Source organism: Manis pentadactyla, chromosome 7 (genome assembly GCF_030020395.1).
Source record: "Manis pentadactyla isolate mManPen7 chromosome 7, mManPen7.hap1, whole genome shotgun sequence".
NCBI classification, from domain to species: domain Eukaryota; kingdom Metazoa; phylum Chordata; class Mammalia; order Pholidota; family Manidae; genus Manis; species Manis pentadactyla.
Window position 1 is genome coordinate 54,772,394 of NC_080025.1, and position 70,136 is coordinate 54,842,529.

A 70,136-nucleotide genomic window follows, 5' to 3' on the forward strand; every position below is an offset into this window, starting at 1 on the left:
AGATTTCTCTCAGAACAGGGGGGGTGAGGTTCTAAGCCTCACCTCTGTTGATCCCCAATTTCTCACCTGATGGCCCCCTTGCGACTGTGCCTGTCTTAGGTTGTTCCTCCCTTGAGGAATCTTACCCGTCTCTGGCTAACCAGTCATCTTCCGGGGCCATACAGGGAAATTTAAAGTTGGTAAGTGAGAGAGAAGCCTTATTGTTTGAAATGGTTAGCTTTTTATTTCCTTGCATATTTATGCCCTGTAACTTCTATGCCCAGCATTTGTCTTGAGGTATCTTTACCACTTGGAAGAATTATGATACTCGGTAAATTCGATATGAGGCACGAATTTTATTTAAGGGTTGTAATTAGGAAGGAAGAAGAAAAGCTATAGGAGGAGCAGATGGAAGAAAACCTGGGAAGATTGATTATTTCTTTGACATATCTTCTTGTAGAGTAACTTAAGCATGTATAAGTTTTAAACTACTAATTAAATTGTGTACACACATTAACATAATAGGAATACAGTCACGTAACCAAAGCAGACCTATAATTACCAGCCATCTCCAGTGAAACCAAGAAAACCAGTTAGGCACCCTAGGCATTTGTGAAAACTTATCTATGATATAGTGGATATTGTCCACCTGAACTTGAACAGTCTGAGAGAAATCAGACAAATTAAAACAACCCATTCTTGGGGACTGTTCACATCCCATATGCTCTTTTAACAGTAGGTAGTCTGTAGTCATAAGATTTTGGAGCGCTACAACTTGCACTTCTCCTAATTCTTGGTTGAGTTCCAACAGTATAGATCCAGTCAAATTTGTTGTTTTATTGTATGCACAGGCCAGCTTAGATATCTCCTTCTTCATTCCCATGGCAAGTCCAGGAACCGGTGGGATGAGTGCAGCTACAACTGTAGCATCGCCTGGATCGTTGTTGAGGTTTTTTGATGATCATCTTCTGATATGAGTCTTCTGGAAAGTGTAATTTTGGAAGTTCTATTTCATATTGTATCTTAGTTCATTTTCGGGGTAGCCAAATTAGGCTTTGATCCTCTGTATAAACACAAACAGACCCTATGCCCACACTTTGATATGCCCTTTATACCCTTGTGTAGAACTCATTGGAGGTCACCACACAGGAACTGCTTTTTTTTTTTTTAAGAGAAAGGAATATTATCAGAAAAATGTACCTCCATAGCCAATCATCTGACACCCTTTAAGTGATCAAAATTAAGGATATTTAAAGCATGCATTAATCATTGATTTACAGTTAGTTTTATCCTATCAGGGAGTGATACACCTTTTCTTTCTTCTTTTTTTTTTTGTTATCATTAATCTACACTTACATGAAGAATATTATGTTTACTAGGCTCTCCCCTATACAAGGTCCCCCCATAAGCCCCTTTACAGTCACTGTCCATCAGCATAGCAAAATGTTGTAGAATCACTACTTGTCTTCTCTATGTTGTACAGCCCTCCCCTTTCTCCCACCCCCCCATGCATACTAATCTTAATACCCCCCTTCTTCTTCCTCCCCCCTTATCCCTTCTTACCCACCCATCCTCCCCAGCCCCTTTCGCTTTGGTACCTGTTAGTCCATTCTTGGGTTCTGTGATTCCACTGCTGTTTTGTTCCTTCAGTTTTTCCTTTGTTCTTATACTCCACAGATGAGTGAAATAATTTGGTATTTCTCTTTCTCTGCTTGGCTTATTTCACTGAGCATAATACCCTCCAGCTCCACCCATGTTGCTGCAAATGGTAGGATTTGCGCTCATCTTATGGCTGAGTAGTATTCCATTGTGTATATGTACCACAGCTTCTTTATCCATTCATCTATTGATGGACATTTAGGTTGCTTCCAATTCTTGGCTATTGTAAATAGTGCTACGATAAACATAGGGGTGCATCTGTCTTTCTCAAACTTGATTGCTGCGTTCTTAGGGTAAATTCCTAGGAGTAGAATTCCTGGGTCAAATGGTAAGTCTGTTTTGAGCATTTTGATGTACCTCCATAATGCTTTCCACAATGGTTGAACTAACTTACATTCCCACCAGCAGTGTAGGAGGGTTCCCCTTTCTCCACAGCCTCGCCGACATTTGTTGTTGTTTGTCTTTTGGATGGCAGCCATCCTTACTGCTGTGAGGTGATACCTCATTGTAGTTTTAATTTGCATTTCTCTGATAATTAGTGATGTGGAGCATCTTTTCATGTGTCTGTTGGCCATCTGTATTTCTTTTTTGGAGAAATGTCTGTTCAGTTCCTCTGCCCATTTTTTAATTGGATTATTTGTTTTTTGTTTTTGAGGCATGTGAGCTCTTTATATATTTTGGACGTCAAGCCTTTATCGGATCTGTCATTTACAAAAATATTCTCCCATACTGTAGGGATCCTTTTTGTACTATTGATGATGTCTTTTGCTGTACAGAAGCTTTTCAACTTAATATAGTCCCACTTGTTCATTTTTGCTGTTGTTTTCCTTGCCTGGGGAGATATGTTCAAGAAGAGGTCGCTCATGTTTATGTCTAAGAGGTTTTTGCCTATGTTTTTTTCCATGAGTTTAATGGTTCCATGACTTACATTCAGGTCTTTGATCCATTTTGAGTTTACTTTTGTATGTGGGGTTAGACAATGGTCCAGTTTCATTCTCCTACATGTAGCTGTCCAGTTTTGCCAGCACCATCTGTTGAAGAGACTGTCATTTCGCCATTGTATGTCCATGGCTCCTTTATCAAATATTAATTGACCATATATGTTTGGGTTAATGTCTGGAGTCTCTAGTCTGTTCCACTGGTCTGTGGCTCTGTTCTTGTGCCAGTACCAAATTGTCTTGATTACTATGACTTTATAGTAGAGCTTGAAGTTGGGGAGTGAGATCCCCCCTACTTTATTCTTCTTTCTCAGGATTGCTTTGGCTATTCAGGGTCTTTGGTGTTTCCATATGAATTTTTGAATTATTTGTTCCAGTTCATTGAAGAATGTTGTTGGTAATTTGATAGGGATTGCATCAAATCTGTATATTGCTTTGGGCAGAGTGGCTATTTTGATGATATTAAGTCTTCCTAGCCACAAGCATGGGATGAGTTTCCATTTGTTAGTGTCCTCTTTAATTTCTCTTAAGAGTGACTTGCAGTTTTCAGAGTATAGGTCACTCACTTATTTGGTTAGATTTATTCCTAGGTATTTTATTCTTTTTGATGGAATTGTGAATGGAATTGTTTTCCTGATTTCTGTTTCTATTGGTTCATTGTTAGTGTATAGGAAAGCTACAGATTTCTGTGTGTTAATTTTGTATCCTGCCACTTTGCTGTATTCCGATATCAGTTCTAGTAGTTTTGGGGTGGAGTCTTTAGGGTTTTTTAAGTACAATATCATGTCTTCTGCAAATAGTGACAGTTTCACTTCTTCTTTACCAATCTGGATTCCTTGTATTTCTTTGTTTTGTCTGATTGCCGTGGCTAGGACCTCCAGTACTATGTTAAATAGCAACGGGGAGAGTGGGCATCCCTGTCTAGTTCCCAATCTCAGAGGAAAAGCTTTCAGCTTCTTGCTGTTCAGTATAATGTTGGCTGTGGGTTTATGACATATGGCCTTTATTATGTTAAGGTACTTGCCCTCTATTCCTATTTTGCTGAGAGTTTTTATCATAAATGGATGTTGAATTTTGTCAAATGCTTTTTCAGCAGCTATGGAGATGATCATGTGGTTTTTTGTCTTCTTTTTGTTGATGTGGTGGATGATGTTGATGGATTTTCGAATGTTGTACCATCCTTGCATCCGTGGGATAAATCCCACTTGGTCATGGTGTATGATCCTTTTGATATACTTTTGAATTCTGTTTGCTAATATTTTATTAAGTATTTTTGCATCTACATTCATCAGGGATACTGGTCTGTAATTTTCTTTTTTCGCGGGTCTTTCCCTGGTTTTGGTATTAGGGTGATGTTGGCTTCACAGAATGAGTTTGGGAGTATTCCCTCCTCTTCTATTTTTTGGAAAACTTTAAGGAGAATGGGTATTATGTCTTCTCTGTGTGTCTGATAAAATTCCGAGGTAAATCCATCTGGCCTGGGGGTTTTGTTCTTGGGTAGTTTTTTGTTTACCGTTTCAGTTTCTTTGCTTGTAATTGGTTTGTTTAACTTTGTGTTTCTTCCTTGGTCAGTCTTGGAAGGTTGTATTTCTCTAGGAAGTTGTCCATTTCTTCTAGGTTTTCCAGCTTGTTGGCATATAGGTTTTCATAGTAGTCTTTAATAATTCTTTGTATTTCTGTGGGGTCTGTCATGATTTTTCCTTTCTCGTTTCTGATTCTGTTGATTTGTGTTGGCTCTCTTTTCCTCTTAATAAGTATGGCTGGAGGCTTATCTATTTTGTTTACTTTCTCAGAGAACCAGCTCTCGGTTTCATTGATTTTTGCTATTGTTTTTTCATTGATTTTTGCTAATCTCAATTTTGTTTATTTCTTCTCTGATCTTTATTATGTCCCTCCTTCTGCTGACTTTAGGCCTCATTTGTTCTTCTTTTTCCAATTTCAGTAATTGTGATGTTAGACTATTCATTTGGGATTGTTCTTCCTTCTTCACGTGTGCCTGGATTGCTATATACTTTCCTCTTAAGACTGCTTTCACTGCATCCCACAGAAGTTGGGGCTTTGTGTTGTTGTTGTCATTTGTTTCTATATATTCCTTGATCTCTATTTTAATTTGCTCACTGATACATTGATTATTTAGGAGCATGTTGTTAAGCCTCCATGTGTTTGTGAGCCTTTTTCTTTTCTTTGTAGAATTTATTTCTAGTTTTATACCTTTGTGGTCTGAAAAATTGGTTGGTAGAATTTCAATATTTTGGATTTTGCTGAGGCTCTTTTTGTGAGCTAGTATGTGGTCTATTCTGGAGAGTGTTCCATGTGCACTTGAGAAGAATGTGTATCCTGTTGCTTTTGGATGTAGAGTTCTGTAGATGTCTATTAGGTCCATCTGTTCTACTGTGTTGTTCAGTGCTTCCATGTCCTTACTTATTTTCTGCCCGGTGGATCTATCCTTTGGGGTGAGTGGTGTGTTGAAGTCTCCTAAAATGAATGCATTGCAGTCTATTTCCCCCTTTAGTTCTGTTAGTATTTGTTTCACATATGCTGGTGCTCCTGTGTTGGGTGCATATATATTTAGAATGGTTATATCCTCTTGTTGGACTGAGCTCTTTATCATTATGTAGTGTCCTTCTTTATCTCTTGTTACTTTCTTTGTTTTGAAGTCTATTTTCTTTCGTATTAGTACTGCAACCCCTGCTTTCTTCTCGCTGTTGTTTGCCTGAAATATGTTTTTCCATCCCTTGACTTTTAGTCTGTACATGTCTTTGGGTTTGAGGTGAGTTTCTTGTAAGTAGCGTATAGATGGGTCTTGCTTTTTTATCCATTCTATTACTCTGTGTCTTTTGATTGATGCATTAAGTCCATTTATATTTAGGGTGACTATCGAAAGATATGTACTTATTGCCATTGCAGGCTTTAAATTCGTGGTTACCAAAGGTTCAAGGTTAGCCTCTTTAGTATCTTACTGCCTAACTTAGCTCACTTATTGAGCTGCTATATACACTGTCTGGAGATTCTTTTCTTCTCTCCCTTCTTATTCCCCCTCCTCGATTCTTCATATGTTGTGTGTTTTGTGCTGTGCTCTTTCTAGGAGTGCTCCCATCTAGAGCAGTCCCTGTAAGATGCCCTGTAGAGGTGGTTTGTGGGAAGCAAATTCCCTCAGCTTTTGCTTGTCTGGGAATTGTTTAATCCCACCATCATATTTAAATGATAGTCCTGCTGGATACAGTATCCTTGGTTCAAGGCCCTTCTGTTTCATTGTATTAAATATATCATGCCATTCTCTTCTGGCCTGTAGGGTTTCTGTTGAGAAGTCTGATGATAGCCTGATGGGTTTTCCTTTATAGGTGACCTTTTTCTCTCTAGCTGCCTTTAAAACTCTGTCATTGTCCTTGATCTTTGCCATTTTAATTATTATGTGTCTTGGTGTTGTCCTGCTTGGATCTTTTCTGTTGGGGGTTCTGTGTATTTCCATGGTCTGTTTGATTATTTCCTCCCCCAGTTTGGGGAAGTTTTCAGCAATTATTTCTTCTAAGATACTTTCCATCCCTTTTCCTCTCTCTTCTTCTTCTGGTATCCCTATAATACGGATATTGTTCCTTTTGGATTGATCACACAGTTCTCTTAATATTGTTTCATTCCTGGAGATCCTTTTGTCTCTCTCTATGTCAGCTTCTATGCGTTTCTGTTCTCTGATTTCAATTCCATCAATGGCCTCTTGCATCTTATCCATTCTGCTTATAAATCCTTCCAGAGTTTGTTTCATTTCTGTGATCTCCTTTCTGGCATCTGTGATCTCCCTCTGGACTCCATCCCATTTCTCTTGCATATTTCTCTGCATCTCTGTCAGCATGTTTATGATTTTTATTTTGAATTCCTTGTCAGGAAGACTGGTTAGGTCTGTCTCCTTCTCTGGTGTCTCTGTGATCTTGGTTTGCCTGTAATTTAGTCTTTTCATGTTGATAGTAATAGTTTGCAGAGCTGGGACGAGTGACGGCTGGAAGAACTTCCTTTCTTGTTGGTTTGTGGCCCTCCTCTCCTGGGAGAACAGCGACCTCTAGTGGCTTGTGCTGGGCAGCTGCGTGCAGACAGGGTTTCTGCTTCCTGCCCGGCTGCTATGGAGTTTATCTCCACTGTTGCTGTGGGCGTGGCCTGGCTCGGGCAGCTGCTCCAAAATTGTGGAGTTGCGTTTGAGGGGGAGCGGCCGGGAGGCTATTTATCTCCGTAAGGGGCCTCCGTGCTCCTTGCTGCCCAGGGGATTAGAGTGCCCAGAGATCTCTGGATTCCCTACCTCTGGACTAAGTGTCCCACCCTGGCCCTTTAAGACTTCCAAAAAGCACCCACCAAAACAAAAGAACGACCACAAAAAAAAAAAAGAAAAAATGGCCACTCGTTTTTCTTTATTCTCCAGCGCCAGCCTCAGGCACCTGTTCACCGTTCTTACTGCCCTGTTTCCCTAGTATTGGGGTCCCTGTCCCTTTAAGACTTCCAAAAAGCACTCGCCAAAACAAAACAATAACAACAACAACAACAACAACAAATGGCTGCTCTCTTTACTTTTGTCCTCCAGCGCCGGCCTCCGGTACCCGCTCACCGGTCTTGCTGCCCTGTTTCCCTAGTATCCAGGACCCCACGCATGCACTGTGTCTGCGCTCTGGTCTGGATGGCTGGGGCTGGGTGTTCAGCATTCCTGGGCTCCCTCTCCCTCCCCTCTCCGACTCCTCTCCTCCCGCCGGGAGCTGGGGGGACGTGCGTTTGGGTCCCGTGAGGCCGGGGCTTGTATCTTACCCCCTTCGCGAGGCGCTGGTTTGTTGCAGGTGTGGATGTGGTCTGGATGTTGTCCTGTGTCCTCTGGTCTTTATTCTAGGAAGAGTTTTCTCTGTTATATTTTCATAGATATATGTGGTTTTGGGAGGAGATTTCTGCTGCTCTACTCACGCTGCCATCTTGGTTCTTGTGACTTGTCTATTTTATAAGTGAAAGTTGGTACCTTTTGATCCCCTTCACCTATTGTGCCCACCTCCAAGCCCCCACCTTTAGCAATCACATATCTGTCCTTTGTATCTATGAGTTTGGATTTTATTTCTGGATTCCACATTTAAATGAGACCTATGATATTTGTCATTCTCTGTCTGACTTATTTCTCTTAGCATAATGCCCTCATGTTTCATCCATGGTATCTCAAATGGCAAGATTTCCTTCTTTATATGGCTTAATAATATTTCATTGTGTGTATGTACCACATCTTTTTGTCCATTCATCTATCAGTGGACACTTAGGTTATTTCCATGTCTTGGCTATTGTAAATAATGCTGTACTGGACATGGGGTGTATATATCTTTTCTAGTTAATGTCTTTGTTTCCTCTGGGTAAACACTGAGAAGAGGGATTGCTGGATCATATGGTAGCTCTAGTTAAATTTTTTGAGGAACTGCTATGCTGTTTCCCACTGTGGTTACACCTACATTCCTACTAACAGGGCACAAGAGTTCCCTTTTCTCCACATCCTCACCAACACTTGTTATTTCTTTTCTTTTTGATAATAGCCATTCTAATAGGTATGAGGTGATATTGTGGTTTTGATTTGCATACTTTTCATGTACCTGTTAGCCATCTATATGTCTTCTTTGGAAAAATGTCTATTCAGATCCTCTGCCCATTTTTAAATCAGATTAGTTGTTTGCTATTGATTTCTATGAGTTTTTAATATATTTCTAGGTATACTAACCACTTATGAGATATATAGTTTGCAAATATTTTCTCTCATTCAGTAGGATGCCTTTTCATTTTGTTGATAGTTTCATTTGCTGTGCAGATTTTTAATTTGATGTTGTCCCACTTGCTTTTTGCCTGTTGCCTTTGCTTTGGATGTCACATCCAAAAAATCATCACCAAGATCAATGTCAAGGATCTTACCACCTATGTTTTCTTCTAATAATTTTATGGTGTCAGGTCTTGTGATCAAGTTTTTAATTCATTTTTGAGTTAATTTTTGTGTATGGTGTAAGAGAGTGGTCATGGGGGGGGTTCTTTTCTTTCTTTCTATTTTTTATTTTTTTTGTTATGTGGGTGTCCTTTTCACCCAACACCAATTTTTGAAGAGACTGTCCTTTCCCCGTTGTATATTCTTGGCTTCTTTGTCATAAGTTAATTGACCACATGTGTGGGTTTATTTCTGGGCTATCTATTCTGTTCCACTGATCTATGTGTTTGTTTTCTTGCCAAAACCATACTGTTTTGATTACTGTGACTTCATAATATAATTTCAAACCAGGGAACATGATGTTTCCATCTTTGTTTTTCTTTCTCAAGATTGCTTTGGCTATTTGGGGTCTTCAGTGGCTCTACAAATTTCAGGATTATTCTGTTTCTGTAAAAAGTGCTATTGAAATTTATTAGAAATTGTGTTGAATCTGTTGATTGCCTTTGGGTACTATGGACATTTAAGCAATATTAATTCTTCCAATCCATAAGCACAGAATATCTTTACATTTATGTGTATCTTTAGTTTCTATCATCAATGTCTTATAGTTGATAAGACATTATTTCATTTGTAAACTCAGTTACTTTCACCCCCTCCCCTGAAAAAAAAAACATCAAATGACTACTTGCTCTGCTATTCCTCTATGCTAGTAGTTTTCCAACAAATTCAGTATCACCTGAGAGCTTGCTAGAAATACAAATTCTTGGGACTTATCACAAATCTGTCCATCAGAAACTCTGGGGTGGGGACCAGCAATCTGTCCTTTCAGCTCTTTCCAGTGATTTCAATTCATGCTGCAATTTGAACGTCAATGATCTAGGAATTTTACTCTAACCCCTCATCCCAAATTGAGTTAAAGGTTTGTAGAGGACGCAAGGTGTTCCGCTTAAACATGTGCATTTCAGAGAAAAGAGGATCCAAAGATTCCATGACCAGTAAAGGGAAGAGTCCAACATTTTAATAACCCATCAGGTTGCATTAACACCCTTTGATAAAGATTTAAAAACGGATGGATAGAAGATTGCCCCAACTCTCTAAGATGAATCAAGGGAGTGCCAATGTTCTCCTAAAAATATAATGTGGAGTCTACTCCAGGAAATGGTCAAATGATTAGCTAAAACATAGAAGTTCTACAGTACGCAGCCAGACTATGAGAATTAAGCTGGAAATATGTTCAAAGTTGATGATGTTAAATGCTCATCTCAATAATTTGGGAGTAGAAGTGGAGGGATGGTGGTATAAGAAATTTTATAAGGCTGTCAAGTTCGTATCATCAAAACAGTTTCCAGAAATGTACCCAAGTACAGGTCAGCAACTATGTATCAGAGTACTTATCTCATCATCAACTCTTAACATCACTGGTGATTATAAACTTTTTAATATTTACAAATCAAATGATGTGAAAGTGGCATTATATTGTTGTTTAACTTACATGTCTTTGATTACTTCTGAAGTTGGAAGTTAAAGAGTGTTTATTAGCCATTTGTGTTTCTTCCTTTTGAATTATTTATTTGTGCCCTTTGAATTTATTTTTAATGAGCTATAAATATTTTTAATTGATTTGTAAAATGTCATATTATGCAGGAAGCACATTGTGAAATATTTTCCTCCATTTGTCAATTATTATTTAATCTCCATAATATTATATTACTTATATGACATATATAGTATTATGTATATCACATATATGATATTATTTATATTTTTAATATATATATATTATATATTTAGTTCTGTTTCTCCTGTGTTGACAATGCTTTTTCTTTTTCTTTTTGCTTAAAATGTTCAATCTAAGAACAAAATATGTTTTCCTACATTTTATTTTGGTAGCCTTTAAAAATATTCTGAAGTGGTTTCGTATTGTTTTTACATTCATCTCTTTAATGCACTACAATTTATTTCAGTGCATGATATGGGTAAAATTACAGCTAGATTTTATTTTTAAAAGAAATGGATGATTTTTCCAAATGTGTTTTTGTTAAGAGAATCCACCTCTTACATGGGCTTATGATACTTCATTATGAAATACTAAATCTGTATGTGTTTCAAGACTATTGTACCAATGATTTATCTATAAATTCTAGAGATTGTCCAATTTTTTAACACTTCATCTATATGTAACATCTCATACAGAAAATCTACAATTGTGCTTCCTTTTCCTCTCTAGTCTCAAATGTTTATTTTACCAGATAAACTTTAAAATTATTTTGTCAAGTTGCAAAAGAAACCCTTTTGGGGCTGGAATTAGATATTTTTAATGGCTATAATCAATGGAAAAAATATTTCCATAGACTATTTAGTAGGTGAATTCAGAAGGTTATTTTTAAAATCATTATATACTGCTATATACTTATGAAGTTTATGTATTTTTTTAGAATATAGATTCCACAAATTTCTTATAAGGGTATTTCCAGGAGACTGTTTTTCTGATGCTAATGTAAATATAATTTTTGTTTTCATTGTATTCCTGATTGATATTTTTTAAACTACTGACTTTTTAAATGTTTACCATCAAAACTTCTTCTGTCTAAACAGATGTTCAACTGAGTAGCAAGAGGCCAGTCTCCTCAGCCAGTGATCATCATTTAGGTGTATGAGTGGCGTGGGCTGCGGAAGGCTGAGCCTCCATGCAGAAGCTGTGCCCTGCCCTTGACACTTGTCCCTGCACAGTCCTTGTCTTATAGGTTAAGGAGAAGTAAGCACAAATGGGTCGTAGAGCCATGCCTTAGTCCTTTCAGGCTGGTATAACTAAATGCCTAGCTGAGTGGATTATAAACAGCAGAAATATTTCTCACAGTTCTGGAGGCTGGGAAGTCCAAGTCAAGGCACTGGCAGATTCTGTGTCTGATGAGATCCACTTCCTGGTTCATGAGCAGCTGTCTTCTCACCATCCTCACATGGCAGAGGGGACAGGGAGCTCTTATTGGCTTCTTTCATGAGGGTCCTAATCATATTCACCTAACCTCCCAAAGGCCCCACCTCCTAAGGCCATCACCTTGGGAGTTAGGGTCTCAGTGTGAATTTGGGGTGGAGGGACACAAACATTCAATCTATAAAAGGCCAAGTTTTCATTCATAAAAGAAGGGAGTGGCTGGCTTTAACTGTGGGGGTTCTCTAAACTTTGTCCCCAGCTTTGACCCTCAGCACAGTTCCATGAAAAAAGGAGCAATTCTATCTGATAACCTGTGACACAGCATCACAGACAGGCACAGTCATGCACATACGTGTATCATTAATACATAATAAAATGCTCTCCATAGCTCCAATCATTCACACACACACACACACACACACACACACACATACAACAGTCTTCTAGATACTAGATGGAAGCAAGATTTTCTCTTGCTGCCATTATCTAGTTCTCTGAATCTGGGGTAAATTTATCATTACTACCACTTGCCTGGGATTTCCTTGATTGCTCCTTCCTCCTCTCCTTCCACACCTAATGCAGCCACCCACCCCACTGGCTCTCCTTGCGAACACATCCTGTCTCTGAGCCTGCTCCCCAGGCCACAGCTACCGCCCTCCCGACAGCTGTCTTCAGCTCTCCCCTGGGCGACTGCAGCACCCCCACTGTCCTTGCCACCCTCCCACTCCCCCACCATCCACTTCCACACAGCGGACAGAGGGTCTTTATAAAATATACGTCAGATTTTGTGACTCTTGCTGAAAATTTTCCATCCGCTCCCCATTGTCCTTAAAGTCTGACTCCTGCTTGGCCCCCTGGCATCTGGGACCTGGCCCTTGCCCATCTCTTCAGACTCTTCTAGAATCATTCTTTGAGGCCTTTCCTTTCCCACAAAGTGCCATCACTTGGGCCTGTACATTTCCTCATACAAGATGAACTCACTGCCTTCCATGCTGGGGTTTTTCATGACTCACTGCTTCTTTACAAGATCTCCAGTTAAGGCCCTTCCTCAGAGAGGCCTTCCCTAACATCTCCCTCTAAAGTAGCTATGCATTCACTCTACTCCATCACCCTCTCTTCATTCTCTCTGTAGTTCTTGTCACTCTCTGGCTTTTTAAATGGTCTGTCTGTTGCCTGCCAGCCCACCACCCCAGAATGGAAGCTCCCTGAGGGCAGGACATCCTTCACTGTACCCCAGTGCCTAGAGTAGAGTCTCACACATCAGGAAAGTCTTGGTAATGCCTAATGAATGAGTGGGTTCCTGGTCATTTGGACAGGTAATACTCCCTCAGCCTGAAAATCACAATTCCCAGGATCCTTTTCTCTCTTTGGGAGACTTCACATGCTGTTAACAGTGGGCCACTCCTGTCCTTTTCCACTCTTGGCTGCTGGTAGCAGTTGTATTAACCTGGAACTGATTCAGGAAAGTGGTACTATTAATTAGGTTGAAAAGAGGATGAAGGGATGGCTTCAGCCACCTTAGAAATAGCTCTCTCCCAGTAGGGGAGAAACACACTGGCTTTCTGACTGATCAGACCAGACCTTTAGCAGAAGTGCCTGTAGTCAGTGGGAAAAGTTTTCTATCTTCTTGTTTTCCTTCCTGCTTGCTCTGTTGCTTTCCAAGGCCTAGGAGTGAAATGGTCACGACCCTTGCTCAGCTAACTCCTCTGGTGGCTACTGATACCTATGGTCCACGTTGGTGGACTCCTAATGGATACTTCTTGTTTTCAGCACTATTGTGCCTTTACATCTTTTGTTTGTATAAATGGACATTTGACCATGAAGTTTGGGGTAAGATAAAAAGGTGCCACAAACACCCAGAGTCCAGAAGCACTTCCGGCAATCAAAAAAAGCTGATAGGGACATGGTTTTATGTTCAGCCCATATTCAAAATTGGCTGTGGAGAATGTGTTTTAATGTGTTCATTAGCCTCTTCTTCATTTAATAAACATGACTCTTATAAGTAATATGCTAATAGCATACACCTAATAAGTAAAATAATAGTTGAAATTTTTGTCAGTAATCCTCCCAAATTAACAGCATTTGATATGAACCTCCATCTTCTCATTTATGAGATGGGAATAATAGTAGCATCTGACTTAAAAGTTGCTGTAGAGATTAAATAAAATGATCAGAATAAAACACTAAATAAAGACACTGACACAAAGTCAGTTCTGGTGAATGTTCTCAAACACTGAGGTTGATACTATTTTTATTTTCTCTAACTGTAAAGTGTTGTGTGCAAAATGCAAGACCCAAGAAAGCCATATTTATTAAGAGAAATTCACTGCTATTTTAAAAGCTAAGCTTATATTATCCCTGGTGGCACCTGAGTGTGGCTAGGAGTAGGTATACATCTCCACCTATGGGTGCAAATCAGTGGACAGCACACAGAGGGCAGGATAGCTAACGGGCCAGGATGAGCCCATAGGGAGCCCTGCCTTCATGGGTCCCCGTAACCCAGATCTAACCCTTCCCAGATCTTTTTTTTTTTTTTTTAAATAATTATTTTTTATTGAAAGGTAGTTGACGCACAGTATTACATTACATTAGTTTCAAGTGTACAACACAGTGGTAGAACATTTATATACATAATTCGAGGTTCCAGCTATCACCCTACCAAGCTGTTACAATATCTTGACTATATTCCTTATGCTATACATTACATCCCGGTTATTTATTTATTTTACCATTGGAAGTCTGTCCTTTTTTTTTTTTTTTTTTTTTTTGTGAGGGCATCTCTCATGTTTATTGATCAAATGGTTGTTAACAACAATAAAAGTCAGTATAGGGGAGTCAATGATCAATGCACAATCATTAATCCACCCCAAGCCTAATTTTCGTCAGTCTCCAATCTTCTGAGGCATAACAAACAAGTTCTTACATGTAGAACAAATTCTTACATAATGAATAAGTTACATAGTGAACAGTACAAGGGCAGTCATCACAGAAACTTTCGGTTTTGCTCATGCATTATGAACTCTAAACAGTCAGTTCAAATATGAATACTCATTTGGTTTTTATACTTGATTTATATGTGGATACCACATTTCTCTCTTTATTATTATTATTTTTAATAAAATGCTGAAGTGGTAGGTAGATACAAGATAAAGGTAGAAAACATAGTTTAGTGTTGTAAGAGAGCAAATGTAGATGATCAGGTGTGTGCCTGTAGACTATGTGTTAATCCAAGCTAGACAAGGGCAATAAAACATCCACGTATGCAGAAGATTTCTCTCAGAACAGGGGGGGTGAGGTTCTAAGCCTCACCTCTGTTGATCCCCAATTTCTCACCTGATGGCCCCCCTGCGACTGTGCCTGTCTTAGGTTGTTCCTCCCTTGAGGAATCTTACCCGTCTCTGGCTAACCAGTCATCTTCCGGGGCCATACAGGGAAATGTAAAGTTGGTAAGTGAGAGAGAAGCCTTATTGTTTGAAATGGTTAGCTTTTTATTTCCTTGCATATTTATGCCCTGTAACTTCTATGCCCAGCATTTGTCTTGAGGTATCTTTACCACTTGGAAGAATTATGATACTCGGTAAATTTGATATGAGGCACGAATTCTATTTAAGTGTTGTAATTAGGAAGGAAGAAGAAAAGCTATAGAAGTAGCAGGCGGAAGAAAACATGGGAAGATTGATTATTTCTTTGACATATCTTCTTGTAGAGTAACTTCAGAATGTATAGGTTTTAAGCTACTACTTAAATTGTGCACACACATTAACATACTAGGAGTATAGTTACATAACCAAAGCATATCTGTAATTACCAGCCATCTCCAGTGAAACCAAGAAAACCAGTTAGGCACCTTAGGCATTTGTGAAAACTTATCTATGATATTGTGCATATTGTCCAACTGAACTTGAACAGTCTGAGAGAAATCAGACAAATTAAAACAACCCATTCCTGGGGAATGTTCACATCCCTTATGTTCTTTTAACAGTAAATAGTCTGTAGTTGTAAGATTTTGGAGCGCTACAATTTGCACTTCTCCTAATTCTTGGTTGAGTTCCAACAGTATAGATCCAGTCAAATTTGTTGTTTTACTGTATGCACAGGCCAGCTTAAATATCTCCTTCCTCATTCCCATGGCAAGTCCAGGAACTGGTGGGATGAGTGCATCTACAGCTGTAGCAGTGCGTGGATCTTTGTTGGGGTTTTTTGATGATCATCTTCTGGCATGAGTCTTCCAGAGAGTGCAGATGTTGGAAGTTCTTTTTCATATTGTATCTTAGTTCATTTTCGGGGTAGCCAAATTAGGCTTTGATCCTCTGTATAAACACAAACAGACCCTTTGCCTACACTTTTATATGCCCTTTATACCCTTGTGTAGAACTCGTTGGAGGTTACCACACAGGAACTGCCCCTTTTTTCTTTTTTTTTTTTTGCTTTGTTTTTGGTATCACTAATCTACACTTACATGATGAATATTATGTTTACTAGGCTCTCTCCTATACCAGGTCTCCTCTATAAACCCCTTTACAGTCACTGTCCATCAGCATAGCAAAATGTTGTAGAATCACTACTTGCCTTCTCTGTGTCTTCTCCCTTTTCTCCTACCCCCCATGCATGTTAATCTTAGTGCCCCCCTACTTCTGCCTCCCCTTATCCCTCCCTACCCACCCATCCTCCCCAGTACCTTTCCCTTTGGTACCTGTTAGTCCATTCTTGAGTTCTGTGATTCTGCTGCTGTTTTGTTCCTTCAGTTTTTCCTTTGTTCTTATATTCCACAGATAAGTGAAATCATTTGGTATTTCTCTTTCTCCGCTTGGCTTGTTTCACTGAGCATAATACCCTCCAGCTCCATCCATGTTGCTGCAAATGATTGGATTTGCCCTTTTCTTATGACTGAGTAGTATTCCATTGTGTATATGTACCACATCTTCTTTATCCATTCATCTATTGATGGACATTTAGGTTGCTTCCAATTCTTGGCTATTGTAAATAGTGCTGCAATAAACATAGGGGTGCATCTGTCTTTCTCAAACTTGATTGCTGCGTTCTTCCCAGATCTTTATGGTCACAAAAGTTTGATTTTGTTGGTCCCGGAGGACTGGTCAGACTTTCAGGGGAAGACACCAAAGGTAGGAAATGGCTAACATTTTGAGTACCTCTTACTTGCAAAGCCATCTGCTACTCATCTTATAAAGCTATTTTATTCAAACCTAACAAAACCCTTCAACGTAGTAAATGGAGAAAACCTAGGCTCAGAGAGAGTTCCACTTGCTTGCCCAAGGTAATAAGAGACCTAATCAGCATTTGAACTCAGGTATGTATAATTTCAAACTTGTCCTTTCTGTTATCCACATAGCCTCCCTCAGAAACTGGCATACATTAAGCAACTTTGATAAGAAACTAGCATATAAATCAGAACAACAGTGCATTATTTTACACTGATGTTGTCAACCTTTCCAGTGGGTGGAATACTTAAATCTGCCATTTAGGACACTCACCTGTGATAACAAATTTCTTAAGAAGTAAAGTTTCTAAACAGAAGGGAAGCTGCCTAGTCTGGAGGAATAATTCTTCCAGGCACCAAGTTCATTGAATTCTGCTGATCCATCGACCTATCCAAATATTCCCTGAGGTTTTGGGTGTTCCTCTTCTCCGACCAGCCAAGGCCTTGGGAGGTAGCATTATAACCTCGAGCAAATCCTTCTGTTAGGTAGAAAGATGGGCATGGCAAAAAAAGGGAAGATCAGGTTCAAAGAGAAAGCCCCCCAGGTAAGGTTCAAAGAAAAAGCTGCCCTAACTCTGCCCAGGTGCAGGGGCCAGTGTGGAGGGGGCCCACGTGAAGACAACAAGGGCTTTGCAGGGAGATATCTTCCTCCCTAACCAGATCCCAACCTGGGCACAATCGAAGTAAGACCTGCCCGAATCACACCTCCGTGTGGGGATAGGACGTGCTCACAGAGAGGGATGACTATACAGAAGGACCTGTAAATCAAATAACTCCACCTTGTCAGTCAAACAGGCGCCTCCTAGCCAGAATGCACTATATAGGCTTCCTGCCTAATGGATCGAGGCCTGTGCCTACCTTGACTCTGGCCTGCTCCTCCCTGGGAGTGCATTCAAATAAAACTTTGCTGTGCATCGTGATTGTTTCCCTGCTTTTCAGTTCTTTGTTGCAGTGGGGACAAGGGCCAAGAGGAGAACCTAGCCTGTAACACCTCTCTTCCTGGGGCTTTGTTCCTTTCCTCTCATGCTGGTGGGTCTGCGCTGGGCACCGTTTTACTGAACTGGGAGTGATGAGATCTACTTGAGTTGGGATTTTTAGTAGGACAGACCCAGTAATTCAGTGGGCTCTGGCCTGCAGCTGCTTTGGCCTCTGCTTCCTCCTCTTGGTCTAGTTTCATGCACCAGAGCTCCACAGAAGGACTTGGAGCCCAAGCCCCAACTCTGTAATGGTGATGACTTGCTTGCCTCTGTCTTCTGAACTTGCTCCTTGATGGAGAGAGGGAAGTGAAATCTGTGTACTCCTGGACCAAGGACCAAAGAACCATGTAACAACACATGACTTTAATCTCGTAATTGTCTCCAACATTCTCTATATTTTTACCAAACTCCATGATTTTCTCTCCTGGACATAGTTGATGAATGTTGCCAAGTTCTTGGTCTTAGAATCCAAACTAAATTCCATGTAAATCAACCTCCTCTGTTCCATCATGTTTTCTTTAGACAAAATGATACCATTCCAGTGTTCTCTCACATCAACCCCATTCTGACAGCACCTTGATGAGATGGCATTCCAGGGGCAATCTTGCTTTACTAGGACTTTATGATTTCTCCAGCATTTCAGTCCTGAATTTACAGACCTTCTGTTTTCATGGCTTAAATCTCTAATAGTTCATTTTTCAGTTCACTATGTATTGGTCCTATTCTTTCAATCACAGAGCTTAACCTTATTTCCAAGTTTGGATGCAACTAACTTTAGACAATTTACATCTGACTTCATTAGGTAAATCTGTTGCTTATAGTCTCCTAGAGACATATGGATTCATCTGAATGGAAAACTAACAAATATATTTTTGAATAGATTGGTTAAACAGAATGATTATATATGGCAAGAATCTGGGAAAACTTTATCTCCATTCCAGGGTCATCCACTGCAAACACCATAATAAACTCTGTCATTCTTGTTTTATCTGAACTATATGAAAACAAATTATTTCCCTGTCTTCCTAACCCTAAAACTGGGAAATCCAAAGTTCATGACTGAACTGGGAAGGTAAGGGGTTTAGGAAGAGTAAGATAGATTCACAGGTTTCCAAAATCACATGGTAACTCATTATTATCTCAGGACTATCTACATAGTAATATAATTTCCATACAACTTTAAATTGAAAAGTGTTCTCCTGGGTTCAATTTCTACAGATTTGAACACAGCAGAATACTGAACTTCAGTTGTTCTGGGTAGACAAAATGAAAATCATTTTTAATTTATTGAACTGATAAAGCAGGTATAGTATCCCCAAAACCAGTGGACTTTCTCGTTCAGGCTGTTTTCCTTCCTCATTAGATAGTATCATCTACAGTGAGGTGCATAGATTCACAGGCATGGAAATAATTCTGAATTTCTGGTAGAGGGCCAATGACCCTTAATTTATGGAAGAACATTCAGTTTGGAAATGCTGTATGTGAGGGTAACTTAAACGAGAGACACCTGAATTGAAAATCTCTAAGATGCTGCTCCAATATGGCTTGAACTGTTCTCATGTTTATTCATCAGTATACATCAGTAACTTTGGATTGAGAATTTATGATGGTAAATCAAATGACACCTCCTCTTCCTCCCCTTCTTTTTCTTGTCATTCTTCTATTTCTCCCCTTCCCCCTTTCTCCTCGTCCTCTTCCTGTTGTTGTTTTTATTTCTATTCTTATTCTTTAGTTCTCCCTACTGTTTAGGACGAGATAGTTTGAGCCTGAATTTATAGGACTGCTCTGATCATGATATTTGATGATACTAGGTAGGACACATAAAGATCTAAGAAGCGTCCTTAACGCCAAGCTATCAGGAGTGCTGGAAGCCCTCTGAGATCTTTGCAGTGCAATTGGATGCTTTTTATGGCATGTGAGTTATGGTGATAAGAGCATGTGTGTGGCTGCTGATTTGGAAGGAAATTATGAAAGCTGTTAAATGACAGGAGGTTTAGCCAAAAAGAAACTTCATAAAAGCACATCTTTGTGCTTTGGCTAAAAAGAAACTTCATAAAAGCACATCTTTGGGCTTAAGATATCGCTTTCCTTATTCCCATGATGTCAATGTGCACCATAAGCCAGTAAAATTTCCCAAGATCATGCAAAACAGACCAATCTATGTTTGCTTTATTATCCCCAAGGCTACAGAGAGGCCAGAGCTACTAGGAAGAGTCACTTAACACTTTAGAAATAAGAAGTTCTGCAAAATCAAAAGTCCTGCTAACAATAAAATAAATTTCAACTGCTGATCACACACGCCTATCAACTATTGTCAATTAATGTTATTACAGAATAATTCAGAAATAACTTTTATCTTAGTCTTTTTCTCATTCAGAGTTTTCAGTTCAATTGTTTACAACTTTATCCTTCCTGGAAAAGAACTCTACATTGTATAATGGAATTTAATGGGAAAGTTGGCTTCGCTAAGATGTACTTCTCCTTAGCAAGGACAGAGGGACCATGACTTCACAACAGGTACCATTTCTGCTATGGGGAATAAAACAAAACCAAGACACCCTAAATGTCTGTATATACTGATGTTTAGCCCAAAGCTGTTCTGCTAATCAAATAGGTTGTGCTCATCAAATAGGTTAGTTGACTGGGAACTTTTCAATTCTTTAGGTTGGTGTGTTCTGGTTGAGAAAGTAATACCAGTATTTTCCCATCCTTTCTCCAGACTGAACTAATCAACTAGGCTGAGAGGTTACTAAATAACATTCTTTAGGTTTGAAGAATCATGTCACAATATAGCCCATTGATTTATTATTTGTGTGTTTTTGATAATTTTCTTTATTGAAACTACAGAGCTCAACTGAAAATTACAATGAGAGCACTCATGTTTATTTAAGAGTGCCAATTATGCTATCAAAAATTATCCCAATGAAGGAAAAGAACACTGAGCTATATGATTTGAACAAATGTATGTTAAAATAAATATACAATGTACCATTGGGAATGATATAGCTGCATAAGCAGCATAGATGTTCAAATTACCTAAATACTGTATATGTTGTATTCACTGCAAATTATTCCTAAATTGTAGGGTAATTTCACCCACTCCTTGATAGTTGAGGCTACATTACAGTTTCTATTTTTAAATATGAAACATATTGTAAATGTGTGTTAATTTTGCTTCAATAAAAACTATGAATTTTAAAATTCGGATTATCGTAAAGTAAGCATCACTATCCCAAATGAAATATACAGCAAGTTATAGGCCCAACATTGTTTTAGCTGAGCTAAAAATTCTGCTTTAAATAAAAATATGTTTCAGTTCTTACTACCCTTGTTTAGTTCTTCAAAGAGCATTAATGCTAGAATATCTATATATAAAGTTAAGTTTGTCTTTTAAAGAGGTGTTTGCCTACAAGGCCTTTAAATCTCATAAATTACTTCCTGGACTTTTCTGAGGAGGCTCATTCCCTCCTTCAACTGCAGTCATTTTGTCTCATCCAGAATGGTAAGGACACCATTCCTACAAAAGGGGAGGTGCTTTTGAAAGACGGAGGCAGACAAGATACACACACCTGGAAAACTTGGGAAACCCCGTCGTGAGGTATAGGGGAATACATAGGCAAAAAGAGTTAAAATAACAGTGGGAACATTGTGAGGGTGGTGTTTAAAGAAAATCCAGCCAGAAGTGAGTATTGAGTTTTGAAATGGTGTGGAATTTAGTTTGCTGATAAATTAAGAGTACTTCATGGGAAATTTCCTCAGAGATCTAAACTTTTGGCCTCTCAAATATGTTTAAGTAAGTTTAAAATGTGTTTCAACTTTAAGAAATGCAGCAGCATCTCAATTATCAAGCTTCTTGCAAGAAAGTCTGACGGTAGAGGAATTAGGGGCAGAAAGGCTAGGCTCCTTTGACTGCACACAGCCAGTGGGATAGGAAGGGATGGCTGTGTCTCCGGGTAGGGCTTTCCGAGCTGCCAGAGGAGGGTAGTGAACACCCCAGCAAATTGGATCCTGGCAATTTGCACTGGGAGAGGTGGAAGTAAGTTGCCCTGATGTGGCTTAAAGGGTCAGAGACACATGAGGCAGGGTATCCCCAAAAGGTGCCCAAGCCTAGATCAGGCCTGTTGTTAGGAGAGCCATGTCTGCAGGCGAGACACTGGGTGCTTCTCTTCATTAACAGAAACAAGCCCCCACCCCACTTAAAAGCCTTCTTTTTAACTGGCCACTGGAGAGTTTTTACATAAGATCAGTGACTAAGGATGCCCTCCTGCCACCCACAGGTGACCGAGGCCTCACTTCTCCAGCTCTTGGGGCAGTGGGGAGAGAAAGGAAGCAGCCCACTGTCCAAGGGTTTTATCAGGTTGGACAGCCTCAAAGGCAGCTGACAGTCTCCCCATTGTACTGTCCAGATGCCAGCCCAGCTGGCCTTTGCTCCACTCTATGAACCTGAGAACCAGCGTGGGCTTTGGAGATGACTGACTGCCTGAGTAACTGAGCAGAGGATGGCTTCTAGAAGAAAACACCAGGGTATGGACAGAGGACATGAAGATCTTATAAAGGCCAGTGATGTTACAAGCCCCAATCTGGATGGTGGCTGAGGGCATGAGACAGTAGTTTTGAGAACTATTCTGATGGGATCTGGAACACTGACGGCCTGTGAGGACTGAGAGAGGAAAATGGGTCAAGACTGACTCAAAGTCTTCCGATCCAGGCAATTGGACTTTAAGCAGAAGAACAAGTTTTGAGAGAGGATAATGAATTTGGTTTAGATCACATGAGCACTTTATTCATTAGAGAAGAGTTTTAACTCCCTTATAGCCAAGATAATCCATATTTATTACAAAAGCAAACATATCAAAGAACACTTTGAAATGCAATTAAATTGGTTTATTGAAATAACAAACTATGAGTAATACAGATTGTTTCAGTGTAATATAGGTGTCATACATTTCTTCTGGTAGTAGATGACAGATGATAGATACATAGACAATGAATAGGTAGATGTTAGATAGATGCTAGATAGATAACCAGATGAAATAAAATAATAGAACAATCCAGAATAATAAATTTTATTACTGGGAGTCTCTCTAAAGATGAGCAAACCAAATCCCATTAACAGATGAGGAACTAAGAACCAGAGAGGCTAGCATTCTCCACTCCACAATGGTTAGGGCACTGACCACGTGCTAGGCACTTATTCTGTGCTGGGCCTATAAAAGCAAACAGAAAAAGGTACCTGTACTTGAGGTGCTCAGGGCCAGGCTAGTGGGTGATGGTGTCCAGTAAGCAGGAAGTTAACACACTGCTTAATAAGTGCTACGAGAACAGCGTGCTCAGGCTACAAGGTGCACCCAGTCCAGGCTGGGGAGCATCTCTCCAAAGATCATATGTGAAGAATGAGCAGCACTCAGACAGACAGGTGGTAAAAAACAGTGCCCTAGGAAGGCCAAGGTGAGGGGAAGCATAGTGCATTCAGTTGAACAAAGGAGTTCAAGTGCAAGGGAATTCTCATTCTGGATTTTGGAGTCAACAGTCCCCTGATTCCCAGTTCAATGCTATATTCAGCATACTACCTGTCTTTCTAGGCCTCCTGTAAGTGTGTGATAACTCTGCACACATATCACTACTATTGCTAGAGCACAGGAAGCATACACAGCTCATGCTTACCCAGGTCCAGACATGAAGATTTTCAAATCCTCCTGTTTAAAATGTCTCTTCAGAGGAATAATTACTTTGTATTATAGTCTTTCATTTCCTCCCAAAATGTGTACATCATCTGGATCATGCCATAAAGCTCATAAGTCCAGAAGGCATTTTAAGGAATCACCAGCTTCATCGCCAAGGGAGTATGGGGTAGGGGCGGGGGAACAGTCACTGCCCCAGTTCAGGCAATGAAAGGGTCATCATCTGCAGAGAGCTCAAAAATGCATCTGCAGAGAGCTCAAAAAAAAATACCATGAAACTGGCCACTATGGTCCTGCTCTGTATTATCCCTGTGCCGGTACTGCAGCGCCTCTCAGTAGTGCCAGCGCTCAAGCATCGTTCCCGTCCCCATCCTCGCCCAGAAAAGCCGCAGCCCTAGCACACACCTGCCTGCGCAGAATGCAGGGAGCCCAGACGCCTGAAGCCTGCCAGTCCACCACCTCCGCGGTTCGTTATCACCACCTGTTCTCCACTCTCTTCAGGTTGTAAACACAGCTTGAGTTGTCAACATCGTATATACAAAAATAACCCACAGCAATGTTTGCTTTCCTAAAATTATATTTATCTCCCCTGAAGATTCTCATCTCTCAAGTCTCAGGTCCGCTTCGAGCTGGGGCCGTGGGCATCCAGTGTCCGCTGCCATCCCTTGGGCACTCGCAGGCTTACCAGGGGCAGCCCTCACTCATCCTGGCCAGCCGCGCCGTCTGGCAGGTGCTCGGCGGGGTGAACACCGAGGGGTCTTTAATGCCCAGCTGTATGTCGAAAAACCGCGTGGACAGTATCACACTGTAATTCTGGGTGAAGGTTTCCTGGACGGGATAACAATCCTTGACTGTGTAAATGCCAATCCAGGTTTCATCTGTAAGAGGAAGGCAAGTTGACTTTTTAATACGGAAGACAGACAAATGCCTGAACTAAAATATACATAAAATTTATCATTTTAGCCATTTTTAAATATGTTTCTGGTGGCACTGAGTACCTTCACACTGTGATGAAACCATCATGACCACCCATCTCCAGAACCTTTTCATCTTCCCAGTTGAAACTCTGTGCCCATTAAACAGTAACTTCCATTGCTTCTTCCCTGGCCACCGGCAACCACCCTTCTGCTTTCTCTCCCTATGAACTTGACTACTCTGGGCGCCTCAGATAAGTGGAATTATGCAGCAGTCAGCCTTTTGTGACTGGCTCATTTCACTTAGCATAATGTCCCCAAGGTTTGTCCATGTTGTAGCAAGTGTCAGAATTTCCTCCCTTTTTAAGGAGGAATTTCCTTCCTTCCATTGTATGTATACACCACTTTTTGAGTATCCATTTTTCTGCTGATGGACACTTGGGTAGTTTCCACTCTCTGGCTACTATGAATAATGCTGCCATGATCATGGACATAACGGTATCTGTTAGAGTACTTGCTTTCAGTTCTTTGGGGGATATGCTCACAAGTGGAATTGCTGCATCGTATGGTAATTTAATGCTTAATTTGAGGGGAAACCACCATGCTGCTTTCCATAGCACAAACACCCATGTTTTTGAAACAGTCTTGGGGTAGGAATTGGCAGCACTGCAGAGAGGAGCTTCACATCTATAAATAAAAGCAGACACTCAGAGTAACGGGATATCTGGGCACTGTGACTTTAGGAAGTGATAGGGGAAGGGGGCACCGGATTCTCATGTGTGCCTTAGGCAAATGCCTTCCATGCCACAGACCTCAGGGGTTCATTAACCATCAGAGCCCAGGATGAGCCCAAGGCAGCCAAAGTGACAAAAAGGTACAGGTGGCACTAGAAAGCTGAGGTGTTTCAAATATGATGCTTAGATTTGGAGCTAAGCCACTAGCAGAGTGCATGTTGGGGACTTCATTGGGGGAGGGGAGATCAACTGGATTAAGCTTATCAATTTCCCTAACTACCTTCCTTAATGGACTTAAACATCTTTCCCCATCATGCCTCCTGAGATGCAAAGCTCAAATACTTTTCTGAAGCCTTACATGATCTAGCTGACTTTCTGTCGGACCACTCCTGGACGGTGATCTGCTCCTGTGGCCCCCCGATGGAGTACTGGTCCTCAAAGGTGGAGTTCTGAGGAATGTCGAGAGGGTCCCAGGGGTCCGTCAGGGTGATCTTGGAGCACTGCTTGGTGACTTGTTCAATCTGAAACATCACTCCCTCCTTATAGAGCAAGATATATTCAAATAGTCTGAAAGATGCCAAAAGAATAGTTCAGGACTTTATGTTATAATTATCATGCCTTTTATCAGCAGAAAGGCCAAAGGCTTTGGTATGAATTACTGCTGGAATAGAAACAAATAGTTTTTCTTGCTAGGCAATCATTTCCTTATTCATGAACACTAGACACATGAACAAACTGATTGTGAAATCACTGAAATTCAGAGCTCAGGAGGGACAGTGAGTAGGTGAGTGCCTATTACAGGCCAGACGCTGTGCTTAGGACACGAGTATGGGGAAGACACGGCCCTGGGGGGACAGCTGGCTGTGACCTGTTAGCCACATGGGCACAGGAGGGTTTGGCCCCGCACTTGGCTGAGTTCTTGCAGCACTAAGTCAGGGAATCACAGGGTTTGCTGAAGTACAAGAACCCTCTGACGATGGCCCATGCACCTGGGTCCCACTGTCTCAACCACCAGTCACCAGGAAAGGGCTTCGGGGAGGTGCAGCTGCATTGAGAACGGGGCCCCTCGCATACCGGGGAGGCTGCGACGAGCAGGGACGGAAGCTGAGGGGCCCCAGATCACACGGCTCCCCGTGCAGTTTGTCCACACACTCACGACCTCGTCTCTCATGCCCGCAGGGGTGCCCTCCCTATGTGCAGAGTCAGCTGGGGGTCTTCCTGGCTGGGGCTGGGTCGGCAGAACATCCTGCCATCAACTTGCCTGCTGTGTTGTCACCAGGCCTGTGTTACGCTTAAAGCTGAGCAATCCTGGTGCAGGGGAAGCCTGCCGAGTTTCCATGCATTTCACTGAGAACCCAAAACTCAGGCCACTGCTGCTGGTGGAGCAGCCCTGACGTCAAGAAGTGAAGTTCCCAACATCTGACGGCCACACGGGCCCAGAGAGTTGGCTTTTCACTAGCAAACGATGATCGCCAACAAATTATCTGTGGTCCTGGGATTCCCTCCACTCTGCGGCCCCTGGGGGAGGGTGGCTGCTCTCCAATCCAAGGTTAAAAATTATTTTCTTCAGAAAAAGTATTATAAATGATCACTGTCTTTGGTGAAAATAGTGCCACTGTTAGTACTACGCTCCTGTTTTCTATGAGTTAGTCTGGAAATATAAACATGATCTCATTTTATTTATTTAGACACATCTATCCTGCTTTATGCCAGAAAATATCTGACCTGGTTTGCAAGGGTAAAACCTAAGCACAGACCTTTAGAAGTGGGAGGTGAGTGAAAGAAAAAGAAGTGCTCATTTTATGGAATATCACTGAAAAATGGAGCCAGTTTCTTATGATACACATGCAGGGTTCACATCAGACTGTAAGTCCTTTAAGTTTGGAGCTGGACTGCCACTGCTTTCACAAGCCCAGTTAGGTCCCTGGCACAGCAGTCTAAACATTCATGGAGGAATACAGAACCATTAGCATCAACTTTAGAGAATAGCTCACTTGTAAATTTGGGACTCTGTCCCTACACAAATCCTGCCCCGTGATCCTTTTCATGACAGCAGGTCCCCCACAAAACTCCTGTACTGTGTGCCTGTCTTCACGATTCTCCTCCCATCAGCACCATCCTCTGCTCTCCCAAGATCTAGGCCCCTAACCAGGAGTCAGGCCAAGCTTTTGCTGAAACGCCACTCCATGCTTCTCAAACTGCAGTTTGAGGAAGATATGCAGCTGGTCAGGAAAGAGGGCTTCCTTTTCTTCCTGAGACAGCCCTCAGTCACCGAGTCACAGAGGGAGGAGCCCGCAGCCACGTCTGTCATCCATGACCTGGCATCCCGGGCCGAGCTTCCTGGGCCAGAGATGGACATCAGACCCAGGGTGGGACCGTCAGAGTCTCCCTCCAGCGTGTGGAATTGCCACCGAAGCCCCTCTACTCAGGCTCTTCATGTGGCTGGACATGTCGCATGTGAACTCAGAAGCCGTGGGAGGCTGTTTTCCAACATGTGAAGTGAGGAAGAGTCAAAAACAAGCAGAGAAGCAGAAAGAAGCTCTAGCCAGCTGCGATTCCAACAGCCGCACACCTCTTGGATGTGTTTCTTTTCTGAGGCCCAGGGCCTGCAGATCCCCCTGTAGAATCGTGATGTTTCTTTTGTTCTAATAAACTTTCCTTTTTCTGCTTGAAACTTTGGGTGTGACTCATAACCAGGACTCCTGTCTAATATAATCGAAGCCTCCACTGCTCTGTCGAGAGCCTTGGGCAACAGCTGCCAGCACAGCTGTTCCGGGAGAGGCTCTGAATGGCCGGCTGCAGACCCCAGGGCCGCTGCCAACTGGTCAGCTGGCGGAGGGCAGGAGAATGCAGGGAAGCAACTCTGCCAGCCTCACTGTTTCTCAAGGCCAGCTCTGCCCATATACAGAGGTAAAATTCAGTTCTAAAACGAGAATTCTAGACTGGAAACAATCATTACATAATGTTCACATCTGCTAATTCTGGGTGGCCTGAGAGCAGGTGTGTGTTATGCTGTTCTCTGTACTTTTCTGTTTACAAAAGATCTCAGTTTTTAAAAAGAGGGCATGATCTGATAGTGAGGTTATGTTGAAATGCCTTAAGTAAAATGTAAAATAGGAATTTAGTAGGAAACTGAACAGAGCGGCATAACTCGTTTTTTTCAAACTCTCCTGTAGATCAAATGCTACTACTGCTCCAATGAAGTCTTGGAAAAGATTTTCATGAGGCTGTAGTGGCTTGGATGTTTATGCAAACACATTCATAGTTAAGATGTAAGGTTCTCCATCACCAGCAGGATATAAGGCCTAGAGCCTGACAGAGCCAGGAGGTCCAAATGCAGAGATCAGCCAGGGTCGAAAGGAGTCATCTGCCTGGGGCACTGAGCCAGCCAGCAGTCATCTGAAGCCCCAAAGGGCTGATGGGCTTCAACAGAAACTGGATCCTGGGAGCAGAGATCAAAGCCGGGCTCTAGAGTGGAGGAAGTTGTGAGGACCGGAGTCACAAACCACACCCCTGGGGTGCAGCTATAAGGTGAGGTGTGGGGCAGGCCAGCCTTGGGCCAACGACAGCCTGCAAACTTCTTGCTGGCCAGACACCAAGCAAAGCATGGTTCCCGGGAGGGCTCTGCAGCCAGGCCTCTGCTGTGAGCGAGGTCAGGCTCTCCAGACCCTGCCAAGGTGTCAGCAGGCTGACCTCCCCAGGGCAGCTTCAATACAGAGGAGATGCCCGGTGCCCAATTTAGTGACCTTGTGGGACAAAAGATTTTTGTGGCTTTTGACAAAATTCTCAGACTACATCAACAATTTTCCTTAGTTTCCTGGTAATCCATTTTCCTAAATTCTACCATCCCCCCATTTTCCAAAACACTGAAAACCTGCAGAAGTTTTATACTTTTGAAAATAGATGTCTGGCTGTTATAAAACTGATTCAGGTTCAATGTTAAAAAAAAAAAAATGGAAACAATAGAGAAATGTAAAATGCAGTAAAAAGTCCCCAGAAACTCTAGCAGAAATGCAACTCTGTCCATGTGAGTCTAAACATATGTTGATTTTTTACTTTAAAATTTTTTAAAATTGTGATTAAATTTACTATCTTGGCATTCAATAGTACTAAGTCCATTTCCATTGCTGTGCAACCAATCTCCAGAACTCTGTTCATCTTGCAAACCTGAAACTCCGAAGCTCTGTACCCATTAAACAGCTCCTCATTTCTCCCTACCCCCAGCTTGTCCCTCTTTCTGTCTCTGAATTTGACTACTCTTGATCCCTCATGTAAGTGGAACCATACAGTATCTATCCTTTGGTGACTGGCTTATTTCATGAGCATAATATCCTCAAGGTTCATCCATGCTGTAGCCTGTGTCAGAATTTCTTCCCTTTGTAAGGCTAATCCACTGGATGAATATCACTATACACACTTGACAAAAATAAGTGAATATTATTCCTTTGTTTTCTAACCTGCTTTTTAAATTCAATGATTTGTCCTTGATAGTGTTCAAAGTAAAAATATACAGATCTATGGAATCATTAGAAAATTTTAAATATGCAGAAAATTTGAAGGACCAATGCAATAATGGCTTTTATATCCACCACATAAATTCAACAATTACATTGTTATAATCACATTGTGCCGTATCTGCTTCATCTATTTTCTAAATATTTCTTAAAAACAAGGACTTTCTGACTCCTGGTCATGACGCCTAAAAAACTAAAAGTCATTCCCAAATACCAGCTAGTATCTGGTCCATATTCCATTGTCCCCCAAAAACGTATTTTAAAGCCGGTGTTTTTAAAACCACAATCCAATCAGGTTCATACATTATATTTGGTTGTTATGTCTCTATTTTTTAAAAAATCTGGACCACTACTCCTTTATTTTTACCACAGCACTGACACATGGCAGATTTCAGGGTTGCCAATATTCCACACTCTTGATCGGACATTTTCCTCATGGTGTCATTTAACTTGTCTTGCTCTTCTCATTCCTCCAAATGAGACATGGAATCTAAAGGCTTGATTTGATTTGAGTTAAAGGTTGTTGGAAGAAAGTGTTATTAGTAACCGTGTACTTGATGTTGCATCACATCAGGAGTCAGGTGATGTCCCAGCCACTCTTACTGCTGCCAATTTGGATCAGCAAGTAACATGGTCATTCAGGTGTCTCCATCACGAAGGCATTTCTTTCTACTATTATCACAAAATTGGTGGGTGATACTTTGTGATGCTGGGAATATCCTGTCTCCCAATAACAATCACTTGATGGTGTTAGGTGAAACCATTTCCCTAACCAGTTATTTCACTGAGTGTTGGTATAATAGTCAATGACATCTGTCCATCAATTATCACTCTGGACTCAAGGATTTTTATTTATTCTGTGTATAGCAATCCATTTGATGCTCAAATTGTCCAACTTCCATTTGATGCTCAAATTGTCCAACTTCCATGAGTGGGGGCAACTTCCAGCTGGTATTTGCGGCTTTGGACATGATCCCATTCACTTTTGAGTGCTTCCTGGCTTTCTTTAACACAAGGTGTCCCAGACTAACCTGGGCTTTTCCTGCACGGAATCTGAAATCAGCCATTTCTCTAAGGAATCTGACACTTAGTGGGAACAACTTAGAAGCCAACATCAGGGTCCCCATGTGCTCACTGTCATGGCCTTGGCCTTTCAGGGGTTGGAGCTTCGTACTTTTTAAAGAAATCATGAATTTATATTGATATTTCCAATCTAAATTTAACATTATAGGTTTTCCCCTATTGTTTTTGTTTTTATATCTATCTATCTATCTATCTATCTATCTATCTATCTATCTATATATATATATATATATATTCTTTTAAAATAAAAATCATGCTTCCTAAAAACATTAGCAAATTTACTTCTCTACTTTATCCTATAACAGTTTTGAAGTAACAATAATTTCAAAACTTAGCAGATGACAGAGCTGCTGAGTGAGGTCTAAGATTTCACTCCAGTTCTTTTTGTCCTCAGACCATAACTTATTAGGATTTAGAGTTGGTACTGTGTTAAAAATTCACCTGGAATAAGCCTATTCCCGGTACGCTTATGTTTCCAGGTTGATGAGCATTGCATTAATGTGTTTTAATTCAGGGACTTTACACTTTTCCTCTTCAATTTCGTTTTGTTACTTAAATACATAATACTTTTCATGTTTCAGAACTCAAAATGGTATAAAAAGGCATATTCAGGGAAGTGTCGCTCCCATCCAGCCCCCATCCCTCACACTCCTTAGCTTCCATGTTATTTCCCTTCAGGTCTTTTGACATATTTGTATTATTTCCTCTCTCCTTTACAGAAAAGAAAGCATTACTATATGCACTTGTCTGCACCTTGCCTTTTCCGCTCTCTATTAACACACAGAAATAGTCATTATTCCATTTTATGGCCATAGTTTATTGTAAGCACCACAGTTTATTTAGTCAGTCTCCTCCTGATGAACATGGGGTTGTTTCCATTCCTACAATATTGCCCAAATGCCACAATGAATAGCCTTGTGCCATTTAGGAGGTGTATATTTAGGGTAAATTATTAGATGTGAAACTAGCAGGTCAGAAGGTATTCTGTTAACATGACTAGATTTCCTTCCATGAGGTAGTACAGTTTTGCCATCCTATCAGCAAAGTTGAGGGTTCCTGTTTTCGTTATAGACTTTCCAGCAGAGCATGAGATTGGCTAACTTGGATTTGTGCCCATCTGATAAGTAAGATATGGTATCTGTTAGGCTTTTTTTTTTTTTTTACATTTTTGGGGAAGTATAACATATATACAATATAGACTGCATAAGTAAATCACAAAGCTAGAGAAATTTTACAAAGCTAACAACCAGGGAGCCCCTGTCAGATCAGGACGTAGCCTCTAGAAGTCTCCCTCGGCCCCTCCCGGTCATTACCCTTCCACTAGCGGTAGTGTACTTTCAATTTGCCTTCACCCATTATAGCCGGTTGAGTATCTTTCCACATGTTTAAGGACCTTTAACCTTATTTTTCTGAGAAGTGACCATTCTTTTCTCTGCACATTAGGTGTGGGTGTGTTTCTTCTCAATTCTCTACAGCTTGCTAATTAGCCTTTTGTGATGGTACAAGTTGCTGATCTTTTCTCTCTGCTATTTGTTTGTTGACACTGTTGAATTTTTTTCTGCAATGCAAAGGATTTTACATTTTTTTAAAAGTCAAATTGCTTTCATTACTTCTGCATTTTTGTCATATTTAGAAAAACTTTCCATACTCCCAGGTTTTAGCTATGTTTTAGCCATGTTTTCTATTATCTCTATATGGTTTTATTTTGTTTACAATTCAGATCATTAAACCTCTGGAGTTTATTCTTGCATATGGTATGAGATCTGAAAGCAATTTTACCTTTTTCCAATTATTCTAACACCTTTGAGTAGAAGTCCATCTTTTCCCCAGTGATTTTAGATGCTACCCTCACCATATATCAATTCAAGAGGCAAGTGGGGTCTACATCCATGATAAAGCAGGGGAAAATCTTTCTGTTTTTTCTACTTCAGGGTAAGGTTTACAGACATAAATGGCATTGTAAAAAAGCATAGGTCAAGGAATGAAGGTTCCCAGTCTACCACTGGTGAGCTGCATGATCATCATTTAATCTCCATGTTTCTCATGTGTAAAGAGAGACCAAAATTTTGAAGCTCACAGCATTATTACTAAGATTGTTTGAGATTAGCAGATATATAATTATTATATAAATGCAAGGAATTATAGCTTTGTAGGAAAGTCTGATCATAGCTGTATTTACTATCATTAGTTAATGTTTAACAAGGCAACTACTCACTCAACTTATACACATAAGACTTGATCTACCATGTAACAAAGAAGGGCTAATTCAGATGGGCTGGAGATGAAGAAGAGACTATTCTTGAGCACTACGGGTACACCCTGCAGACATTTTCCTCCTTTCTCCCTGTCCTGCTTCTCAATATAGAGGCTGAGAAAGTATACTTATTTATTAATTTTCTTAGTCTTCCTTGGTGCTAGGGATATAATTGGTTCTGGCCTTGGAGATCTAAAGGGAAACCTGTGGGGAGAAGGAAGCCTCTGGAAATTTCTCTTCTCTCAAAAAAGAAGAGAAGACTGCCCCTCCTGCTCCACTTTCTTCATTTCTTATCTTTGAACATGGTTGGGTAAGGATATAATGTGTGGAGTGGAGGCAGCCTTCTTGAAGCCATGAGGCAACAAGTTAGCATGCCATCTTGCAACTACCATTCTAGGAATGAGCCAACATTCTAAGAATGGCAGAGTAGATGGATGAAGAAGCAGGGGCCTTCTTGTTGATGCTGTTGGATCAGACCTAGGAACATGTATCACCAGAATTCTGAGGTAAACAACAAGCATCCTTACAATTTAAAACCTCTGTTAGTTATTTTCTCTAGTACCTGCAACTGAAAGCACCCTAAATAAGTAAAGACCACGCTCTACAGGTGTTATCTATTAGATTCTTTATAACAACAGAGATCTTTCCCTTCCATGATGAGCAGTGCCCAAGTATTTGGCTAATCCTAGAAGCTGAAATATCAGATCCTGGCCTGGGCATAGATGAAGATGAATAGCTACTGACTTTATAGCCAATAGGCAATTGTCTGTCTAGAATCAGTGCAGTCAGGGGGTAGAAAAAGGCAAGGTTACGACTGGCAAATTCAGCTGGCTGACATGTTGTTGACTTTTGTATTTTTAATTGTTTTTAACAGATGAGAAAATACAAGGCTCAGAGCATAACTTAATAGTAAATAATGGTGCCAGGACTGGACCCAAGTTCTGATTCTCTTACCAGATTCATGCTAATTCACTAGCACCGTGCTCCTTCCTTCCATCTACAGGGAAGGAGTGATTCTTCCCATCCACATAGAACTGTTTGGCCATCTAAGCTATACTAAATTACAGAAAAGGGAGCGGACAAATATTATATTGTGATTACAAAAAGACTTTGGCTTTTATGGAAGAAACTGGACAAACTTTGGATTTGTTTAATGTGCAATATAATAGATTAGTAATGCATGCCGGCTCTCTGACTCTTAGCAGGAAGAACTGAGCTGCGGCCACTTGCCATTCTGGCATATACTGAGATTGAGTTACACCCTACAGTACTTATGAGACATAAAAGAAAAGCACTATTTCAAAACTGTTGTGTTAGACACAAACTCATTGTGCAGGCTGAAGCCAACCATATCTAACAAAAGGAAAATTAAATTACTTGAAAATGCAGCCTTAGGAAAAGTAAAATCAAAGAAGAATTTTGTGTGCAATTTAAGAAGCTGTAAGGTGATGGGCCTCCACTACTTGGATTCTAGTTCAAAAGAGGGAAAGGATGCTCAAAGAAATTGAAGTGATAAATCTATCTTATGACTACTGGCAATATGTAGGCATGCATTCTCTCATCTGATGGAAGATAATAAAAAACTTCACAGGAGACAGTCACTCACCACCTTTTTTTTTCACCACCATAACAGAAACAGCCTTGTTAACACTAAGATGCCCATGTTACCATGGTCCACAGTGATTTCTGGAACTTCATATCAGGGGGTTACACATAAGGAGGTGGGGATGACAGAAGGATAGTATGACTTACACAGGCAGCAGGATGCAATTCTGTAGAAATCTACCAGTTTCCACCCTATTGAAATAGAAACACACACACACTTCCAGCTAACAATGAAACTAAAATATAAATCTTATTTTTACTCTCACCAGGATTTGGGATGATACTGAATTAAAAAAAAAAGGAATAATGTGTGGCCACAAGGATAGCTTTCTGTTGAAAAACATGATTATCAGAATAGAAAATGCAGTGGTGGCCATGTAGAGCCGACTGCCTATGGGCAACAAACAGAAAACAAAAGTAGTGAATTAAAGGCATTAGTCTCAGAACTCAGGAAAAGACTATATAAAGTGATGAAAAGGCTAATGAAAAGATAAGAACTTTGGGGGACAGATGGAAGAGACAATACATGTAAGTAGAGAGATTTCTGTGAGAAACAAAGAGAGAAGACAAGGTATCAGACTTCCAGAAAGAGTAGATGACATTTCCTTAGAGCTAGATGTTATCTGGAGACATTAATAAAGTTCAAGGATAATGGGAACAATCTACAAATACTTGGGGAGAAAAACATTATTAAAACTAAACCAAAATTAGTTTGGTATCCAGTTTCTCTTTTAGAGCTCTAAATGCCATAAAAAGTTTATAAGCAAAGATATTATATACACCCAAATGCTATCATTCTGTAAAATGGCAATAAGTGGAGGTCTTCAGACATTCAAACTCTGAAAGTATACCATCACAGAAGTGGCCTCTCTGAGGACATTTTATTGAATATGTTCTCTAGTAGACTAAAGCAGGGATCAAAGTAAAGGATTCAGGTAAATAAGAATATTAGTATAAAAGAAATCACAGTGAATAAGGAGTAGAATAATTTGCTGTTTAATAGAAGACCTTGAAATAAAGCTACTTAGAAGTTTGTACAAACACACACACAATAAAAATTCCTTTGTGTTTTAATAAGCGAAGAAGTTGACCTTCAGAGGCTTGACTCAGTATGGGGAAAGAAGCAAAGACTAGAAGCCATCCAAACACTTTAAATTCTTTTCAACATACCAAGTGGGGCCTAGATAAATACTTGTCCTTTACAAAAGAAATTGTGTCCTGGTGTCAGAAAAGTGGATTCCCAAGCTTCATTCTCTAACTCCAGGGGAACTGAGATCCCACGAGGATGTTCTCCCCTCGGTCTCAAGGGTAAGCCAGACAATATCTGGGGCTGGGCTGGGAGGACAATCACTGTCCAAAATGCAGGGGACAAGAAGAGGGCTTGATTCAGAGAGAGGACTCCCACATCCAGAAGAAACACAGGAGCCACACCAGAACACAGCACCTGAGATGGCATTTCAACAGGTATAAATCTAGGCAAGATTCTCTCCCCAGCTTTTGTCCCCTGAAGTGTGAGCTGGTAGAAGTGTCCACTGGTTCACTGCCATGTTTCTCTGGAAATGAGAGCTTCTGTCCTCTCCTGCCTTCTCTACATTTTCTGGCTCTGCTGCCCCACTTCCACCAGGACCCTCTGCCAAGACGTGTCCTGGGGGATTCCTTCTTGACGTCAGCCAGCTCAGAGAGCTCCATGGTGACCCGGGCATCTTCCTCAGAGGAAGGTCTGCCTTTCCTCCTTGATGTCCTGGATCATAGGTTTTTCAGGGAGATGCTCTGGTCAGCAGGCCTTGAGATTCCAGAGGATATAAGAGGCACCTCAGTAAGGGACTTTAGAAGCTCTGAAGTCTCTGCAGATGGCTTGGCTTACCACCATCTTCCCTGAAAGCAGTTTCAAACAACCTCAGGGGGCCATGCACCCATCATGGCTGCTCCTGTATGCCACACCGACTAGTCTGGTGGTTTATGATGCCACAGACACCCCTCGTAAGCCACATCTCACCTGTAGCTGACAATGTTATGCCAGACCAAGGAACTGATGCACCCCTTACCCTGTGCCCCCATCTTCCCATCTGATAGCATCTTCCTTGGCAACTTCGGAGATGCTCTGGTGCAGCAGATTCTCTGGGCTCAATGATCTGACTGTCTGTGTCCTTCCCACCACCCCAAATCATATGTTGTAAACCTAAGGCCAAGGTTAAGGCATTAGAATGAAGCCTTTAGGAGGTGATTAGGCCATGAGGGCGAAGCCTTCATGTGTGGGATGAGTGCCCTTATAAGACAGGCCCGGAGAGCTAACTGGCCCCTTCCACCATCTGAGGCTATGACTAGATGGCTACAACCCAGAAGAGGGTTCTCACCCAACCATGCTGGAGATGTTGGACTTCCAGCCTCCAGAACTGTGAGAAATAAATTCCTATTGTTTATAAGCCACACGGTCTCCGGTTTTTGTTATAGCAAACTGAACAGACTAAAACACTGGGAGCATTCACAGTGGTTCCTTGGTGCCTCCTCTCGGGCAGGCCGCTGGCTCTCACCCATGGCAGAGCTCACATTCTGGAACTTCTCAGGAGATCTGACTGTAACCACAACTAAACCAGGCTTTTGTGAATAGGCAGGGGTGATCCGAGGCACGGGAGCCTTTTGGTCCAGGGGCAGCTGCCGTCTGTTTAGGGGCCATCTGTCCCAGGAGCTTCTCCTTTCTTTGGCGGGTCTGAAGGTGACATAGGCAGCCCGTTAGGGATCTGATTGGTCAGATGGCCCCTCAGCTCAAAGATACACTGCTTTTGAAGGAAGCCATTGGTGCTTGAGGAACTCCCAATGCCCAGATTGAGGGAAGTTCTCCCAAACTGAGATTGAGGAGTAAGAGAGGCACTGAAGGCAGTGTTTCACAAGAGAGGAGCGGGGCAGTAGCTACTGGATGAAAGGAATGTGGGAGATCTTCTTCAGGAGGTCATGTGGTATGCCCTCCTGGGGGACTCCACTACCACCTGCCTAGAAACTTGTCAAAATATGGGTAGGCCATGGAATTTGATATCAAAAATTATTCTTAGCAAATGAGCTATATGATGTAAGATATAAATAGATAATAAACCATAAAGCCATTACATATATCCATGATTTTATTGTTAAAAATATAAATATGAGGGGAAAAATGTAGAAAATACAAATACAGAATATTAGGAAGTAAAGTGTATCGATTGGCAAGGTAGAGTTAAGAGAATACCACATACACATTTACGATCATAAATATAATCTTGGTGAAATGGAGGATTTTTTAGGCAAATATTAATAACTAAAACTAACTCAGAATGAAGCAGAAAGTTAAGTGGATAAATAACACAGAAAAAAATCCTTACAATGGCCTAGTAAGATCTTAGATCTTTGATCCTAACAAGAAATCAAAGAGTTACTTCTTCAAAGGGATTGGGGTCCAAATGGTTTCATGAGTTAATTTTTTCCAACTTCAAGGCTGTAGAGCACAGAGAAATACAGCAAGTTTGCCAGTTCTTTTACAAAGCTAAGAAAAACCTGAAAGCATAGAAAGTATAGAAAGCACAAAAAGAAAAAGTAAAAATCAAGGCAAAATGTGGCTATGAATTAAAAACAAACCTTAATTAAAATATTAGCAAAATAAAGCAAATCAAGAAGACTGTTAAAAGAATACATAATGATAAATAAGAATTTATTTCAGGAATGCAAGGATAGTTTAATGTTAGGCAATCTAGTAGTTCAAATTAGAATAAATTCTTTATCATATATGTCAGAAAAATATTTACTGAACATGACAGAGTATCTTTTTAAATGAACAGCCATAGAAGACTTAACTGTGATACATTAGAGGCATTCACATTAGAGTAAGAATCACAAGGGGTGTGACATCACTTCAAGTATCTCATTTTGCCCTTCTGTTTCTTATTTATCATATAATTCGATTCCTTAAGGGGGTACAGAAAACATAAACACATTCTATCCATTAAAATATCGGTTAGAACAACCTTCCTGAAAGTCAAATTTGTCAAAAATCTAAAAATGTGCAAATCCTTTTTTTATCATTTTCTTATCTAGGTAGTTATCCAAAATGATAAAAAGTAGTACACATATAAATGCACACAAATACAAGGTTATAAAAATGTAGTTTATACTTGGGAAAAAAGGGGGAAAGAAATATAACTATTCCAAAATAAGGGACTGCTTGTAAGAAATTATATTCTATCAATTAGCTAGAATACTACCCAGCCATTAAAAATGATTCTGTTAAAGATTACTCAGTGGCATGAGAAATATGGACAATATTTTGTCAAATAAAAAGAAATGCATGGCATGTTTCTATTTTAATTTTAAAATTATGTGTACAGGAATCAAAAAGAAAATTCAGAAGTACATATATCAGGACTGTTAATCCTGCAGGGCAGGCTTACGAGCAGTCTTTACTCTGTTGTTTTACTATTCTGTGTTATTTAGATTTTCCACCATGAACATGTATAATGCTAATAGTGCAAAAGCCATGAAAGTGGTATTTATTCACTCAATACACATTTACTGAGACTTACTATGTACCAGACACTTCAAGGTGCTAGAGTTTGGTGATAAACCAGACTGATAAAGTTTTCCTCTCACTTCAGGGAGGAGAGACAAGCAATAAACCCCAGATAAACTGACTGACAAGACCGTGTCACACAGTGACAGTGTCCTCGGGAAAACGGAACAAGGTGGGGTGGGGAGTGGCATGGGCAGTGGGAGAGTCCTGGGTGTTCACAGCAAGTCCCTCTGGGGAGGTGGTGAGTGAGCTGAGACCTGAATGAGGAGGAGCCAGGAGTTCAAAGGTGACAGAAACAGAGCAGTCAGTATGGATGGCCTTGCGCAAGGTATTGTTACGTGAGAAGAAGCCCATTAGGAAACAGTATGTGCTATACTATGTACATTAATGTATCTAAAAATCTCCTAGGATATTCAGCAGATGTTAACAGTAGTCATATGGTTGGGCAGTTATGGATAATTTTTGCTGTTTTTCTCTTTGCATATCTGTATTGTAGATATACTTCCACAATCAATATATGTTATCATTATTACTCATTCCCTCATCCACTTAATCACAAAACTCTAGTTTTGTGGTGCTGGAGATAGAGCAACCACCAGATAAAAATCCCTGACTTGTGGAGCCTTACTTTGGGCAAGGGGTGGGGAGAGAGAGAACAGACTAAAAATTACTAAACAGCATATCAGACAATGATAAGTGTCTTGAGTATATAAGGCAGTGAGGCGAGGTGTATGGCAATGTTGACAGGAGAGACACTCTAATTTGGGAGGGGGGCCATGCAGCTTTTTAAGGAAAAGGCCTTCCCCACAGAGGGAACAACAATACAAGGGCCAAAGGGGTGAGCTTGCTGAGGCCGCAGGCCAGCAGGAATGGGCTGCCTATGAGGAGATGATGGATGGATGGGGGGAATGACAAGGTCAGAGACAAGGTCTGGAGGGGGTGGGAAGCAGGGCTCATAGGATGGCCGGGCCCTTGTAAGGACATGAACTCTGAGAGATGAAAGGTATTGAGGGTTTTGAACAGATGAGTGACATGATACAATGTTTTTTAGCAGAATACTCAAGCTGCTATGTTGACAACAGACCTAAAGGGGCAAGGAGTAGAGGAAGGGGGCTGCTAGGAGGCTCCTGCACTGAGTCCAGGCAAGAATGACTGAGGCTTGGCCCTTCAGAATGATAGTGAAGGTGTGGTCGGGTTCTGGGTCTCCATCACAATGAGAGTCAGTAAGGTTTGCTTGTGGATTACTTGTGGCAAGTGGGAGAAAAAGGTGTCCAGTTGCTACTAAGGGTTGGTCCTGAGCTACCAGAGTTGCTTCAGCTGAGATAAAGAAAACTGCAAGAAGAAAAACTTGTATTTGTCTGTTTGCTGAGGAGGCATCAGCTTTGGAGATGCTGACTTTGAGATGACTGCCAGAGAAGAACTCAGTGAGCATTTGGATAAATGAGGGCAGAGCTCAGGGTGAGCTGTAGGCTGGAGAAACACACCCAGGGGCCCTCCATGAAGAGACGGCATTTAAAGCCGTGGCCCAGAGGAGGCCACAAAAGGGCACAGACAGAGGAGTGACGGTATGGAAAGCCAGAGCCTCGCACACCTCACCACTAATGGTCCGAGAGAAGAGGAGGAAGAGCAAAAGGAGACTTAGGAGAGGAAATGAGGCAGAGGAGGGAAGCCAGAAGAGTCCTAATAGCCACGCGAAGAAAGGACATCAAGATGAAGGAAACGACTACCAGTAAAATGCGGACAGATAAAAGATGACTTGATTACTCGTGTGCAGTATGTTGCTCTTGACCAGAGCAGTTTTAATAGAGTCATGGTGGTGAAAGTGGGACTGGAGGCTGTCAGGTGAGCATGGGTGGCAGACCTGGGACTCAGCCTAAGATCCGCTTTAAGAAGGGGAGAAAGGAGCTCCAGCTAGAGGGATCAAGAGGAGAATTTCCTCTTTAAAAGTGGTCAAATAAAAGAAATTATAAAGGGGGAAAATAGAAGATTTTTACTGGAATTGGGGAAATATAAGACTATCACATTGATTCCAGGAAAAACAAACCACTAATTGGTGGAATATTTTCAGATCTGTGGGCACTTTGCCCCTGACCACCATCTTTAAGGTCAGAACCAGGAAGAAACAGCTCAAGGTTAAAGGAGAGAAGTAAAGATGTTTTCAGAGCAGTGTGACGACCACCTCTGGCTTCTATTTATAAGTCACTTTACTTTCCTTGACTTATCTCCCCTGGAACTTCTCCTTCCTCACTGCCAGCTTCAACCCTCTGAAATCCAAGGTCAATAGACCTGCTGAGTCTTAACTCAAAGCAAACTGTGTGTGTTTCCAAGAAAATCTCTTTCTTGTAGAAAAACTCAACATTGCAAATCAGCATGGTTTATTTTTCAAGGATCAAAAGGCCACAAGCAGTCAGACTTCCCCAGCTAATAAAAGGAAATGTTGGCTCCAGCTATCAGAGTCAAGAGGAGGACGTAAAGGCAAAAGAAGTCATTCTCCTGAAATTCTGAAAATTATGATTTCTTAAAATGAAAATCTAATCCATGCAAAACAAGGTGTGTGATCAAGTGAATTTGTTGGACACTTCATACTCATTTACCTCCCACCAGCACACAGACACACCCTGAGGATTTACAAGGATGTTGCCCTGAGAAATCCAAACAGTAACCTGATCTTCCCCTTCCTCCTGCTGAACGTTTTGGTCTAAACTCCTCAGGCAGGGCCAAGCGAGGTAGAAGTCTGCATGGCCTGGCCTGAGGTGTGGAGCCCAGGTTGGGGAAGGAGGGCATCCATGTTGGGAGGGGGCATCATAGCAGTGCATGATCAGATACCCACTGCAACTGAGTAATGGGAGCCAGGAACAAGAGTTAACACAAATAAAAGGGAGAGAACTCGAAAGGCCCATGTGATGGTGAGGCAGAACTGGAGGACTGGCATAAATGCTTCTATGGATTAGAACTGGAAGTTTAGAAATAGAAGTAGATGTAAATGCATGTGTACATGGGGGAGTGTGTGTGTGCACGTGCACATGCACATTCAAATCTGTAGCCCCCTGTTATGTCCACTGAGAAGGCCTGGGAGAAGTGCCACCCAACAGTCATGAGCACAACGAGAGCAGAGACCTCAGCTTCCAAATGTTATTCTCCAGTAAAGTAACCAGAGCTTCAGGAGAAATGGCTTTGGCAGGGAAAGCACAGATGTGTCTGGAATACACTGTGACAAAAAGTGCTCAAAGAATACAAGGGACAGGTTTAAAGAATATAGAAGCCAACTTGAAGAGGTTCCCAGTGGCCAAATCTGGGACAATTTGAACATCAAAATAAACAATGAGAACAAAAGCAATACCATGAGAACCCTTGAGTCCCTGCTGATGTAAGTAAGTGCACAAATTGAAAGTTTAACAATGAATGGGATATGCCCGTGGTATTAAATAGCTCCCTACAAAATATTTATTAATTACAAATTTTAGAGGTGTCACTTCACACTGGAGAAACCTTGCAGACATCAGTTAATCAAGCTGTCAAAGTAAACAGCAGGATGCAATAAAAAAGAAAAGAACGTTACCTCTGTGGTAGCCATAGGTGAATAAGTTGAATCTAATTATGAGAATGCATTAGACAAACCCAAATGGAGGAACACTCCAGCTGCATATAAGCTTCAAAAGCATCAAAGTGGGAGAAAGACTGATACAACACCTCAACACAATGCCTCAATATAAACTGGGTCTTGTGCTAGAAAAAGAGCATAAAAGAAAAACTGGCCGAACTTGGGTGAGACCTGAATTTTAGGTGACAGAAACAAATCCATGTTAATTTCCTGGTTTGTGTAGCTGTGCTGCAGATATGTAGGAGATGTCCCTGCTTGCAGGAAATACACACTGAAATATTTGGGGGTCATGGAGATATCAAGTTGGCAACTCACTCTCAAATGGTTCAAGGCGAAAAATGGCTGTGTACTATAACCACAACTTTTCTGTAAGTGTGAGATAGTTTCTTTTTTTTTTTTTTAATTATGTATCTGGAGGAAAAAAACCCTTATCCTGGTTTTCAAGCACATATGATCATTGAAGTTAGCTAGAGTGATAACATCCCTTGGAATTAATCTTTCCCAGCAGATACTTGGAGAAGCACTTGGAGAAGCAGTCATAGTCAACCCCTTAATATACGGGAAGGTTCCACGGAGAGGAGAGCCTTCTAAATGTGGGGACAAAGTGTTCTTTTCTCTACCCGCAAACACAAGCTTAGATAAAAAGGAGAAGGAAAAAAAAGAACTTTGAATTTATCTCCAAAAAAATTTAGAATCTGTATCAAGTTCATTGCATTATGGTAGAAACAGGAATCAGCCGGATAAAATAAAAGCACAATTAGGGCTTTCATGGTGTCCTTTAATCTTATTTGTACCCAGCTCTTCACGAAGAAGGCCTAAATATTTAGTATAAACATTGTAGATATCGCTAAAATTAAATTGATGTTCCAAGAAGTTAAGGACCTTGTTGGTTACACCAGGACTGGAAGTCATGTTTGGCTCCCCATGACTGTCTAAACAGATGCACATGCTCTACCCATCACACTAGATGAGTTTTTTCTCTAAGAACAGAGAAGAGAAACAATATCCTGTTCTCCGAGAAATAGAATGCTCTGAGACAGACATGAACAGGGCAGAATTCGAATGAGAATCTACTTGCTACTCTATTTTAAAGTCACATCTTTCCATCTTTTCCAAAAATATCCCTCAAAATGTAGAACTGATAATTGAATGAATAATCTTGTCAGATATTATTCCTAATGCACTGATGTATATTCTCTTAATGCCTCTCTGCTCACTGTATTAGCAGCTTCATTAACCCCAGCTCCCAACCCACCATTCTGCAAGTGGGAACAGTAAATTGCCGATGGCCTAACAACATCCATTCAGTATCTACATGGCTTCTCCCATAAAGTTCAACACGTTGCCTGAACTATGAAAACAATCTTCTTGCTTTTCCTTCAGTCTTCCAAATGTAATACTTGTGAGTTTAACCAAGGAGTCAGGAAAGACAGTTGGAACCAGAAAACAAAACAGTATCAATTACTAATATTTCCCGTTCTCTGCTAAGTCTTGTCTTATCTGAGGCTTGCAAAGTTATTTAATCTTTTCCATCATCTCAGGGAAAAGAAAGCCTGGAAAATCCTGGTCACTTGACAATAACTATCAATGGGATTTTCCATAACTATCTGGATGCAAAATAAAAATCTTAAGAAGTTGATCCAATTCTAAAACTTCTCAACTTACTAATAAATATAAAGAGACATCCCATCCATATTTTGTTCAAATAACATCTGGTTTCTTGGCCAGATTGCTAATACCTGAAAACGTTTCTGAGTTCATTCCAACAAATCTACATTTAAAGAGCTTAAAAATGTATTTATACACTAAACATTCTTTTCTACATCTGACTTAGGGCCAGAGATGGGACTGGAAGATGGCACCTTGCCAAGAAATTGGAAAGAAAGGGAATAAAAATGCCTTCTAAAAGCTCAGCTGTGAAATCAACACTTGATGGATCAGGGCAAGGAAATGAGAAATGACCACATGGGGACAAAAAAGCTTCTAAGCCAGCATAATTTGGCTGTAGCCCCACTAAATATACAATACACAAATCTAAAGACTACATTAATCTATCATGGAGTCCTAGGACTATATTAATCTATCATGGAGTTATATTAAAAGAAAGGTTGTTGAGGCAGCCTGAGCAGTACCCATGAAGGTGTCTGCAGAGTGGAGGGAGTCTGCACCAGCAGAGCTGGGCTGGTAGAGAACCAGCGACAAGACCTGTCTCTGGTGAAAATGAATGCATCACTTTATCTTAGCCTGATTGCCCTGGGCTCGCCTGTGCTGTTCATGATGGAAAGCTCAACACTAAGCATTCAGCCTACCCTAGAGCAGGCAGTCATTAGATTCAGTGAATTTGCTCCAACTCTGCTCACAGCCTCCTGATTCTAATTTGGCTCCCTACATAGTTTCTGCCTGCAGGGAGAGAATGACCTAGTCTTGTGGATTTGACAGTCCAGGCCCCCAAGCCAGCTACAGCACTCACTAAATATACATTCTAGCAGCTGAGCTTGCTTACTCCGAGTCACCTCCCAGAGCAAGGGCCCTGAGTGCATGACCGGATCAGGTTTCTGAGGCCACAGGCTGGCAGTGAGTCTCTGGGCCAAGGCAAATTCACCAGGATGGTGACGATGGTGCTGGGGGCAGGTACCAAGCACATTCTATGTGTCCGACACTGCACCATGAGTTTTACAGACTTGAACTCATCTGATTCCAATAACAATCCAATAAACTAAAAATTATCAGAGTTCCCATTTTGTAAATGAGGAGACTGAAGCTCAGAAACCTTTAGTGACTTACCCAAAGACCCACATTAGGAATCTGGATTCAGACCCAGATTTGTGACTCTAAAGCTTAATCTCCTATCTTGTGGAAATAAAATATATAGGGTCACTGGGGCGATGGACCCTACCTTCCCCCGGCCCCAAGCTTCTGCTTCCCAGTGTGCTCTGGGCCACTCCAGTCCAGCTTCAGCGTGGCTGCTCATTGTTCATGCTGCTGACCAGCCTTCGCATCAAGGCCAATGAAAAGCAGCAGTCAGAAGCACAGAAAGCCAAACCCCGTCTCAGCAAACTACTCCACCACCTATTCTCACCATCTATTCCAGGCCATCGAAGCCAAAAAGGGAGCCTCCTCCTTGACTCTTCCCTCTCCCCTACCCCTGCCAAGCACCACCTACTCACATGCATGCCCTTCATTCAGTACTTCCCCAACAGGCCTGCCTCCCCCATCATCACTGCCACCACCCGCCTTTCACCTGGACTTCTAGAGACGTCTTCTGCAGTATGTTTTTGCTTCCACTCCTGCTCTCCTGTATTCTCCAGCAATCTTTATGTAATCCAAACATGGCATCCACTGCTTAACAAGCCTTCAGGGAATCCCCATGCTCTTGTCATCCTCTGTGCTGCAGTCCTAAGTGACTGGCCTGCAGTCTTGGGACACACTCAGCCCTGTCTGTTCCAGGATATCCTGGAGTACACCACACTCCCAGGCTCGCTCGTACACCTCCACACCGCCTCTGCTCGTACAGGAGCTTTGGGACTTCCTCGTGGTTCACCTCCTCCAGGAAGCCTGGATTAGGTGTCCATCTACAGTGCTCTCATCACACTCAGCTCACCCTTCATCTCACTGTATGGGAATTTTGTTTATGGAACTCCACTCCCAGACTCTCACCTCCTGAAGCCCAGGACCCACTCTGTTTATACACAGTGCCTGACATGACAAAATGCATGATGAATGAATGAATGAATGAATGAATGAATAAGGGCCTGCTACATCATTAAGTGTCAGAATCCACCCAGCTTCCACAAGTCCCATCTGTGTGATCTTGAGAAAACTGTTTAACTCCCTAGACTTTCAGGTTCTGTCTGTAAAACAGAGATCATAAAGCATCCACTGTCAAGTTGCTGTGAGATTTAAACCAAATCATATAATATATGGCAAGTCCTGAGCACAATGCTGGAACATAGTAAGTGCTCAAACACTGGCTGTTATTGTTATTATTATTACTATGTCCTTCGAGACCTAATAGAAACATCCCTGAAAGGCCTCACGGGTGTTCCCAGTCCCCCATAACGGGACTGTGCAGGCCTCCTCAGCCGTGGTGTTTTACTTTTCATAATGCATTATCTTCCATTCTTGAGTATACCACTCTGAAATGGTCGGATGCTTCTGCATTTTCTTTAAGAGGCCTGATACTTCAACACAGGCTTTTATGTGGAATGATTCCAAGCTTTGCCCCTGATCTTACTGCCCACTGGAGCCTTAAACCATGGACATCCCCTCTCTGGCACATCCTAGTGATGCAGATGCCATACAGCGAGGCAGACATAACCCTGGGAGGCACACACGCAAAGAAACAGGAAGGCTGTGGGACTGGTAGGTGGGGATCCTTAAGATCTCAGGTCTTAAGGGAGTCTACAGCAAATTCTCAGAAAGAGGATATCCTTTGTCACAACAGATGTAGAAAGGTGAATTATCACTCAAGTGGTTAGAAAAAATTCTAGCATAGTTCCTCTGTGGAATATTCTACAGCCATTAAAAATAAGTAGGGGAACCAACTAATAAAGTAGCAAATAAGAAGACATGAAAGGTCGTGTTATTTAAAAAAAGATACAGATAATATATGCTTTTTGATCACAGTATGGAAAACTTGCTTTAAAAAAATTGAAGGGAGTAGAGCAAACTTTAATAGTTGGAACAGGGTTATGAGTTCGTGGGAAATACTCCTTGATCAATTCCCCACACCTTTGCATTGTTGTCATATTTCTTTAAGATGTAAAAAATAATATTTAAAAAATATTTACTTCGCGTGCCTCCCTTGCAGATGACTCCTGGAAGAGATGCGACAGAGCAGATGACACGCCCTAGGCTGAAGGGCGCTCCAAGGACCCAGGGCGTGCGGAGCAGGGCGCACCGGGGCCTGGGACGCCGGGCAGTGCCACCCGCCCCTGCCCGGTTCTTTCTACACCGGGGGTATCAGCAGCAGGCCTCCCCCGGCGGGCCCAGACCTCCGCCCAGCCCCCAGCCGCCCAGCCCCTGAGCGGTCCGCCCCCGCATAGTCTTTGCTGAGAGAGAAGCGCCGCAAGCGGCTGGAAGTCACGCGCCCACTGCAGCGCCTGAGACGCGGCCCCCCGCGACCCGGTCTCCGGCCGCCCGGGCCACCACCCCGCACCGCGCGTACCTCTTGCAGGGGATCAGCGCCTTCCTCTCGTCCAGCAGCCGCACGCGCTGGTTGAGCCCGTCGTAGGAGAGCAGGGCGCGGCTGTAGCGCCGGCTGCTCTGCCGGTAGAGAACCTGGCGCCCCTCCCACTGCTGCGGCGCCTGGCACGGGCGCAGAGCCCCCGGGGAGCCCCCGGCCGCCGCCGCCCCCAGGCCGCCCAGCGCCCAGACCCAGAGGCCGCCCAGCAGACAGGCGCCCAGGGCCCCGCGGAGGGGCGCGCGCGCTGCCATCGCGGTCGGTGGCCCCCAGAGCCCCGCCCGAGCCCGAGGGAGCGGCGAGCGGCCGGCCCTGTGCGGGAGCGTGGCCTCTGCGGAGCTGCTGCCCGTGCCGCCGCGGGTCCACAGTTGTCGGGATCAGGGCGCGCGAGGTCCGGGAGCCCGACCGGGGCCTGCGAAGGCGCCGGGGAACCGCGCAGGAGCTGTTTCTGCCGGGGCCGCAGCCCGCGGAAGCTTGTGTTTTCACTTGCTCTCTGCTGCCAACAGGAAATGCAGTGGCAGCGGGGTGCCACGAGCATCCCAAAGGGCATAAGGCGGGGCGGCGGAGGAAGGATGCTGAGGAGTGTTTTCCTCCACTCACGGAAGTGTTCAGCAGGTAACCACATACTTCGGGACTCCTGCAAGGTCAAGGCAGGGAAAACTGCTGCTACACTTACCTTCCCCTTTGTCATCTTCTTCCGACCCATTAAAAATGGAACGAAGAGCCCCTTCCTGAAGAAATGTTACCAGTCATTCATCACTGCCATTCCCTAGCCCCACTCCCAGGACGGAGTCTAGGGGACCAGGCGACAGGCTCTTCCCCTGGCATAAGACTCAGGGACATTGCCTCAAGGCCGCACTTGCAGTGAGGCTGCTCCCCTCACCTGTCACCTGACAACACAAGCTTCGAGGTTTGTGTGTCTGGGAATTTAGCATCTTCAAGAACAACGTGAGTTGGGTTTATGGTTTATGTTTGTGTAATATTAGGATCTACAATATAAACTCAAGAAAAGAAGGAGCAACTTTTTTAAAAAAAGCACCCTTGCTTTCTAAGCTTATAGCTTCTTTTCATTTGATCTGTGATCCAAGGATGAGGAGAACTGAGCCAGGTGAAAGTGGGAGAGAACATTCCTGAAAGGACACAGGGCTAAGGGCAAATGGGTATAGTGCAGGGGTTTGAGTAGGAGGCAGAGGGTAACCCGGAGCCAGATCACTCAGGGCCTTGAAAGCCATTTTAAGGATTCGTTATAATACTGAGTGTGCTTGGAACTATTGCTGTATTTAAAGCTAAAAGGGGCACCATCAGGCATCTGCCTCAGGGAGCTGAGCTCACTCCAGTGTCAGTGTGGAGAATGGGAAGGACAAGGCAGAAACTGGGAGAAAAACGAAGAAGATGCTGTCATGATCCAGATAAGAGATACTGTCTGAACTAAAGTGGTGTTGTGGGAATGCAGAGGGTAGAGCAGTGAAGGAAAATATACTGAAGGATTTAGACCCAGATGGAATGGTTTCTGGTTTGGGCCACTGGGAGTTTAGTCCTAGTGAGAAAGAAGATAAATTAGTTTAGGACTGGTTGACTTTTAGATGACTGTAGGATATGCAGATGGAAATACCCAGGGGACAGCTGGATAAACACTTCCAGAAACCAGCAGGGTTCCGTGTGCACATTTGGAAGCCATTCGCATCCAGGTAGTAATTAAAGCTGAAGAGTAGAACAGTAGTTCTCTACCTGGGGTGATTTTGTCCCCCAGGGGACAGCTGGCAACATCTAGAGACATTTTTGGTTGTCATAATGGGATGGGGGGTAAACTACTGGCATCTAGTGGGAGGAGGCCAAGGATGCTAACTAAACTTCCCCCAGGACAGCATCCCACCACATAATGGCCAATCTGGCCCCAAGATCAATTGTGCTGGGGTTGAGAAAACCTGGAGCAGTGGCCAGTATAGACAGTGAGTAGAGGACTGAGCATGGAGCCCTAGAGAACTCCAGACATTTAAAGGATGGGGTGAGAAGCAGGCCCTTGAGGAGACTGAAAAGGGACCACCAGCAAGAAGCCACTGACCAGGGAAAGTTCCTCACTGACAAGAGCTCTTGGCAAATTGATGTCAAGTGTGAGGTAATGGATTAAGTGCTAAAGCAGGCCATGAAGAGGGAGGCCAGTTGACAGAATCTCCTGATTAATCCCTCACCACCACCCTGCCACCCCAGCAGAAACACTAGGGACAGACTACCAATGGACCTACTGGAGGACGCAAAGGACTCCTAACTTCTCACCTTTTCTTAAAGGACATGCCATTGAGCACATCAGGGAAGCACCTGAAACGCTGTGACTTGTACTTGCACAGTTAACCGAATGCAGCAGGTTCAAACTGGCTGCAGAAGTTTGAGCCCTCTCCAAGTTTGCCTTCTTCAATGATAGGAAAAGAGTACAGAGTTCTGCTGTTTCTCAAAACTGTATTTTCTTCACTTGCAGAAACTGGGGCTGAAAATCTTGATCACTAAGCCAAGAAGTTGGGCTCATTGGATTTTACTGTTGGAAATGGCTGAAGGCATCATCTCCTTCGCTTGCTATTTCACCAGCCCAGTTTGGCATCTCTGTTGCTTGATACTCATTCTATAGAAAACTGGAAAAGTTCTCTAGACTGACCTGGCTGTATTTAGATGCAATGGGCTTCATCTAAATACAACCAGATTCTTTGGACAAATACTGAAATGTATTTGTCTCCTTTGTCATTTTAATTTACCATGTTTAATTCATGTTTCCTAGAAAAAAAAATAAGATAGTGCATTTAAAGTACTTAGCACCACCCCCAGAACATTGTAAATGCTCAGTGAATGTCAGCTGTGTTTTTTGTTCCTTGGGTCATTTTAATTCTTAAGTCTTGATCCAAGTCAAAACTAACCTTGTGGGTCTCAGCTTGGGAGAGAAAAAAACCTATCTACTTTCTGTTCAGATTCCCAACTAAATATATTTTTAGAGATTAACATTCAGAGAACATTTTTTCATATTCTACTGCCCTAAGAAAATACCATATACCAGAAATCATACTGCCTAAAGATAGATGTACACATAGAACAATAAACACTCCCTTTTCTGTGGGTAGCCAAGTCAGCAGCTGGTTTTATTACCTCCTCCTAATAAAAATAAGATAAAAGAGAAGACAAAACATACATAGTTGCTTTCCCTGGTACACAGCTCAATTTAGTTTCCAAGCACATCAAAAATGAAGATTTTAGGCTGCTGGGTTGGAAATCAGTTGGCATGAAGGGTAAAAAAAATCATTTCCTATTGTGGTGAACAAAGTTTTCTTCGTTTTCTCCTGGGTTCCATTCATGTTGGAGAGGACAGTGGGGAGTTAGAAGGAGGACGGGGAATGTTGGTAAACGGCAGACACTTCTCAAATTAGAATATGCTGTATTGTACCTTCAGACAGGTCTATTCCAGGATCAGGTACAGAGCAAATGCCATTCTGGACAAACCTGAGCCCAAACGAATGTCTACTAGCCAAAACAACAGCCAAAACAAACTCCATACAACTTGATCCCGGGTGTGGGTGGTTTGTTTACATAACGTGTCCGTCGTGTTCCAACATCTACTGCACTCTCCCGGGCCCCCCTCAATAGTCTGACTACCTGGCGCTTCTTGTGCCCCCTACCGGACAGAGTAAGTATGTTTCAGAATTAAAGGGCAGCAGAGGTTCCCATTTCCCTCCAACTCTCTGCTTGGGGAATCTGTGGGGCAAAAGGTGCAAAGTTCAGCTTGACTCAAATAGCGTCTTTCTCTCTCAAGAAATCCACTCCTGCACCCTCTTGGATCCGGTGTTCAAAACGCCTGCCAGAGGCTCTTTTTCTTGGTCTGAAGAAAAAGGACTGGCCAGACTAAAAAGGAGGGACTTTGGGGAAATGCAGGATTCCAGCCCTGGGCTGCGGCCCGGAGGAGATGATGTCACCGATTCTGCAAAGAGGGGGCTGGGGGTGGGGTGGCGGCCAAGGGGGAGCCCGCGCCGCGCCCGCAGCTGCCAAGGGAGCCGTTCCGAGCCCACGTCAGGGGAGCTGTCGGGATAAATAGGATCCCGCAATGGCCGGGGCTGGCTGCGCTCGGAGCTGCCGCGTCCCGGACTGGAGCTGCCCGGGCGGGATCGCGCCCCTGAGACAGAGGGCTGGCGCTGCTCGTGCTCCGATCGCTGGACGGCGGATATCCCCGGCCCGCCCCCGCGGCCCCGCACTGCTGCCCACGGGGGTTTGCGGAGAGAACCTCTCCTGCGCCCTAAAGGACTTCCTCCTCGAAGGGAGAGCGGAAGACGAGGGGGGCAGGAAGACAAGGGCCCTTTCTGCCTGTCGGGGTGGCGGCGCGGGAGGGCAGGGCCATGCTCCTCTCGGTCCTGGCGGCGTTGTGCCTGTGGCTGCGCCTGGCGCTGGGCGTGCGCGGCGCGCCCTGCGAGGCGGTGCGCATCCCCATGTGCCGGCACATGCCCTGGAACATCACGCGGATGCCCAACCACCTGCACCACAGCACGCAGGAGAACGCCATCCTGGCCATCGAGCAGTACGAGGAGCTGGTGGACGTGAACTGCAGCGCCGTGCTGCGCTTCTTCCTCTGCGCCATGTACGCACCCATCTGCACTCTGGAGTTCTTGCACGACCCCATCAAGCCGTGCAAGTCCGTGTGCCAGCGCGCGCGCGACGACTGCGAGCCCCTCATGAAGATGTACAATCACAGCTGGCCCGAGAGCCTGGCCTGCGACGAGCTGCCCGTCTATGACCGCGGCGTGTGCATCTCGCCAGAGGCCATCGTCACCGACCTCCCGGAGGGTGAGGCCGAGGGCAAGGACCGAGGGGCTGGGAGGCACCGTTGGCTGTCGCTGCCACTTGGGAACAGGGAGGCCACACCTACAGAGACCGGAGGGTGGTGGGTCAGCCCCCCAGACTGCTTCCGAGGGTCAGACGGGACGGGGAGGGCTGGTGACTTTACTTCTGGAAAAATGTGGTTTTGCTACAGTAATTTCGGGAGCTGAAGAACACCGCATCGCATAAAGAGCGTCGGTGGTGAGGGAGATTTTGTTTACAAAAGGAGCTACTGGGGACGTTTTCATTGAAAGTAACATAATAACAATACCAGCAGCTGCAAACGTGGATACGGAGCTTAAGATGTGTCTGAGCCAGTTTTAAGCACTTTACAAATATCACTAAATCCCTAAAACAAGCAAAAAAAAAAAAAACCCTCCAGGATTCTCCATTTAGTGTTAGCTCTTGAAAGCACTTTCAGAATCAGCAGTGAGGGTCAGCACTCCCACTAGGAATTGTAAATACAGTCGCCCTGGAAAATTGTGTCTGTTTCATGGTCGTTGACTTGGTTAACTGGATGTCACTTTGGTCATTTTGCTGCTTTTCTAGAATAGGAGCAGGTTGAAATTCACTTCTTGAAATGAAACCCATAAGAATAGTTTTGTAGTCTTTTCTCCCAGACCCAGGTTACTGCATAGAGATGACGACGTTGCTTTACTGTAGTTTCTTGAATTACACCTCAGAGTATTGCCCAAAACATAAAGAAGGAGAAGGGAAGGGAAAAATCAAAACTCCCCTCCAGAATTTTAGGGGGAAAAAAAAGGATATTTATTGCTTAAGTTACATAGATGATTAGAGGGTTATGCTTTACTTGGGTTATGTAGCTGTGCAGTGTTTCTGCAATGCAAAATGTTAGTTGAGAATTTGGAAATATTCTGGCAATCTTGATTAATGTAAACTGTCACCTTAAAACAAATCATTTTAAAATGGATTTGGGAAGGAGGTGGGCTGTATGGGTCAGCCAAGTTAAATGTATGTGCGTTCACATCTTATGTGGTGGACAGGCAAAATCTCACCCACCAGTCTTCTTTCCTAAGCCCAGGGATGTGTGTATGAGAGAAGCTGCCATTCACATGCCCTTTTTATTATTTAATATTACCCTTTTGTGATGCTGTGTTAGTTTATGTATCCAGATGGTGCCTTATTCAGCTGGCTGAACAGACTCACTGACCACACCCATGTGGCCCTGTGTGTGTTTCAGACGTTAAGTGGATAGACATCACGCCAGACATGATGGTGCAGGAAAGGCCTCTGGATGTTGACTGTAAACGCCTAAGCCCTGGTGAGTTCTTCTTTTCAAGACTTCTCTCTGTCTCCTCTCCAGAGTGATTTCCTAACCCTTTTCCAATTTTGTCTTTCCTTGTCTTCTTTAGACCGGTGCAAGTGCAAAAAGGTGAAGTCAACCCTGGCGACATATCTGAGCAAGAACTACAGCTATGGTAAGTCACCTGAGGAACCCCTTCACCTTGGGATTTGGTCCACTGTGAAACCAGGTCTGCTGATCTCAGAGTAACGAAGAGTGTCGGTGGTATTTCTAGTTAATTATGTGGGTTCTGGATGGCACAGGAACAACCATAAAATTTCTTGCTCTTTTAGGTAAATAAAGTAAAGACAAAGTAAATTACCCATGTGAGAACAGTAATGTGGATCAGATTACAAATTTGACATTGTGCCTGAGAGGTGCCACTCAGCCAGGACAGCTCACCTAACTTGATCTCTACCTAAAGTTTCATTGTGGCAGGAAGGATGGGTGGCTGATCCATGGGTTTGATTATCTGAGGTCCAGAGGCTCAGGAATTAAGACCTGCCCATGTTTCTTTTTACTTATAAATACCTGTAGATATTTAACATCTTAAAGAAATTGTGGGGAAATATATTAATCATAAGACCCTTTGCCTACAAGTATTGACCTCTCCTCCCTTGAGAGAACTAGTCAGCACCTTCTTCAAAGAATCATGCTATTTTGGATGTTTTAAGTAAATGTAATTCTACTATCATTATTTGAAGGTAAACTTAATTAAAAATATGTTCTCAAAATATCTATTTGGGTTCTTCTATTTTGGGGAAAATGTTCATTTTATTTGCTTGGTTTTCCATATTTCAAACTGAAATTTTACATCATAAGAAACTGTATTATATCACACAGGAAAGTAGGAAGCTCATGGCAATATAAAAATCTGAAATTATAACCTCTTATTTTAGTTGTTAGATTTGAGATCATACACAGCTAATGTGGGTAATTTAACAACAAATAAAGTGTGATCTTTTCTAGTAGCTTTTGTTGTTTTAAGCCTGTTCTTTGTAGATACTGCCTTAATCTAACCTACTTTGTCCCTTATCTGACACTATCCAGCTTTAGTTACTAATCTGAGTTTCACTGTCATGTTGTCCTCTGGGGCTTCATTACCTCACAACTACTTGGATGATGAAACCATTTTCTATTTAAGTCCTTTGGCTCCTTCATCAACCAGCTTCCTAGGGGGGAATCCAGGACAGACGCATACTAGGCTGATCACAGTTCCACAGGAAGCACTAACAGCAGGGGACCAATCGAGCCAGAATTGAAAGTGTGATCAGACACAGTGACTTAAGAGCCATCTGTAGTAACAGTTCTACCTCTGCTCACCCCAAACCTCTCTCTGACTACTTGTGAAATTAAAGGATTGAGGACAGTGATCTTCAGAGACTCCTTCCAGTTGGAAAATGTTAGGACTATAATAACTTCCTGTGGAACAGAGGAAGTTCTAGCATCAGACGGGTATTTGAACCATACAAACTTTAAGGTGGCTTCTGAATCTGAGAATACAGGATTCTCACTTCAAATAATAACAAGGCAGAGTATAAACAAATATTTGTTTCTAGGAAATTTTTATTGATACTCTAGGTAACTAAATTTCCTGATAGGTATTTGGTGGAAAAAAACCCCACCAATTTTAGAATTTTAGGGCTGTGAAGAATCTGTGGGTTGCTGTGTTCAAGTCCTATCTGCAGCCCAATGAGGAGCAGTCCCTGACCTAAAGACAGAAGCCAGACTAAGCCTGCTTGGCAGCTTGCATTTTACAGATTGTAGCATTATGAGAACTGTTAAGACAATGTTGACAATATGGGAGACCTTACATTCAGCTTATTCAGTGTGGGCTTTTTGCCTGCATTTGGGCAGCTTGGACATGACCATAATTACAGGAGTGATTCTTATAGAGAGGCTCAGGAGTTGGCATGAACACCTCATCCCTATTCTTCTCCAAAAGCTTCATCAACACTTACATCAGTTTTTAAATCACAGTCATTCATGCCAAAATTAAAGCTGTGCAGAGGAGCGGCTGTAATGAAGTGACGACAGTGGTGGATGTGAAAGAGATCTTCAAGTCCTTGTCACCCATTCCTCGCACTCAAGTCCCTCTCATTACAAATTCTTCCTGCCAGTGTCCTCACATCCTGCCCCATCAAGACGTTCTCATCATGTGTTACGAGTGGCGCTCAAGGTAGGCACAAAAGGGCAGAAGAAATGGCACACTGCTAATGAAAACATGAATCTCATTTCGAAGTCATGGCTTAAAAAAACAACAGCAAAAAAGAGCACCAGAAGTTTTTTTTTAATTGAAGTATAGTTGATACACAATTTTATATTGGTTTCAAGTATACAACACTGTGGTTCGACAGTTACCCATAGTATTAAATCCTCACTCTCACTAGTATAAGCAGTTGTAATGGGCCTTGTTGGAATATCATAAATCCTAAATACCAATTAAAAATAGAAGTGTGAGGATTTAATTGGAATCTTTGCAGATCGATTTCAGAATTCATTAAGAGGTTTCAGAAACGTAGGGAGATAAATTACTGAGTTAAAATAATTCTTTTCAAATCGATCTGAGAGTGGCAAACACTGAATTCTTTAAAAGTTCTCTTTAATAATATACAGATCAAGTAAAGCTTGCCGTTTGAGACTAGAGTTCCACATGTGTTCCTTATATACACCATTCGCTTACAATTTGTTTGATAGATCATTACATACAGACCCATCATATTCACACACATATATACACATATCTCCAGCTGTGAGTGTGTTTCCCCTTATCTCCTTCTTGGCATCTTTCTATATATTGGTACATTCCTTCTAATATGAAAAATCAAACGCTTCAGAGCAGGTTACAGGATGGGTCCCCTGACTTGCTGCGATACACTGTAACATGCTTACTCATTTTCATAGAACAAGTCTTCCCTGTGGCTCTCTGCCATTGAGGCTCATCTGTTTCCCGGGGCTATAGCCCAGGACTATTTCCCAAACAGCTTCAGAAACAGATCTCACTCAGATTCCTTCTTGGTCTGTACTCTAGAGGCACTAGGCACCCCCCTCACACCGCATATTCCATGTGCCCTTGGCTTTCAAACTGTTCTTCTATTTCTGTCGTCTTTCCAAAGAGGCTGAATGTACATGTTGAGTGAACATAGATAGTACACTTTATACTGTACTATAAAATGAATTTCAAATGGATTGAAGAGATATTGAAAAAACTTAATCAAAGAGGATAAAATTAGATGAATAGATATGATATCTGAATGGTAAACATAAAAATAATATAAGAAATCACAGGGAAAATGTCAAGGCACATATTTGATGACATAATACCATGTACACAAAAATCATAAATAATGAGAAAAACATAAAAATTTAGGAAAATACTTGCAACAGGTATGACAAAGGAGTAGTAGTCATACTTTATAAAGAATTTATATAACAATATCTAATACATTAAGACTATAATATAGAAATGTGCATGTATAAATCTATACAGACAAGTTCCAGAAGAAAATATACAAATAGTAAATAAACACTTAAGAAATTTATCTCTGATTCTCCAAATAAAAATGAGATTTGAATGAAAGTGTAACAATTTTGTAAACAATTTGGCACTGTGCATTGAAAACCTTAAAGAAAAACACATACTCTTTCACTTCCAGAAATTCAACTTTCAGATATCTGTCCTAAGAATATAATAAGCCAGTGCACACTAGGATAGTAAATATACAAGGATATTCAACACTGGTAATAGTAGCTAACTGAAAGAGGGTGGGTCAACGGTAGAGAAATGGTTAAATATATTATGGATATCCATAGTTGTAATTTATGTTAATTAAAGTTATATTTTTTAATTATTCAAATTATATGAGAAAATACATATAATACAATGATAAAAGGAAATGGACAGTATGATCTAAATATACTGTGTGATATAAAAATATACAGGTACAAAGCAGAAAGGAAATACTGATTAAAATATAAATGATATGTTGTGGGTTCAAGAGCAATTGAAGAATTTTTATTTTTATATTTTGTGTTTTTTAACGTTTTACTTTCATAATCAGAAGTTGCTTATTAAGATACATTACTTTTTTTCAGAATGATGCTTCTTGAAAATTGTTTAGTTGAAAAATGGAGAGATCAACTTAGTAAAAGATCCATAGTAAGTATAATTAGCAATACTGTGAGTATAGATGGAAATGCATGTAAGGACATTCTGCAGGGTTTGGGAGTTCCTCACACTCTCTCATCTCCAGGCTGTCTGGGAGCTGCAACAATAGCAGCAGGGTTTGTCTTTTGAATAAATAGTTAAGAATCTAGCTATTGTCACTTGGCATTTTGATCATAAATCTCCCTTCAACTACAAAAGTGATTTGGTTGCATTCACTACTGATCTACTGGTTATTTCCAGATTAGTTTTTTGTTTGTTGTATTATATTCAGTTGTTTTAGACAATAGTCAGATACTGGAGCCAAATTAGTATCCAGTGGGATTAAAACAGAGATAGGGTGTGAATACCTAGTTCTAAAACTCACACTATCTCTGTGCAAAGCAGAATCTTTCCCTGTATTTCAAATAACTTAAGACTTTTGTCAAAATAAATCAAATACAAAGGTAATTATTTCATGACCAGTCCATGAATTTAGTGGTAACATCACAGAAATATTGATAATACAGTTAGGAGAGTTAGTATAATTTTTTGCCCAGAAATGTGAAATCATACTAGAATCAAAGAAAGTGGATCATTAATTTCAAATTTTTAAGCAGACATAGTATAGTATAATCAAGAATGTGTTTTGATACATTCCAGAGAATTTGTGTTTTCAGGTTCACAAAATGTACCACTTCTGCCCATGCTTAGTTTGCATGAACAAAAATCCTTGGGCAAGGGGAGAGTTATATTCATCCTACCCTGGGAGAGGGTAGTTTCTGCTCAGTGCTTTTATGAATAATGGAACCAAACACTACTGTTGGATCTGGGCTAAAAACTCATGAGTTGCTCAGGGGCACACTGAGTCTTATTGGACAGAAAATTCTAGCAAGATTGGTTACCTGTTTTCCAACACTACGGATTATAGATTAGAAGCATCATGTAGAAGGCAAGTCTACCTTAAGAACCCTGAGAGTAAAGAATATTTTCAAGAATCATACACATTCAGACCATTCACTTCCACAGCAAATATTCCAATGCACTTCAGTAAGAATCTGAAAACATCACCATATAACAGCAACATAGAGGGATGAGTTTATTCCTTTAGAACAGACTAGAATTGTGCCCTACGAGGGTGGGGACAGTGTTTTCATTTCTTTGTATTTCTAGTGCCTAGAAATGCCTGGCCTATACTCCTGCTCATGCTCTGCTACATGAAATACACTCTTAACAAAGGATGTGTGTATTATGATAAAAAGCAGTGTCTGTGCAAGTGGACTCAATTTTTATTTTTCTCTTACATGCAGCTATTTAGACAACTAGCATTTCTTTATATGATAAATAGTCCTTCTCTGTCAGGGAACCAAGTACCCAAAATGACTCATTTCTCAGCAGTTTTTGTGCGGCTAACACTTGAGTAGATTGCTAGCTGTGAGTGGGGCTTCTGTCCTTTGGATGTGAGAGAATTAGGTGAACCCAAAAGTGTGGTAAGAGCCCCCTGACTTCCTAGTGAGGCTGGATAATTTCTTCTGTTAGCCATGTGAAAGCCCTTTTAGAAGGCTGTGCTGTGTAGGCTTGCTGCACTACAGGGCCTGGAGTCAAAAGCGCATGGGAGAGGGCGTTGGGCTCTGGAGTCAGACAGGTGAATTTGAATCCCAGCTCTGACATTCATATGACCTTCTGCAAATAACCTCTGTGTGCTTGTTCCCTAGTCCTAATCACAGTGTACCTCTACAGGGGCTGTTGTGGGTTTCACTGAAATGAGTCCACGTCAAAAATACATCAGCTCTTGGCACTTTCCAATTCACCCGATACAGGATAAATGCTCAACAATGAGGGGCAGCTGCTTTACTTGTTGTCGTGATTAATGTATTACAGCAAAAAAAAAAAGCCTTAATTCTGATTAATTCTGATATGAGTTTCACAGCATAAAGGGGTGAGATGTATCTGACAGTCACGTTTACAAACTGCCTCCCAGCAGTGGGAAGAGAGGCTGCAGGAACAGCAGAGGACAGTCCAGGACAAGAAGCAACCAGCCGGGCGTACCAGTCGCAGTAATCCCCCGAAACCTAAGGGGAAGCCGCCTGCCCCAAAACCAGCCAGCCCCAAGAAAACCACCAAAGCCGGGAGCACCCAAAAGAGAACAAACCCCAAAAGGGTGTGAGCTGACTGCTTCCCAGGATGGAGACTTCCTCTGAGGGAGGGCTGGGCACGGGCCAGCCAGCCTGCGGAAGGCCGCACACCGCTTGTCTTAACAATGCAATACTCGTCACAGACACATCTTGCAGCATTTTTCTAAATGATATGCTTCAATTTTTCTTTTCAAGCCACTGCAAGCCACAGTGGTAGGTATGTCCTTTGGCAAGGAAGGCATATGAAAGCTGGTGGAAAGGGCTTGCTGTGTGCATCCTTCGTGAGCTCGCCATGTGGGGAAAATATGCTTTTGTTCTTACAGTTTGACCCAATATGTGCATTGTGAAATAAATGCCATATTACAAACAAAACACCTAATTATTTTTATAATGTTTTATTTCCATTTGACTTCCGTTGTTAGAATGCTAGTGGTATTTTAAAATGTGATTGAAAATATAATGCTTCTAAGGAGGAAAGAAAGCAAAAGGAATGAATGCTTAAAAGGTCTTTGTGTGATTACTGTTAGAAGAATTTTTGTGATGAAATAGAACTTTTGAATTAGAAAAGTGGGATTTTGAATCTAGAAAAGTGGGATATAGAAAATTGTAAAGTGTTCTTTTTAACTAAAAAGCCTTTCTGCTCTGTTTTTAGCTAGAAACTCTGAACACTAGGATAATAATAATGATAAACAAACAAAGAGAAAGGCAGGCAGACCACATGTGGATCCTTGTAATCTGGTTGCCATGCCGTGGAGGGGAGGCTCTGTCTGGTACATTTGTGATGCTCATCATTACCCTTTAAGGAACACCAGGCAAAGTTTGTTTCCCCTATTATGTTTTATATACCAATTAATCAACTTCTAAGTACTGTGTACCTCTGGATGTGGTGCTCAGCTCACTCACTTCTCAGGACATCATAGGTATCCTGATGCCAAGACTGAGAAAATATTCTCTCTGCTGATTGCTGGTGCTTACAAGGTTGTGGGGGGCCCCAGGTGGTAGGGCTGGGACTCCAAGCCCCTGGGCCTCAGCCTCTATGGTGGCCCCACTGCTTCACATCAGCTCTGCACTTGGAAAAGGTGACTACAGTGACTTGTCCACCACTATTCAAGGATGAAGAGGAACAATTTGAAAGCTGTAAAGTCTCCTTTAGATTTACCATGGGACCTGCTTCTCAGAGAAGGGCTAGTTACATGTTGCATGCACACAAGATTTAATTTGACTTCTGTAGCTACTGAGACACAAGTGAGGTGTGTGGGCAAGCCAGGGGAGACTGGAGAAACAGGGCCAATGAGAATGCTGACATGGCCACTGCTCCTCCTGGAAGCATAACTTGGCCTGCATCCCTACCCTGAGGGCAGCAGAAGTAAAAGAATCCAAAAAATCAACCCATACAAGGTTATCAATGAACTACCAGTGTGTATTTCTGCTGTGAAGAGGCCAAAACTCTTTGGCCCTTAAGGAAAGCCAGATACATGTTTAGCATAGCATCCAAACTGAAAAAAACTAGGAAAGGCCATTAAAAGGTATCTGTAGGCTAGCTTACCTCCCTAGTATAGTAGGAATTCTTTAGGGGAAGGGAATTATAAATGGAACTCTCCAGGGAAATGGAGAAAAAACTCATATATAAAAAAGGAAACTTCTTAAAGTGCAAAACTGAATGTTTGGAGTTTGGAGATGACTTTACATATTTAAACACTTTAAGTACTTACCTGAAATCAGATACTGAATATTACACAAAAAATTAATTAGCACATTTATCAGTTTGTTTACTGCATAAAAGATTAACTAAGACACTGTTTGGTAATTTATTACGAAAAGATGATGTGGGAAAAGTTGGGGTTTCTATGACTAGGATCCTCACTGAACCTAAACCACTTGATGTTGTAACTGGCGTGTTGCTAGGCTACTGCCTCCAAACCCGTAGGCAAGAAGCACTATATAAAGAGCTCAGTCCAGTGCCTTGGGCGCAGGCAGAGAAGCTAGCGCTGGATCTACCGCCCGGAGAACAAGCTGGGTAATAAACCCTTTCACCCCAAGAACATTCTACTGTCATTTCTTTGGTCACATTGAATCCATAGGGAACTTGCCCGGGGCTGAAACTCACTGGCAAGACAGATGAAAATGAACATCAGCCCACACTGAGAATAATATAACATGTATTGAAGTGACCTTTGTGTGAGAACCAAAAATTTATTTTTCTCCCTTAAATATTTTCTCCACCTAAATACATGTGAGAGGAGGTATATATAAATATCTGGGGAGGAAAGCTGAAGTTCTATCTCTGAAATAGGAATAAATTGAGAGCTGGGTTACTTTAATGAGAAAAGATAACTTATTTTGCAATATTTTTATCAACAAATTTCATACTTGGAAACAACTGGAGGCATTTTTTAATTTTGTTGGTTTTTCAACAACACAATAAACATGTATTTTCTATAAAGCATTCAATAAATGCATAAAATAAAAAATAATGAAATTAAAAGCCTGCCTAATCCCACTCACCATTATGTGGAGGTAACCACTGTTAGTATTTTGGTATATGATTTTCCAGGTGTTGCCTTTATATCTATAATGATTAGAAAAAAATTAAACTAGGAACCTATTTACACACTGTTCCATAACCTGCCTTCTTCATTTCGCCTTTTATTGAGATTACTTCTCATGTCAATAAAGCTGATGCCACTTCATTTCTAATGACTGTGTTATATCCCATGGCATCCATTACTCAAGAAAACCTTATGTTATTAGGGATTTATGTTGCTTTTTAGCCAGACATAGTGAATAACTGGATAAATACCTATAGCTAATATCTGCTATAGTTCTTTGGGATAAGTTAGTTTAAGTGGAATTGCAGAGCTGAGAACCAAGGAAAGTTCTTGTCCATACTTTTAGTTACCTTTTGGAATGCATGGACTATAGATGTAGAAAGTGCTGACTTTCCAACTTCTCATTAAGTTTGTTTCCCTCTTCCCCTATTTTTTAAATAAATATTAGCTGGGAACTGGATGTTACCTGGGGCAAAGCTCCTCTCTTCATCTGTAAGCCATCATTGACAACATTCTCAATACTCTCTGCAGATGGGGAATTAATGAAGAAGCAACTCAAAGGTGGCACAGTCAACAGATTAGATAGATAATAGATAGAGATGATATAGCTAGGTAGATGGATAGATGATAGATAGATAGATAGATAGATAGATAGATAGATAGATAGATAGATAGATAGATAGAAATTTCTTCTGGGGAAAGCCTATGCAACCTCCTTAATTTTTTTAATGAACCTAATTTCAACACACCACCAATCACCTAGAGAAGCCAAAGAATTAGGATGTACAGGAAATACAGATAGATTCTCTCTCAGTCCATCCTTCTTTTAAGATACATGAGAACTTAGATAGACAGCCTTAACCTCGTACTTCCCAGTTTTACACCAACGCAGTCAGACCACACCTTTGATTTCTGTTCTTGGATGCTTATACGAATGTCTATTGCAAACTTAAAATAAAACTCCTTTACTTGTCCTAGCTCAAGGGTGCTCCTGCTTGGAAAAACAAGTACCTGAATAAAAGAAAAGGGCACACTTTTACCACAAATCCCTGACTGCTGTTAACACCAATTCTAAAAGCAAAAATAGTTCTTTTGAATCATGGAGTAAAAAAGTTGAATGGGACCTTAGAAGGCTTCATCCAGCTGCTGGAGAAAGGCTACACTGCCTGAGGGACTGTCTAATGCCTCGTTTGTAGTTAGAGAAACACATGGATCCCCAGAGTCACTCAATTTTAATTTAACTGATTGAACTGCATTGGCTTTTCAGTGATACAAAATCAGGCTACGAAAGGGAATAGTCATTTACCCACATGGCGAGTACAGGAGATGGGGGGAAGGGGAAAGGATGTATGTGGTTGTAAGGTTACTACATTTCACTTGAAGTGGTGAAATATTAACTCAAATAGTTTTAAAGTTGGGTAGATATATTGTAATCCATAAAGCAACCACTAAAAGGACTATATAAAATATGTATAGTTAAGAAGCCAATAGATGAATTAAAGTGGAACACTAAAATAGTATTTAAATTCCAAAAGAAGACAGGAAAGAGAAAACAGATTAGACAATTTCAAAACTTATCAGAGTGACATTTAATGTAAATGGTATAAACAGGGACAAAGATCATCAGAATAGATATTTAAAAGCATGGCTATATTCTGTGCTCATTGGAAGAGAGGGACTTTAAGAGATAATGGAAATTACTCTGACAAGCTAGATGCAAACTGGAGACAGGAGAACGGTAGGTAGCAGTCCCGAGGAGTTGAAATCAGCAAAAAGGAATCATGCTTTCCACCTTTTTTTCTTCTATTATGAATGAGAGGACTGTGGGCCAGATTTCAAAATTACCCACAAAGCTTTGGCCTGATGATTTGCCTTAGATGACAGAGTTGCTTGGATCTGAGGCTAGGAGGGAGGAAGGGAGGAAAAAAAGAAGTGAAGCACAAAAGATCTGTAGGGTGGTATGATACTGTAAAGGGGACACATGACATTATGCACTTGTCAAAACCCATAGAATGTACAGAACAAAGAGTAAAACAATGTAAACTATGGACTTTAGTTACTAACAGTATATCAATATTGGTTCATTAATTGTGAAAATACAATGACTCAGTCAATAATAGCTCATTGCCTACAGGTGTGGAAGCAGTAGCCTAGCAGTTACATCATCAAGCAGTTTAGGGTCATGTGAGGATCCTGGCCATAGGAACTTCCATTTTCCCCACAGTGGTTTAGGGCAGAGAGGTTATCTCCAGGGTCTTTCTCAAAAACATCCCTTATATATCATAGGCCTATCTGGGCCACATTGCTGTACTATCCAAGGAAGGATGGAGAAATGTGAGTATTACCTTTTTTTAGGCTTCCACATGGGAAGCAGGCAAGAGAGGAGGCTGAGAAATACTTCTGGGTACCTAACGAAGTGGGAGAAAAGAATTAAGGGCTATTGAACATCAAAATTATTTATAAATCCTTGCATACTTGTATTGGGTGTCTATTGTGGTTACTATCTGTCCCATACACATTCATGTGCAAACCCTTAAAGAAAATGTTTCCTAATACGATAGCTCTGTGTGTGTATGTGTATGATTGCTATGTGATGAAGAATTAGAAATAGCATCATAGTTTGATATGTTAAGAGTATTGTTCACTTTAAACTAAAATCTAATAAGCTGTTTTTGCACTTTTAAATTTCATATGAGTATGAAATACATTATATGCCCTTATGATAATACATTCTATGTGTATAACCAATAACCTAGCAGTTAACTTATTACTGTGACTTTTTTATAAAACTGAGCAAGTTTTGAATATTATTCAAGAAGAAGGCTTTAAAATACTGATTCAAAGACAAATAGTATTAACAGAAGAAGAAGCAAAAACATTATGCAAGGAATATGAAAACGAAGATTATTTTGAAGATCTTATACAAAACATGACCCGGTAAAGTAGATTTCGGGTTTAGAAAGCACAGTCTGATCTATTTTTGAATCATTTAAATCTTCCTTTAACCCCACCCTGCTCAGGTGGTCACACCCCTCAATTCCCTAAACACGTACCGAGTCTACTTCCTTGTCAGTCTCATTCCCATCTTGATGCTCTGCTCAGCTGTCTTCTCTGATCCTCCTAAAACGTTGTTGAGCAATAGAAAGGTCCTCGGAGAAGCTGTTGGGGCCCAGTCAGGTTGAAACTCAGTGTGTAACGTCATCAAGTTCAAGCAGAAAATTTGTTGATCCTAGAGATCACTAATCCCAGGAGAGGAATGAGATGCTAGAAATCTGTCAGGTTTCTAGAAGAGTGAGTGAACTAGCAGCTGGGGCAGAATCCAGAGAGGGTATATAGACCAATATAGGAACCAATCTGTCAGAGACTATGCCCTTCTCTTCCCTTCCTTTTTTGCTTCCTTTTATAAATATGCTCTTGAGAGAACACCAGTGGAAATTAATTTTAGACTTTTGATAATAATAAGCAATAAGAGGACAAATTTCTGCTACTGGTTATAGACTGATATATGGCAATACTGACCATATTTCCTAATGGGAAAATAATTTCTGGAAAGCATTTTATGCTGAGAGCTATATTATGAAATGTGTGTGTGTGAGTGCATACATATATAATGACAGACACACCAACCAAAAATTTTAGTTTTCAACTTTGTGAATTACCTGATAAGCTTGCAATGTCATGTTCTCCAGATAAATAGGTTTTCTTGGATAGAGTATCTACCTTAGCATTGGCTCCAAAGTAGACATTTGCCCCTAGGATGGTAATGAAGTATCCCCCCTCTTACTATTCAAGCAACAGAGATAAGCTAAAAGAAAACAAAAGAACCCAAAATGTCGATACAGCTACCCCAAAAGTCAGGATTAACATTTTGGTGTGAATCCTTCCACACACTCTCTCTCTTTGGTTTAAGAATGTACAAGAACATCTTTCCATGTAAAGAAATACAATTGTGTTTTCATTTTTCACAGTTGCAGAGCATGGATGTATCAGACTTTATCTTGCAAATTACTTGGAGAGTGGACTTCTAAATGTGGTTCCTAAAGCATGCCAGGATAGGACAGATTTTTGTGACACAAATAATTTTCCTCTATTATTGAGCTCTCAGGACCAGGAAAAATTAAATGAAGACAAAGGAGTACAAGGCATAAATGGTATTCTGTATTTTGTCACATGAATGTGTTATTTTGAAAAGATACTACAAAAATATTATGAAAGACAGAGAAAATGAGAGAGAGGAGAGAAAGAGATGGGATATAGTATGGTTTTAAGCCACATAGGCATGCAAACATGAAAACCATTTCATCTATTATGTGTGTGTTAGTCTGGGTTTTGAGAGAAGCAGATGCAAAATGGAATGAAATGTGGAAGGATTGATTCTAGTAGATGAAATGCCTATGGGAGAGAATGGAGAGGGAGACAAATTGGGCTGGGAGAGAAGACAGAGGGAGGGAAGGCTGGGTGGCAGCATTTCAGACTGCCCCAGGGTCCCAGGAAGATTGGTAAGGCTATGCCAAAGCCATGAAACAAGTCAGACAGTGAGGCGTGCGTCCCCTCCCAGGAACAGCTCTGCACTCGTATCCTGTCGCACTTAGTCATTGACTGGAGCAGCCTGTGGGCAGCCCCATCTTGGTGCAGAGGTAACAGTGGGTTTCAGACCACAGTGTCTGGATACCTGGTCAGTTATGGTCCGTGTAGTAGGAGTTTGTGACTCACATCCTCAGGGCCATCACTGTAGGACAATCATAAAAATATTGAACTTTGACTCCTACAATGTCAGCACAATCTCAAAAGTGTTGGTGTCCAGCAACAAAAAGCCTGCCAACTTCTGTAATTGTCATCTATACTCTATCTGAATCCCTAAGCCCTGAAACTTCTATGTTTTCATGTCTTTTATATTATGTCTTTTTGGTTTCATTTCAAATTTATTGAAGAGAAAATGTGCTGTTCAAGCTGCAGATCTTATGGTATTTACTCTTCTATCTAAAGAGTTTATATGTACCAGGATGTAAGGAAACATTTTTATGAGGTAATTAATGGCAGTAATAAAGTCCCTGATGTGTAATTTTGCCTTTACAGGTTCAGCAGCATAAGAATGAACATATAGGGACAAGCATATCTAGCTCAATATTTGTATGAGAGCAGTTTTATAACTAGATAATTGTAAAATCTGTAGCTGTGATATCTAAATGAGAACCAGTTTATAATGGCATGGTTGGATCACATTACTGTTACACTTAGAAAGGGAAAAAGAACACATTTTATTAGCAGTTAAATTTCGCTGAGAAGACTCCAAACCAGGGGGCTAATCTGAATGTCACAAAAGTATAATAACATGGATAACATAATGAAGTATAAAGAACTGAGGTTAACCAAAAAAAAAAAAAAAGGTATTATGAATAAAATTCCATGATGGTATCAAGGGGTAGCTAAAATGTCCTTGTTGACTCAAACTGATGGAATTTTTTAATTAATTAACATTTTAGTCCTCTAATAATTTTAAATATTTATTATGTCATTGAAATATTTCAGAAGCTGAAAATCACATGGACCGTTGGTTAGTCAACTTTCTCCCTTTTATTAAAAGCATAAAAAACTGACTTTGGAGGTCATGTAAAGTAGCTTCCAAAGGGTGAGCAATTTCACACACAGGCCAGGCAAGCATCAGTATTGGTGATGCACTCCAGTGAGCAGAAAGGGTGGAGAGAGTCCAGGATTAGGGCCAGACAATAAGACACAATAAAGTAGCATATTTTAGGAAATCTGCCCATGTTCTGCATGGCATCTCTTTACAGGGAACAGGATCCAGAGAAGGGATGCTGGAAATAGGCACCAATCAAGAATGCTTCAGGTCTCCAGTCTTGGAAGGCAGCTGCAGGGAGTAGGTGGGGTAATCAAAGAAAAGGTGGCTTCGGGGTCAAGGTGCATGACTGAGCTGGGACTAAAGGACTGAGACTGTTCTGCATGGTGGAATTCATGAAGACAGACTGTTTCCCCAACTCTGTTCGGCTGTTGGGAATAGAGGTGCTCCCTTCACAGGCAAACTACTGCCTAGCTTCCGAGCCAGTCCCTGTATTTGCACCCACCATGGGTGCATTATGCTTACCAATCTCAGCTCAGAGCTCAAAACTGAGCCCACCAATTTGGCAATCCTCAATTCCTTCTGCCACAAAGGCCCAGAACATGCGTTTTCTGCCTAAAGTCCAGCTGAAATTCAAGATCAGCCAATTTGCAGCCCTAACAACTTTCTAGCCTTTCTAACCTTTCTTCCCTGCAAGCAAGAAGATAATCCAAAGTACTGCCAACCTAAGCCTCCATATACCTGCTTCATGTGGTTACTTCCCACCCACTAAATTCAGTCTCCTCAAGGCCAACACCAACACAAATCAAAGTTTAATTGAATATATCCCTTTGGTCATTGATTAAATGTCTAACTCCTTACCTCAAAGCTAATTATATAATTCAAAAGAAATAGCCTTTCTCCACGTCTAGCTTATAAAATCTTTGTACAGGTATGTATAAATATATAGACAACCGAGTAAAGCACACCACCTGCTGGTGAAATACATAATTTTAAGAGTTCATTGTTTTAATGTTTTCAAAATTCTGGACCATTCCTGCCGCAATTACAGTGTGCCACCTACCATAATTGTATCACAAATACCCAAATACTACCAGACACGTAAAGCAGATAATAGTATTTAAAGGAGTGGAGAATGTGAAGGAAATAAGGAAGGTGAAGGTTTTTACTATACTTATTTTTCTGTGGAGATCAAAGAAAGCCAATAGTTGCTCTAGTCTAATTATTTTCTTTAATGCATCCTGAAGAATAATCCTTGAATTATATAAAACCTACATATAACTAGGTTTTATATAATTCAACAATGCAGATAAATGGCTCCAGGTGTGCTTCTCAAACATAACTGGGAACACGAGACTTGAGGTTGCGTAATCAGTGGCTAACACCAAACCATCAAGAGGTGAGGTCGGCGAGACAGCAGAGTGGGAAGCTGGGAGCGCCCTTCCGCAGCAAGCTCGCTGACGCATCAACAATTCATGGGCAAATTCCCTTTGTGAGAAATTCGGAAACGAACGAAGTGAAAAGCTCTTCTTGCACTCTAGGTGAGCATGAAACCAGACTCATCAAAGCAGGCAGTGAGATTCGGGACCACTCTGACCAGAGTCCGCCCCAGTGTAGTACAACAGTCAGAAAGCAAGCCCCTAGCTCTCGGCTTCTCCCAGGGGAGGGAAAAAGTTGATTTGCGTGTCCAGTGCCCCAACTTTCCTGAGAGGGATCCCAGAGGACTAACCTGTCTTGTCTGTCTTGGAGCGTGAATGGACCCAACCACAGCCCAGCAGCCTGGGGGAGACTGGAGCCGGCAGCTCTCAATGGCGGACACCACAGCTCCCCCTCGTGCCCCGTGTGTGGAGAACAGGTGAA

At 41.6% G+C, this 70,136-nt stretch overlaps 2 protein-coding genes across 2 annotated transcripts; one reads left to right on the forward strand and one right to left on the reverse strand.

The window, feature by feature from the left end:
* Window positions 1-23,573: 23,573 nt before the first annotated feature.
* EPDR1 (ependymin related 1) lies at window positions 23,574-48,191 on the reverse strand. The gene is made up of 3 exons (XM_036918937.2): window positions 47,708-48,191; window positions 25,308-25,516; window positions 23,574-24,179 (listed from the first exon to the last, which is right to left on the reverse strand). Exons 1-3 carry the CDS (start codon window positions 47,974-47,976, stop codon window positions 23,983-23,985), a joined length of 675 nt encoding a protein of 224 aa, XP_036774832.2. The 5' UTR covers window positions 47,977-48,191; the 3' UTR covers window positions 23,574-23,982.
* Window positions 48,192-51,749: 3,558 nt separating this feature from the next.
* Window positions 51,750-60,523, forward strand: SFRP4 (secreted frizzled related protein 4). The gene is made up of 6 exons (XM_036918938.2): window positions 51,750-52,534; window positions 53,769-53,849; window positions 53,941-54,006; window positions 55,851-56,049; window positions 57,966-58,029; window positions 59,996-60,523. The coding sequence occupies exons 1-6, from the start codon at window positions 52,090-52,092 to the stop codon at window positions 60,179-60,181; spliced, it is 1,041 nt and encodes a 346-aa protein (XP_036774833.1). The 5' UTR covers window positions 51,750-52,089; the 3' UTR covers window positions 60,182-60,523.
* The last annotated feature ends 9,613 nt before the right edge of the window (window positions 60,524-70,136 follow it).

Bases quoted from the DNA above. Each gene is read 5' to 3' on its own strand.
- EPDR1 (XM_036918937.2), bottom strand. From the start codon at position 47,976: ATGGCAGCGCGCGCGCCCCTCCGCGGGGCCCTGGGCGCCTGTCTGCTG. The intron at 25,517-47,707 runs GTACGCGCGGTG...GGCATCTTTCAG, and splicing joins GCGCTGATCCCCTGCAAGAG to ACTATTTGAATATATCTTGC. The intron at 24,180-25,307 runs GTAAGGCTTCAG...TTCCTCTTACAG, and splicing joins CAGAAAGTCAGCTAGATCAT to ATGAAACCTGGATTGGCATT.
- SFRP4 (XM_036918938.2), top strand. From the start codon at position 52,090: ATGCTCCTCTCGGTCCTGGCGGCGTTGTGCCTGTGGCTGCGCCTGGCG. The intron at 54,007-55,850 runs GTAAGTCACCTG...TTTAAATCACAG, and splicing joins GAGCAAGAACTACAGCTATG to TCATTCATGCCAAAATTAAA. The intron at 58,030-59,995 runs GTAAGTATAATT...ACTGCCTCCCAG, and splicing joins AACTTAGTAAAAGATCCATA to CAGTGGGAAGAGAGGCTGCA.